At 41.2% G+C, this 58,462-nt stretch overlaps 1 protein-coding gene across 3 annotated transcripts; it reads right to left on the bottom strand.

The window, feature by feature from the left end:
• Positions 1-771: 771 nt before the first annotated feature.
• Positions 772-42,859, bottom strand: LOC118780149 (plasma membrane calcium-transporting ATPase 3). Of its 3 annotated transcripts, none has more exons than XM_036532479.1 (22): positions 42,411-42,859; positions 38,199-38,896; positions 33,895-34,092; positions 33,144-33,401; positions 32,863-32,988; positions 30,967-31,089; positions 24,022-24,063; positions 23,486-23,650; positions 22,558-22,772; positions 22,132-22,374; positions 21,501-21,742; positions 18,987-19,221; positions 18,462-18,641; positions 18,143-18,230; positions 15,689-15,795; positions 14,807-14,998; positions 14,479-14,692; positions 13,916-14,127; positions 13,526-13,633; positions 12,869-13,051; positions 8,043-8,156; positions 772-1,182 (listed from the first exon to the last, which is right to left on the bottom strand). In XM_036532479.1, the coding sequence occupies exons 2-22, from the start codon at positions 38,425-38,427 to the stop codon at positions 784-786; spliced, it is 3,873 nt and encodes a 1,290-aa protein (XP_036388372.1). In that variant the 5' UTR covers positions 38,428-38,896; positions 42,411-42,859; the 3' UTR covers positions 772-783. The 3 variants fall into 3 exon arrangements, with proteins under 3 accessions (XP_036388372.1, XP_036388371.1, XP_036388370.1); XM_036532478.1 differs by having other exon boundaries at positions 1,077-1,182; positions 8,003-8,156; XM_036532477.1 differs by lacking the exon at positions 772-1,182 and having other exon boundaries at positions 6,984-8,156.
• Positions 42,860-58,462: the final 15,603 nt, after the last annotated feature.

The raw sequence follows: 58,462 nt of genomic DNA, 5'->3' as shown, positions 1-58,462 counted from the left end.
CACCATTACAAATAAAGTCCCCATTTGAGGCCAGGATGGCACTGCAGTTGGTAGGGGGCGCTATATGGCTGTAACAGTATGGTAGTATGGAGCAGAGGAGGTGGAGAGCAAACTGGTGATGGTGGAGAGGGGGCAAGGCAGAAGTTTGTTTTGGTGGGAATATCACTACAGACAAAGCCATCAGGAAGAGCTCAGTGTCCTCTTATCATTATCCTTCTCTATTCCTTATTCATATTCAGACATCCACCATTACATTCCTGTCCATCAAGGTCCATCGGGCCCTCCATCTCCACCTCCACCCCTCTCCATAATAGGGTGGTCTCAAAGCTTTGCAATTGCAGATACAATGGTGTCCACGCAGTGTAATATTATTTATAGGGAGGCATCCAACATGTGTAATCACAGTTGAAGAGAGGATGCTTTTCTGTGTAATCTCAGTTATAGAGAGGTCTGCAAGCGGTGTAATTGCAGTTATAGAGAGATCTCTGTTTAGTGTACTTGCAGTTATAGGGAAGTCTCTATATCCATTGCATTTTCAGTTATAGAAAGGTCTCCAAAGCTGTGCAGTCACAGTTATAGAGAGGTCTCTATATGCTGTGTACTTGCACATACAGAGAGGTCTCTATATGCTGTGTATGTGCAGTTATAGACACATCTCTGTATGATGTGTACGCAGAGGTATAGAGAGGTCTATATATGCTATGTAGTTGCACATACAGAAAGGTCTCTGTATGCTGCGTATGCGTAGGTATAGAGAAGTCTCTATATGCTGTGTATATGCAGTTATAGCGATGTCTCCACACTATGTACTGGAGTGCCAGGGCTGGAGGAAGTGGGTGATTTACTGGTGTCTGTTGGGGTGAAAAAAACTCCGCTGTCAATGGCATTGTTGTTGCGGTTGGGGGTCAGAGGGAGGCTGTACTGTCGGTAAGGTCGGGGTGGGGGCCGGGAACGCTGCGGGGGCTGGGGTTGGGGGGGCTGGCGCAAGGCGAGGTGGATGTGGTTGTGCTTGGACAGTTCTGATTCTTCGTCCACATCTGTGTCGTCAATCAAGGGAATGTTGTGAATGATGTCGTTAATCAGAAACTCAGGATATGCCATGAAGTCGTGGATGGAGTTCCTGGATTCTGGCTTCTCTATGCCATCATACAGTGAGCTACGGAAAGCTTTCACCACCCGGATCTGGAAACAGAGATTGAACAGGCAAAGATGACAGGAGGAGGAAGAGAGATGGAGAAAGAGGGTGATAGAGGTTAGCGTCCTCTTGGTGGAATAGTCAGAGACAGCTTTCACATAGACCTGTAAAAGCACAGGACTTCTCAAGCCCTTACAGTCACCTGTCTTATAAGCCAGAACTGAAAATTAAGACACTTAATTACTTACATTTTCTCTCAGGGAGAGATAATAAATCTAATTCAATCTGCAGGTGTCAGTTTTCTTCACTGTGTGTTCACTCTCTCTCAAAGAGCAATTTCCCTCAATATAAATGTATTGCACCCCCTTCAGTAAGACTGATTTCTTATAACTGCTCATTTTATTCATTTTGTAACTGTAAACTTGATTTCTGACTTTGAATTTGATGGTTGAATTGGCACTCAGCTGATTTTTGTCCTGAATCGGCTACATTTTCTTAATATTCCAACTTCACAGACATAAACACTGTTTTCCTGACAAAATCTATAATGATTGAAATCTCTCCTGAGCATGACCCTGGATTGATCTGTTGTGTTGGTTTGGATTGTGATTCATTTCAAATCTTTGTGAATCCACACAAAGGAGGGGAAGCACTTTCGTGACTCGATCTTCTGAATTTCTCAAAGAAAGGGAGGCGAAAAACAAAAAAACAAAACTGAAAACGATACTTAATGGTCATCAGTTCATCAGGAAAAGGAGAAAAGATGAATGAAGAATGCTTAAGGCAATCACAACACAAAAAGGAAAACAGAGATTAAAGAAATGTGAGCGCACAACAGCCAACACCAAAAACACACTTCATTTGACAGAATGCAGATGCACACAGAAATATAACAACACACTAAAAGAATAAAGAAAAAGACCAAAGTTTTGTGACTTTGAATCCCCAACAAAACCCTACAAAAAAGAAGAATTACAAAGAAGAAAAATTACAATCACACAAGCTTATGGGATTTGTAAACAGCAAAGGAGGCAATGGACTCGCACAGCTGGGAGGTAAAAGCATCCAAAGTGCAGGTCAGCAGAGTGGAAGTGCACACCACCGGAAGCATTACTAACACCTCATTGACTGATGTGTGAGGATTACAGGTGCAAACAGGAAGCAGACCATGTGAAGCAGTATCATCTCCGATCTGTAGGGACAGCTCTTGGCCCACATGCGCAGAAAGCCAGCTGACAATCAGAGCACATGGAGGTAAGACTGAAAAGCGCAAATGAGATGATCCCATGGAAATATAAATGTTAACGTGTGCTATGTGGTCATGACATATATTGCTAATTTGTTTCACCTATATTGCTTGCATAATTAACTTCATTTATTTCACAGAACTTTTTTGGTACAAAAAAGTGTGCTTAATTTGTGTTTAAATTGTGTATATTTGTGTACATTTAAAAACAGCTAGTCAATATGTCACTCAGAAAAAACAAGTCTCTTGTTATCACAAATCACAATAATGTTATGTTTTAGAACATGCTGAATAGCACTGCAAGGCCTCCTTTCCACTGTAGAGGCAGAAGCAAGCCAGCATGAGTTGAAGCCAAGTCTGAATCACTTGGTCCAACATGATTGCATTACCAAACAGCTAGAGCTATGATATTTGATGTAATCCTGAATGGTGTCAGCTCAGACTGAGATGAGTGCCTGGACTTCACCTGCATTCCAAGGCTGAGTTTTCATGAAAAAAACAGGCTCCATGTTACCCATTTATGATGGTCATGATGGCATTCTCCTTTTTCTTCAGTTTAAATGCAACAGAAGAAAGATTCATGCAGAATTCTACCCACAGCTTGCTTGTGAGCCACTCAGCATCAATAGCACCAGTAGACTGAGTTGACATAGGCTAGCATAACAAAAATATAGTGTAAATCTACCCAGAATTTGAGCAAGTCTGGTTCCAGGTCTACAGCGGGTAAAGTGCTACACATTTTCTATAAAAGAATTTTAAAGATACAATATCTTTGGCCCTCCTTGAGGTGACACAGTCCAGAGAACACATATAAGCACAGAGCATGTGCTGGATGACAGTAAAATAAAACAATAAAAAATCCAAAAGCTATTAAGACCGGACAGAAGTACACTGGCAGATACGTCCTCATGTAGATATGGCACTGACACAAATCACAGAGTGATTCTACACAGATCATGGTCAGCAATGTGGTGGTGGGGTACCACAGCTGCCACTGTGCAATGGCTGTAGTCCTATAATTTAAATCACTCTGTGCTTTTATAAATAGCAATTTATGTATGGTGTTGTATATAACAGACACACAGCTGTCATGGAAACAACACATCCAACAGCTGCCCTCTGTCAATAAAAACAAAACAAAAAAAGACACAGACCTCATCCCATCCCTTTTCACAAAAAGTTTCACAACTGTGATGCTGGAACATTCCTGGTACAATGTTAGAGGGTGGAGACAGGAAAAAGTCTTTTGGCGTGTGGCAGCATGGACTCACAAAAGGGAAAGAGCAGATTGTGAGCTGATGTTGGAAAATGTTTTGACCTTGCTGATGAGGAAAAAATTCAATGAATCCAAATAAAGGAATGAATTAAAAGCAATTGTATTACCTTGAAAAGGGTGTACATGGGAGCAAGCCTCATGCTACAAAGCCAAATGAAATAGAAATGATGCCGTCTGAATGAACATTGTGCAGTCACACCCCTTCTGATGTGGATTCATCTGTGCTTTTTCTGTGTGCTCCACCCGGCACAGCCACAAAGCCACATCCTCTGTCACCCGCAAAATAAGCACAATGAACACCAAAGACAAGGAATTCCAACTCAAAAACAAACAAACAGGAAGAAACAGTCCAAGCATTTGGTTGTGTGTGCATTTGTTTTTCCAAAGAGCCTATTTGTCACATCATTTAAAAATTAAAATGTAATTCAAACTTATTTTTTATTTGAATGTTTGTTTGTTTCCTTTTGTCTGTGTAACTGTAAACGTTCGAGTATAATGCCCACCATTGTCAATAAAACAAAACAGAAAAAAATGAATGTTAATAATTAGGAGACATTTTCGTCTCTTGTTGAGTCCTTATTTAACTTTTAAAAAGCTTGATGGAAAAACATAATAAAATGGGGTATATTTAAAAAGAAAGTTCCATCCATGTTTACTGCCACCTTGGCAACATATAAATATACAATGAAAAAGTAAGCAGAAAAGGGGGTGAAGCAGGAGGGAAGGGGTAGAGATGGAAATGGCTGTCAGTGATTCCACCCCCAGCCCAACACATACTATTAACCACACCCCCAGCTCTAAACAGACTTTAAGCCACACCCCATCCCAAAACAGCGTATAAACCACAACCCCAGTCCAACACAGACTATAAACCACAACCCATCCCAGCACATACTATTAACCACACCCCCAGCTCTAAACAGACTATAAACCACACCCCATCCCAACACATACTATAAACCACGCTCACAGCTCTAAACAGACTTTAAACCACACCCCATCCCAACACAGAGTATAAACCACAACCCCAGCCCAACACAGACTATAAACCACACCCCAGCTCAACACAGACTATATACCACATCCCCAGCCTAATGCATACTATATACCACAACCCTAGCCCAACACAGACTATATACCACATCCCCAGCCTAATGCATACTATATACCACACCCCCAGCTCTAAACAGCCTATAAATCACACCCCATCCCAACACACACTGTAAACCACACCCCAGTCCTTCACAGACACTAACCCCACCTATTACCACAGACTGTAAACCAAACCCTCTAGCCTTGCAGAGACTGTGAAAATCACACATACAGCACACTTTAAACCACACACCCCACACTTGCAGTAACACTGAATGGATATCAGCATGATATCTGGCTACAGTCATTTCTAAACTCATTTAAAGATGAAGGAACGGTACTGCTTCCCCTCTCCCCCATGACCACTTCTATCCCATTCTGCGTTTTCATTTGTGTTTCATGAGTCAGGATTATTGTCACTCTGTGGAGACTACTCTTACTTTTACTCAGAATAGCACAGAACAAACCTGTGACAAAGTGCTACCACCATTAACATGCATGGTAATACAAACTGGGTACATCAATAGCATATATATGTGTGTATATATATATATATATATACACACACACACACACACACACACACACACACACACACACATACATTCATAGATATATACTTAAGAGGGGATTCAAACACACCAGTGATAGGATAAGTAATGGAATCAGACACAGCTGAATATGAAATGCAAGGAAAACTAAACAAAACCACTCAATGGGAGCAATGTGGAGGAAAATCAGGAAAGTGCAACATATGGAACTGATGACCACACCGGTCAGAGTTAGAATACAGGGAGAAGAAAGAGTGCACAAAAAGCCTGCTAAATATCCCCAACCTACACATGACCAGCAGTGTGGAGCAGAGGCCCTTGAACCAGGAGGTTGCAGGTTCACACCCCAGCTGTTTTGCCTTACCTCAGAAAAATAGCTGGATAAATGGGTTGTACATTAGGATTTTAATAGAATGAAAGTAGAAGCACTGTAGGTCTTTTTAAATAAGGAGCTATATGAACCATAAATTAACCATGTAGTGCACTGTAGAGGTTTTAAAAAAATCAAACATATATTTAACCAAAAAAATCCTTTACATTGTACAAAAATTCTACTAAAGTGCAAAATAATTGCAACAAAAATGTCAATTCATTATCATGTACTTGTATTAAGATGTAATATTCTTTCATGCAGTTCAATTATTTGACTAATAATTCTGTACTTTGGTTTCAAGTTTCCATTTTTTTTTTTTTTTTTTGGCAAAACTGAAAATATCACCCCAAAGCAATGATCTGCCTCAATGGAAAAACTGTCCAATCATTGACAAATCAAATTAGCTACTCAACAAATAGAGATGAGCATGAATGTGTTTTCTATAGATTACAAAAGTCTCTGAGCTGAGCTCCTTTAGAGAGAGCGAGAAGACAGGACAAAAACAGGGAGACACAGAAAGAGAGAGAGAGAGAGAGAGAGAGAAAAGAGAAAGAGGAGAAAGGGAGGATAAAGGACACTGCACAAGGGATCTGTAGGAAAAACACATCCCTAAACTGGTTTACAGCAGAACTAAAAACTCCATGACAATCTGGAAAGGGAAAGAGAGAGGTTTGTTGGTGACTTGGAGTACATGTTCATAAAACAATGGCAGTTTCAATGGCGTCAGGACCTTCAGGGGCTTATACTCAAAGGTTTACACATGCATACATTTTGGAACTTTGGAGCAATGAGCAGCACACAACAAAAATCTGCTAAGATTTTTTTGCTTCTCTGTCCTTCATTTAGTCTGTTTGTTTTTCATAAGCAGATGAAACATACACTAATAATTAATAAATAAAAAGAAAGTACCACCATATTCTCTCACAATTAGTTTGGGATGCATTATATTTTTGTAGGATGTGAGATGTTTGTGTAAAGATTAAGAGTTCTGTCACTGGTCCTTGCCACAAAACCACTACTGAACCGGTACAATGGCACACTCTTGTTCCATTACTTCATATGATTCTGCTGGAAATGATAGTATCTGAGTGCTTAAACATCTGTAATCACAAATCCACATTACTTTTACATACTGAGTAGAACATTTGACTCTCACACTATTTTGCTTTTTATTTTGAGGCAAAGACAAGACAGTGTCTGACTGAGAACATTGTGTAATATTATTACCAGAAAAATCCATTCATAAAATTACAGATCATGAAGCTGGTATGATAAATAAGTATGAATCACTGTAAATCATGTATAAATGATGTGCTACAGAAACAAGATAATTGTACATATACTTAGCTATACCCATTAATGAGTTGGATGGGTGTATATGCAAGTTTCTTCAAGAATGGAGGCACCAAAAACATCCACCTCCTCTCACCTTACATACCAGCCTGGGAGATGATTTGAAAGGGAAAAGTGACACTAAAGTTCTACTAACTGTGTAGGAGAGGTTTGTTAGTCTGCATAATTTTTCACAGTGAGGCCTGTTATCCATGTGAGATGTTTAACTCCTGCTTGGGCAAATATGTTCTCTACAGGGAGAGGCAACTGTGCTGAGTCCCGTTGTAACCTCACTTTGAGTATGAATTTGTAAATATCCACAGCTCTCAGCAAACTAAACACACAATTCTATCTGAGAGTAAACTTTGCAGCTTGCAGACCATTGTAGGTTATTATAGATTAAACAAAGGAGATGGAGACAGTTCCTCCGCTCTCCACAAGACTCTAATACCATGGGGAAACCCAATCGTAAAAGCAGGCTTTAAGTACTGTATGAACCATAGTTTTTTAAAATAGCAGGATCTCAGGTTTCCTATAACTTTTAGTCTCTGATTTTCATATGACTAATCAGAGAAACGCAGAGAGAGTATGGATCGTCTGCTCCAGACAGCTCAAGACAAAAACAGAACACAGAAAATCGCCAAAGAGGACCAAACGGAGAGACTGAGAGGCAGAAGGAAGTGAAAGGAAAACAATAAACAACCAAATGAGCCGACACACTAACGAGGATCAGAGGAATGCACAAATAACTGCCAAAATGAACAAGGGGAACACAAACGAAAATTAAAAAAGGACACTGGTACTCCCTGTGCCTTCTGTGTTAACACCCCCCATCCCATCATCCCAACCCTCAAAGACTTCTCATTTCCCTGATTAGTCAAAGTGCAGGCAGGGGAGGCTTGTGTGCGTGTCTGTATGGTGATGCTTGCGGTTCACACACGCGTATGTTGTGTGTAGTGTTCTGTATGTGTGCAGTTGAAGGAAAGCGAACACTCACTCCCGGGAGCCCCGGTTGCATTGGCAGTGGAGAGAACTACGTGAGTGGGGGTGGAAATATTGGTTACATCATGGAGCTGGCTCAGAAGTGAGGAGCGCCGCCGCACTGCACCCTGAAACGAACCACTTCTCTTGAAGGTACTCACTACCTCCATCTGCAGGAGAGAGAGAGAAGGACATTACAGAGAAACTGCATTAGCCAGATCAAAGAATGGATGGGAAAGGGGGAGGGAGGGGGCAGTAGGAGATAAAAGTTGGCGAGGGGGTCAGATTTTGGGATAGGGGTTGGGGGAGATAGTTGTAGCAGCAACCAAAGAAAATGAGAGCAGTGAGCATTCCTTGTGACGGATAAAAACACACTTTACTGGGTTAAACATCTGTGTGTTTGGTCCTGACTAGAGCAGCTTTCAGCTAACCTGTCAGTTTCAAGGCAAAGCAATGGTAAGGATACTAACTGGCATTTGGATACAAAGTAAATATTCCCTAGGATTCACACTGGGGCTGCAGCTATTCAGCCAACAGCAGACAATAGCTGAGAAGTAAAAGGAGAGGAGAGTTTAAGGGTCTGTAATACCCACTGCAGCTGCAGTTCAGAGTATGTGCTGAAGACACCAAGTCTGTAGCACTCAAAAAACATGCAAATACAAATAAATAGGCAGATACATTGCTGTAAGATTTTATGAAGATTGTCGACAATGCTGTTTAAAATCAATGCCACCACAGTAAAAAAAAATCATGTTGACATTGTCTGAAAAAGTAGGAGGAATAAGTACTGCAGGACCAGGATCAGTTGTTTTATCTGATAATCTCATATTTTGGAGTTTTCAACATCAGTCACAAACTCAGCTGCCATGGTATTAGCCTTAGCAACATACCCAGTGCAGGACTGATACTATTGCCAATTAAGTCATTGTTATAACTTGAAAGTGGATTCTATCATTTTTTCCAGACAACTCCAGCTCTAGGTTCACATAGATGCTCCACTGTGCAAAATGATACACCAGTAAATAAAAGGAAGTAATAATCCAATGTTGTATATCTCTTACCACTAAATTTACAGAGGAGAACCATATACATTTAGGCGTTCTCTTAGCATTGGCCTCTATTTATATCTCATTAGGAGCCTGGTGCACATTTCCACAGCTTCAGTTAACCTGCTACAGTAAGTGCATGACTCTCTCTTTCTGCCATTAGCTCTAATCTGTATAATGAAGAGCTATTAAACAAAATGGAGCGACTGTTCCACTCTGACACTATTCTGCTGCTGCTCTTAAGGCACTTACCCCATTTGTGATGCTTTTAGGGGAAAGAGGGTATCAGGAAGGTATCGATTGAGTAATGCAGTCTGCTCCTTCTCTTTCTGCATAAGTTTGCTGTCTAAGCTTAAGTGAGCTAGATTAGGTCTCATGTATTGGAGCCATTCTTATCTCACTCTGCTGGTGAATATGGAGACTAATACCACAAGGCATAAGTACTGAATATACAGGTCATACAAATCTGTCAAATGTATGAATAATCCACCCATTTCTCACTATCTACTCCACACTTCTATTGGTTCAGGCCCCACTGCTGTTCCTCTACTCTTCTCAGATAGAGTCTTGTATTGAGACTCACCCTATACCCCTTAGTCTTTTCCAGTGCACTGAGTCTCACCCTATACCACTTAATCTTTTCCAGTGCACTGAGACTTGCAGAATATTCCTTAATCTTTACCAGTGCAACAAGTTTCACACTAGACCCCTTAACTGGTACTTTAAAAATAAAATACAGCACTGAGTGGTATGGATGTATTACTGTTTGAATTGTTCTAGTAATTGTGGGAAACTGTATGATATATTATTGCACTTTGTAATTTGCATTTGTACTTTAGACAGGCATATGGATTGAGCTCTTATATATCAATACCACAATATAACACAAAGTGCCCTTGATTTAAGGGTCTGCAAGAAAAGTACATAATAGATAATAATATGCTATACTACTGTGTTCTGTACACCTTGCACTGATCACACTCCTTCTCTCCATTAAGACTGCTTTCATTCCTTCACCTTCACAAACAACAGTGTCAATGTTTAAGATTGCATTTCATCCTCTCTGCATCTCATGCTGCAGCAGAAATCATTTTGTGTAATATGGAGTGCCATTAAGCACAGAAAGTGCTCAAGGTCAGCTAGTCTCAGACAACCCTGTAGGCCTGTGAGCAGCATCAGACTAACACTCAGAATGGAGCCCTCAAGATGCAGACCTCAGACCTTTTGATTTCATTAACTAGTTTCTTCTGTACTGTCTATAGTATAATTTTCAGAACTAATTACACAACCTGCACCACTTCTTATGAATCATAAATATGACGGATCAATATCAGGAACAAATATTCATTATGTTTATTTTCCTTCAGATGCCAACATATACTGCACCAGCACCAAGAATCTCTGACAAACAAACATACAGTACAAATCCTGACCTCTGATGCCCAATAATCATAAAACTGCCTTGAACCTATAACCTCCAACATCCAAATGGAAATAATCAAAATGCTATCCTTACTTATAATCTCAAACATGCAAAATACCATCAAACTATTATTCTTACCCGTAATCTTCATCATCCCAAATGGCATCAAAATGTTATGGAATATGCACTCCAACATGCAAAACAGCCACTATCAAACCTAAACCTTTGTCTTGTATCCTACATTATGCTCCACACATCTTTTTGGTAATAATTACTACAATTTGTATAAATGTGAGAAGTTCTGAACATATCTCCTAAAAATACTTATTTGCTCCTTATCTGTTGCTCAGGGTCTATACTTACTCAGCTCAGTCTCTGCTCTTGAAAGAAAACAGAGTTCAGGCCTTGTGGTGTGTGTGTGGGTGGTCTCTGGAGTGTAGAGTTAATTATTAGGAACAATGAAAAAAAGTGAAAATGAAGAAAAATATCTGGATTTGTGAGAAAAAAGAGACACCACATGCTTGCCTTCACTTAATCTCTAGCATTAATATTCCAAATATTTTAATTTTCCCGTGTTTCTTTTTTCCTTGCATTTTGTATAGAATATTTTTAAAGGTATTGCATTTCTTTTCCTAAAGGAGCAAATGCAAATATTCTTTATTATGCTGTTGTTTTTGCTCTGAAAAATGATGGCCATCACAACTGAGAGGAAGGAGTAATTAATCCAAAATTCTGCAAGCAGACACAGATAAGAGCTAAAATAAGAGGTTTCATTTGAACTTTCCATGTTTTTTGCTGTTTTTTTTTCAATATGTCTGTAAAATTTATCATTGAAATAAATAACGTAAATCTTTAAATATCCCATATCTTGCTACACACACCTACTGATCTATATAAAAACAGTCCTCTCAACATGAGTGAAAGTCTAAAAATTTGGCTATTAATTAATCATCAGCATGGCTCCCAGAAGACAAAAATAATGTTACTACACTCTGCAAAATGCTCCGAAACTGTACATACAGGTTAAATCAAAAAGCAGTTAGTTATTTCAGCACACAAATAACAAAATGAACCTTAAGCTAGAGGGGGCAGATAGCAGTGGGGACCAATGTTAGTCTCAAGCAAAGCCACAATCATATAACCTTTCCCTGTCTCCAGCACTGAGAGTGACTCACAGTTATGAAAGATATTCAACAGATCAGTCAGCACACCAGGTGAGTGGGGTCCAGCAGGGGGTTTAGAACAGTATGTAGTACGTAAAAGGTTAACCATGAAAATAAACAACTTTGATGACTCAGTTCAGAGCTGAATTAGAAGGCAGAGTGGGGGGTCTAGGGTCTTTGGATGAGCTATGTAGCTGTGATATAGTAATTCATTCACTTCTCTGGGCCTGAGTCTTCCTGGGTCATGCTTTACCCTCAGTGCACCTTTATAAAGCCTTCATAAAACATGTATAGCATCTCCAGTACCTCATAAAGCACTTGTAAGTATAAGCAGTGCTTTAAATGACCAATGCAGAGTGGTGTCTGCATGCTTTGTTGTGCAAACATCTCATTTTTATACAATCAGCCATATATCATTTACATCTGCTGCAATAAAGCTCTGTATTTGTTTATGTACAGTAGTTATGTGATATTTGTGATGGTAATGGTAACCTCATAAAATTGCACTTTCTGTATAGTTAAATCATACATTGTCTTACAGTCACTGTCTGATTTAGCCCCTTGTTTTCATATCTCATAGGTCAGAGAATAAGGGAGACAGAGAAAGACAGAAAGGAGTAGAGAGAGAGGAAGGAAGGAAGACAGAACTAGCAAATAAGAGCAAAAGATAGAGCTCAGAGTAGAGAACCAAAAATTGATTATCCCTATGGGTATATATACATAAATCTATGGTATCTAATGTAAAAGAAATGTCAACTGAATTGTGAATTTTTCAAAGAAGTGTTTTCTATACTTTGAAAATATTGTCATTTTATGAAACTCCATGAATAAGTTGTAGGATATTGTTATGAACAAAATTATATAAAATTACATACAGAAAAGTTGCCAGAACTGGTATTTGTAATATATGTTGTAATGATTTTGATTGCATCTGTATTATGTTTAAGATAACAGCCCAGCTATACACAGTGAATGTGGGAAGCTTTCTTGAAATATTTTATATTAAAAATACATTCCTTAAAGTTTATACTTTACCATATGGCAAGACTTAAATTTTCATAGAATGGCATGTAGGAGCGTGCAAGAGCAGTCCAGGGAGTAAAAGAGAGGAATTGAAGAGCAGATTTGAGAAGATCTGACGGATACAGGACATAACACAGATGTTTCTTGTTCCTGTTGAAGCTTGGGGCAACTTTTGACATTGCAGAGGTGGGAAGAGGTGGTGGGAGTAGTGTCCAAGTAAAGCATACCTGAGTCTGGATGCGGTTGAGGCCCCGGAACCAGAGGATCTGTCCCCGGCGAAGCTCCCGCTCTGCATGGTCGATCTCCTCCTCGTCCTCAGCCAGGTCATCATCTGTCATCACATCCGTGCCTGGCCCATGGCCTGCCTCCTTCAGGCATTTCAGGTGGCTGGTAGGCACTGTGGCGATCACCTGCAACCGAGAGAAGTGGGGTATATGGGTGTGTATGCATGTATGTGTGTGTGTGTGTGTGTGCGTGTGTGTGTGTGCGCGCATGTGTAAGCATGTGTGCATGTGTATGTGTGTGTGTGTGTGTGTGTGTGTGTATGCGTGTGTGTGTGTGCGCGCATGTGTAAGCATGTGTGCATGTGTATGTGTGTGTGCGTGTGTGTGTGTGTGTGTGTGTGTGTGTGTGTGTGTGTGTGGCAGCACATGGGTCATCAGTACTGAGCAGAACAACTAAAACACCAATAAAAACGTTGAGAAGAGACACGACAGTAGTTTGCTGTCTGTTGTCATCACTCTGGGGTAGTGAACATGCAGTAAAAGAACATTGCGATGATTTTTTGCTGAAATTTTTCCTCCTACACTGGGCCTGCTCTCAGACACAGACCATGAGCTTGTTTTGGCAGAGTGAGCATGAAGCAGGCACCTCCAGGCCCTTACCTGTCCCCACAGCAGCTCCCCCACCCCAACAAACAAACACCAGAGCCACTGCTCCACGCTGAGGGGGGTGCAGCTGAAAGGCTTTCCCCCAAACTGCACAATCACAATCTGCGGGGAACAAGATCAAGAGCCAGAGAGGGGAGGGAGTGGGGGAGACAGAGGGAAGGAGCGAGAGGCAGTATGATCAATTTTATTAATCTATCTGTAAGTAATATAAAATTAAAAATGTTAAAAATAAGATATTACCATTACTAATCATGTAAATGATCATTTGCTGATGCAGAAATGTATAAGAAAATTAGACTAATATTTTTGGGAACCTCCAGGCAGGATGATGTTGAAGAAAAATACTACACTCTCCAAAACAACAGTATCCACAGTGTCTCTCACCTGCACTGCGAATGTCCCCAAAACAATACTGCAGAAAATGGGGTTGGCAAAGATTCCATCGAAAACATTTCTCTCGCCGTGGATCTTGCGGGCGTTGATCTCGTTGAAGAGCTGCATGAGCACGAACGTGTTGAAGATAATGGTGTAGTGCTCAGAGGGGGGGGAGTGCAAGGGTGCATTACGCCCGCTGTCAATATCGAAGAACTTCTCCCCTGAGATGGAGAAATGGGAGGATGGAGAGTTTCTGAGAACATGTGAAGGAGGATGAGAGAACAACCCCCCACCCCCCCAAATATTAAATCAACAAACCCTCTACCCTTCCTCCAATAAAGAAAAGCGGCTGTAGGGAGAAATGCAAAAGGTATTTCTCAGTGGAAGCACAGAGACATAAAAATGACCTGCTTCAAATCTTGCTCAACTTGTTTGATTACTCAGCAGCAGTAAAAAGCGTAACGCCCCCCCCCACCCCACCCCACGCACACACACACACACACACACACACACACACACACACACATAGACACACCCTCCACACATGCAACCCCCATCTCCTTGTGCCGTACCTACGAATAGCAGGGTGAAGATGATGATGAGCTGGTAAATGCCATGACCCAGGATGTTCTTCATCATGGTGAGGGAGATAAGAGGGTTGTTGCGGCCGTAGGGTTTGCGCAGCAGCAGGGACTCGGTGGGTGGCTCGGTGGCCAGTGCCAGAGAGGCAAAGGTGTCCATGATCAGATTCACCCACAGCATTTGCACCGCTTTTAGAGGGGAGTCCTGCAGAGAAACACACAGCGCATTGCCACTCCGCATGCGTGCACCCAGCCACCCCCCGCATGCACACCAAGCTTATACAGGTGAACACAGCTTATAGCTGAGTAAGAAGAGTACCTGTGTGATGCAGGCTCCGGTAAATGCCACTATGACGGCCACCACGTTGACTGTGAGCTGGAACTGCAGGAACTTGGAGATGCTGTCATATACGTTCCTCCCCCACATCACCGCCTTCACAATGCTGGAGAAATTATCATCTGTCAGGATGATGTCAGAGGCCTCCTTTGCCACATCAGTGCCTGCTATGCCCTGAACAAAAAAGAAAAAGAAAAATCATCTTCATGATCACAGTAGCTCTCACATTCATCATCATCTTCGGCATTACTGTCAAAACCTGTCTTCATCATCATCATTACCATAATCATCACAATGATCTTCATCTTCATTACCATCACCATCAACACAATCGTCAACTGCATATCCTCATTGTCTTGTTGTGTACTAATTGCGGTGTCACATTCAAATGCAATTTTACAAATGCATGTGTTGTTTTTCACCTTTAGTGTGAACAAATTTCCTATTTGAATAGAGAGAAGAGACTGAAACTACCCCACCGTGCTTGCTGGGCACAGGAGGCAAAGAGCAGCAATGTCAGCAAGGGATTACCGATCAATTCAATTGAAACAATAATATCCCAATAAAAATATAAATGGCTTAATTGGTCTAAGAAAAACAGCTAACCATGTTTTGAAGGCTCACATCAAGATGGTAAAAAAGAACTGACTTTTTGCAGGGAGTCAGAACAGATCTCACATATCCTCTCATCTCATAGGGTGGGGAAATGATGCTTTGCAAGAAGAAACTGAGAAACCAAGCGAGGGGATTTCTTTTTTCCTGAGATGGTTCAGCACAGTTCATTTACAAGTCAAATAAAGCATAAGGTAAGGAACAATGTGAAAAGAATTCCTTTGATTGGCCAGTTTATGGGCCAGTCCTCACCATGGCAAAGCCCACATCCGCCTTCTTAAGAGCTGGTCCATCATTGGTTCCATCCCCTGTCACAGCCACCACCTGCCGTTGCTCCACAATGGTGCTGTCAATGATGCCTGAGAAACACATCAGTATCATTACCTGAGTAAACTTGCATGAATCTCCGTACCAACCTATACGTCTATCTATGCAACTATGTTTATATAGTTCTGGTCAACATTATTGGCACCCCTGTATTTTAAGTACATCATGTACAATATCTCAGGAAATAATTGGAAATGCACCAACTTTGCATCATTAGAATACTTAACAGGATGAGCAAAGTCATTCAACAAAAAATGCCTTTTCAACTTACATGTGGTGATTTCACAGAAATGTGACCTGGGCAGCATTAAAGGCACCCTTCCCTAATATTTGGTCGCACAACTGTTAGCAGCAGCCTCTAAACGTTTCTTGTAGACATCTATAAGCATCTCGCACCAACAAGTTTCTCCCATTCTTCAATTGCCATTTGTTCAACCGCTTAAATGTCTGCAGGATTCCTTTTCCCAATAGCTTTCAGATCTTTCCAAAGATTTTCAATCGGACTGAGATCAGGACTCATTGCTGGCCAGTTTTAAATTTTTTTTTCCTTTTCAACCATTCTTTTGTGCTTTTGGATGTGCGCTTTGGGTCATTGTCCTGTTGGAGGACCCATGATCTTTGACCCATACCTAGTTTTCTGACACTAGGTAGCACATTTTGCTCTAAAATGCTAATTGTCTGATTTCATAGTTCCTTTAACAAGTTCAAGGCCTCCAGTACCAGAGGCAGCAAAGCAGCCCCACAACATTACAGATCCTCCACCATATTTAACAGTAGGTAGGGTGTTCTTTTCCTTGTAAGCTTCATTTTGTCACCTATAAACAAATTGCTGATCTGCATTTCCAAAGAGCTCTACTTAGGTTTCATCTGCCCATAGAACATTTTCCCAGAAGGACTGTGGTTTGTCTAGGTACGTCTTGGCAAAGATCAGTTTTGCCTTTTTATCTTTTTCTTTCAGCAGTGGGGTCCTCCTTGGCCTTCACCCATAAAGCTCTTCTTGGTTTAGTGTGTGGCATATAGTTGAAACCATCACTCCAGATTGCTCCAGGTCAGCCTTAAGCTCTGTGGATATTTTACTTGTTTTTTTTTTCCACAGTTCTCACCAACTTCTGAAGACTTCTCTGATCAATTTTCCTCTTTCCACCTTGTCCTGGGAGGTTCTTGACAGTTCAGTGAGCAGCAAACTTCTTAATAACATTCTGAACTGTTAAAACAGGCATGCCAAGGTCTTTGGAGATAGCCTTGTACCCTTTAGAATTCTTGTGTTTGGTGATAATAGCATTTCTGATGCTGTCAGACAGCTCTCTTGTCTTCACCTTTGTGAAAAAGTATCAAGGAATGAATGTGTCCTTGTTAAGCATTAAAGCCATCATTCAGTGGCTAATTCAAGTCATGTGACCACTGACAATTTATCACAGGTGAGTCTAATTTCACTGAAATGACAGTCCACCTCTCCTTTTCAATCTGATTTGAATTCTTCAAAAGGGTGCCAATAATTGTGTTCATGGCAATGTTTCTGTTTTTACACTTTTTCCAGCCATTTCTCTTTAAATTGTTATTGTTTTATCCTGTGCTGTTCTGTTTCAAACATGTGAGTGTATATCCACAAGAGCAGCTTCACTACACACTTTTTTTAGGAGACATTGTACTTGTTAGTATACTATTGTGCCAATTATGTTGGCCAGAACTGTATGTATGTATGTATGTATGTATGTATATATCTATCTATCTATCTATCTATCTATCTGTATTGTTCTCTGTATGCCTGCGTGTCTGTCTGGCTTCATTAATGTTTTGTTGTCTATGCCTGCTTGTCTGTCTGTCTGTCTATCAATCTATTTGTCTGACTTTCTCTCTGCTTTACTTCGTATGTATTGACATACATTTCAAACATGTGAGTGTATATCCACAAGAGCAGCTTCACTACACACTTTTTTTAGGAGACATTGTACTTGTTAGTATACTATTGTGCCAATTATGTTGGCCAGAACTGTATGTATGTATGTATGTATGTATATATCTATCTATCTATCTATCTGTATTGATCTCTGTATGCCTGCGTGTCTGTCTGGCTTCATTAATGTTTTGTCGTCTATGCCAGCTTGTCTGTCTGTCTGTCTATCAATCTATTTGTCTGACTTTCTCTCTGCTTTACTTTGTATGTATTGACATACATTTCTGTATATCTACCCTTCTTGTCTGTGTAGCTGCTTGTCTGTCTGTACATCTGTTTGCCTGTCTGCTTCTCTTTTCTCTTGTCTATATAAGGTGCTTGTCTATGTGCCTATCCAGCTCTCTACCCATCTGTCCATCTGTCAACCTCTCTTGATTTCCTTACTCTTCAGGGCAATAGACAGTGAGAACATCACATGATCCAACCTTTTACAAGGGTGTGTTTGTCTGTAGGAGAGGATCGGGCCAGGACTCGCAGTTTTGGCCAGATTTTATCAATCCGCTCCTGCTCAATCTATAAAGGAGAGAAAATAACACTACATTCAGCATCACAGTTCAGGGATGCAGAACACTTTATTAAATATTTTTACAATTTAATTGGCCTTCACTGTTCAAACAGTTAAAACAATACGAAATATTACTACATAACATTACTCTATACAGTACTGTATTGTACCAATGGTCTTTTAAATTATCCATATTTTCATTTCAGATTGAAACCTGAACACATAACCATAATGTTTACCTCTCCTTTCTCATTCCTGATTCGTCGGTTGAAATCCTTGCCCTCCAGGCAAAGGAAGTCATCTCCCGGCTGTATGATGCCACACTTAGCAGCGATAGCACGCGCTGTGTTGATGTTGTCACCCGTCACCATGCGCACAGTGATTCCTGCCCGCTGGCATTTCCGGATGGCATCTGGAACCTAGGAAGCAATAGACAGTAATTTGAGCCATAGAGGGTCACATGCTAGTAAACCAGCTTCTACCCTGAATCCACACAGTTTTCCCTAATCAGCATTGAAAAACCAGGCTTTCAAGCTAAATTCCTAACTCAAACCCAATAAAATATACCTTCAACTGACACACTTGGACTCTGATGCTCGCATTCTCTATAGAAACATCACCTGTTACACCCTCCCCAGTCAGATCCCCAACCACACACCCAAAAACCTAACACTGGATCCAGCCCTGCTCTCATGCCTATATACCTAACACTGGATCCAACTCTGCTAAAATGCCTATAAACCCAATACCACAACTTCTCGCACCTCAGGCCGGACAGGATCCTCAATGCCAACCACGGTGATGCAGATAAGGTCAGTGACAATGTCCGCCTCGTTATCCCAGTCAGGCTCAGGGTTGGCAGGCAGGTCCCGGTAGGCGATACAAATAGTCCGCAGGCCATCACAAGCCATGGGCTCAATCACCTTTTTTACCATCTCCTCCCGGTCCCGGGGACGGAAACTACGTGGTTCACCCCCTGCAGCCAAGATGGAGGTACACCTGAGAAAAAGAGAGGCAGAGAAGGATAGGAGAGATGGAAGGAGAAATAAAGAGAGAGAGGGGAAGGAGAGAGAAAGCAAACAGGGAGGATGAAAGGCAGAGGAGATGCAGAATGAGACCCAGGGGATGGCAGAAGGACACAGAGGGGTGGGGGAGGTAAGAGGATAAAAGTGAGGGGGGAGAATAAGGGAGAGAAAGAGAAAAGAAAGAAAGGGGAAGAGGAAACAGAGGGAGAGAGGGAGGGGAGGGAAGGGAAAAGATAAATAACTTATCATCAAAATCATGATTTTAAACCTCATTCATACTGACAAATTACATGCACAACAATGTGGTGGGATCTAGCAGACAGGCATTAAGTGTTAACACTAACAGATCCTCAAAATGCATAATTTTGCTTACATCACAGAGTCACAGGCAAAGGAGTGCTTCCTTCGACAGTTGCATCACTTTGTTTACTATCACCACTGGACACAAAGAAGCTGGTATTATACACGAAAGACTGAGATACATTGCTGTTGTTGCAAAACAATTTGGTTATAGATATAGCTACCATTTCCAGTCAACTCTGTTAACACTTGCACTGCTTGTCTGTCACATTGCTAGGTTGTACAAGGGTAGTAAAAGCTTTTAAATATAACTTTTAAATATAAAAAGAAATTACACAGTAGTAGAGGATTATCACTTCTTATGAACAACATCCTGATGATTAAAACAACTGCCTAAATTAAATGGCTGTAGAAGTAGGTTTTGTAGTTACCTTTTTCATCCAATTTAGAAAGAGAAAAAACCTTTCATTAAATCCCTTTTGACTCTTTTTTGCAGAGACAAAATCTTCAATGTTTTAAGTCTCTCCTAACACGGTATTTGGAACCAGTCTTTTGCCCCTCTCTGTACTTTTTATGGGCCCCCTAGGTCCTTCTTATATTTCAGTTCCCAGAAGCAGACTGGGAACAGACTAAATATGGTCTCACTAAGGTATTAATGTACAGATTCAAATACACTTGGGTCAGGCTTACACCCAATTCTTTTTAATATTGCATACACTCTAATTTAGCACTTGAGATACAAATAATCATTTATAAACTGATGAAATGTTATTGCCTACATATGGAACTTGATGCTGAATTTCATTTGCGAAGTGTCTGCCAACTTCTGGATTCCACTACTTGAATACTACTTCTTGAATTATTTTAGTAACCTCAAAGCTCTTTCCTTCACTCCCATTTTAATGTCATCAGCAAATTTGACTATTTTGCCTCCAATGTCCTTATTAAGGTTATTTATATAAGTAAGGAACAGAAGAGATCTCAATGGCAATCCCTGGTGGACTACACTTCCCATAACTCTATGCTCAGATGTGAATCCTCTTGTAGTTAATCTTTGTATTCTATGCTGAATCCACTTTATAATCCACTTTAAAATAATTATATCAATAATTCCTACTGATTTTATTTTGAGTCCCTCCTGCAGAATCAAATGGGTGTTGAAAATCAAAATGTGTAATATCATAAGCCTTGACTTATTATCTAACTGCCTGAAAGATGTCTGTGAGACGGGCTCCCAAATGGATCAGTAGTTAAGGGACTCATGTTCACTGCAGGCTCAGCCATAGAGCTTGAGCTTGAATCCAGTTGCAAAATCTGTTGACAATGTTACAAATTGGCCTGGTACTGCCAGATATGGGGGGTAGATGGGTTTCCTTGTCTCACTGCTGTCAGTCACTGTATGAGTCATCATGTGCCTACACCCATCTTCCAATGAGCACCCACTTCATTGTGGTGCACTGTGTACTGCAGAAAATAGCCATTGGCAACAGGCAAGTATATTTCAGAAATGCATTTATCTCGCTTCAACGTTTCTTTCACAGCGAAACAAGCCTAATGTACATTTGGTGATTTCAAAAAACTGTTTGATGGGGAAAAAATATAAATAAAGATGTCCAGGAGATTTTTGAATTTACACTACATTTCAAGACAAACTTCTCTGAATTTCCACCAACTTCTATTCACAGATCTGCAGCTTAGAAACTGTATCCTGTTGTTGGCTGGTGGTATGTTGGTTAAATTATCTCTCACCATTAAAATTGTCTCTAGTATGAAAACTCATTCATTTACAACATCTAAGAGACACTGCTCTCTGACACATTTTCCCAGTTAATTAAGGGAAAATAAAATATATTTCATTCAGGAATATAATGCAGATGAATTCATCAAGCCCTGACCACATCCCTGCCCACTCTCCAAAAACACACATGCTTACAGACACACTTTCACACTCACTTCTTGAGCAGTATTTCAGAGGCTCCCTTGCTGTAAAGTCGAAAGGAGCGATCAGGTAGCTGCAGCACAGTGCTCATGGACTTGCGGACTGAGTTGAAGGTGTAGACCTTATACAGCTTCTCCTCTGGAACTTGCTCTCTCACAGGGGCATAGTCTCTCCCCAGGTCCAGGACAAACCCAAGAAGGGCACACTCTGTCTTATTGCCCACTTGTTTGGGCAGCCCCCCCTCCTTCTCTGGGGGCTGAAGGCCACAGTCAGACAGGGATAAGATCAGTGGGGGGAGGGGGAGTAATAGGTTAGGACGTGGCAGAGGCCAGAGGAACAGAGAGGGTGAAAGGGGGAGAGAAACAAGAGAGTGAAGGACAGAGGGAGAGAGGGAGAATGAAAGGGAAGCAAGAGTGAGAGACAAAACTGGTGCAAAACAGTCAGGGAGGAAGATTCTGTTGTCATTAAGCTTAATTGGAAGTAATAATAACTATATATTTCACAGAGACAGTAATACGTATCAAATAAGCACAAAAACAAAAAAGAAAAAGGCAGGAAAAAATAAATACAAAAATAGGAAAACTGGAAAAATGTATGTGATCAAAGTCTGTCTTTTCTGCAGGGTGTTAAACTCCAGTTCCTCACCATGATCTTGGACGTGTAGGCGCTGTTAACTGCAATAGCGCTAACCAGCAGCTCCAGGGTCCTGGGGTTGACTTGGCTGGGGTCAGGGATCTCATGGAAGTGCTGGTCACCCAGGTAGGCCTGGACCACAGTCATGCGGTTAGTGGTCAGCGTTCCTGTCTTGTCAGAGCAGATGGCTGTCGCATTTCCCATTGTCTCGCAGGCATCTAAGTGACGGACAAGGTTATTGTCCCTCATCATTTTCTGAGGAGGAAGAGGAGAGAGTGGGGGATAGGATCAAATGAGATTCAACTTATGTTTCAGTTATGTTATGTTATTACAGAGATTAAATGAGTGAGATTAAATATATATTTTAAGTTATAATCACCTTTACAATGCTCTGTTCTCCTTTACAATGCTCTTTTCTCCTTTAGGAGCCCTACTCACCTTTACAGAGTAGGCCAGGGATATGGTGACAGCCAAAGGAAGGCCCTCAGGCACAGCCACCACCAGAACGGTGACTCCAATGATGAAGAACTTGACGAAGTACTGCACGTACACAGGTGTGCACTCTGCCAGCCACACCCGCCCCTCAATTACAAAGGTCTCGATCACAAAGTACAGCACTAGGATAATCACTGTGATGGCTGACATCACCAGACCTGAGGAGAGAGTCAAAGACACACAGAGTCAAAGACAGACAGACACACACACACACACACACACACACACACACACACACACTCACTGACACATACGCACTCCTTTATTTGAATGCATGCATATGCGGTGTTGTGCATGAACGTGTTAAAAGAGCGTGTTCATTGAACGTGCTCATTTTTCAGGGAACGGTGAACTTGAATGTATCCGTTTGTAACTAAAGAATGTGAACTTGAGCTCAATCAGGTTTGCGTGAGATTCAGAATTCTTGAGTGTGTTAAAGTTACTGCTTGATGAATAAAAATGGAGGGCATTATTCCATACTTGAGACGTTTTTATTAGTGCAACTCATCAGATAGACACCTTGACAGCTCGCAACCAACTGCCCATATCCCACGTAACAATCACTGCGCATGTAGACGTACACATAAAATAGTCCCTGGAGCAGCTCATTTAAAAAATGGAAGAAATGAACTGGGACTGTGAACTTGTTTAAAATTCAAAATTGTGAACTATGAACATGAACTTGTTCATTTTTATCTGTGTGAAATGAACTTTAAGCTACCTCTTGTGAAGTGTGAACTTGCACAACACTGTGCGTATGCACACAAATCAGGCACAGATAAATACAAACACACTCATGTACATATATAAGCATGCATGTAAACACATATAAAAAACACAAACACACACAGACACACATGCACAAGCTCACCTGCTTTCCCAATCTGCACTGCCAGTTTGGTTAGTTTCCCTTGAAGGACTGACTTCTCCTTTTTTGGCACATTGGCTTTCTTCTTCTCTTTCTCCTCAACCTCCCCGCCTTCTGCACTCTTAAGTGGCTGCATCTCCATGGCAACAGCCCCATCTTGCTTCTTAGCTAGGGGTTGTGCATGGCACAAAATTGAAGTCGATTAGGACAATAACTGGGGACACGAAATCTTTCAAATCATCTTAAGTCTACTAATTACCCTGATGTGATACAAGGACATAGTTATTTTGTTTAGTTAAATGTATGCTATATCATTTAGTTACATGTATCTCAGATACGGAAATTATTTTCATTACCAATAAATGATTCTGTTATTGCAGCGATATTCAACTGACAATCTCTGTAACACACAGACACACATATACAGTATACACACTTACACAAGTGGACACACTCATACACACAGACACACATGCATACACATACAAATAAACACACATATACACACATACACAGTTAGAGAAAAGGAACCTGAGTACCTTTATTCTGGGTGCTTTCCACTGATCCATCCTGCTGCTTCCCTGTTTGTGTGTGTGTGTGTGTGTGTGTGTGTGCGTGTGTGTGTGTGTGTGTGTGTGTGTGTGTGAGAGAGAGAGAGAGAGAGAGAGAGAGAGAGAGAGAGAGAGAGAATGGAGGTAGAAAGAAAGAAAAATATATCAAAGTATGAATAACAAAGCCTGAACACACCACAATAATGCAATTATGGTACCAAAATGAATGGCAATCAAAACTCCACAGCAGTCAATGTCAAAATTAGTGTCAGTTATCTTACGTTTTTCTTTTTTGTCAAAGTCCCAAGAGGATGCTGGACACATCACAGGCTGTCTATACATCAATATAAAATCAGGTTCAAAATGTATACCATAACCACTGCTGTCCACACTGCATTGCCTTTGTGTTACTAAATATCCATTATTTTGGATGTTGGTGTCTGCCACTTGAATCAGTGTTGTGTGTATTTGAGAAAATGCCATCTCTACATAACTTGCTATACTTGTCTATATTGATTGCAGTCACTGTCGATGCGAGTTTGTCAGTCTATATTAACACCAGTCTCTCGTTTCCAATCTACAATGACATCAGTCACTGTTGATTCCAGTTTCTCAATCTGTATTATTGTCAGTCTCTCTGAATGCCAGTCTTAGAGCTGTATTTAAGTGGTGGAAAAACCTGGCGCAATGATCAAACACAGAGGGTAAATGCTATATTGTTATTTTGGGACAGCACACACACGCGTGCACACACACACACATTATATATATATATATATATATATATATATATATACTACTCACAAAAATTTAGGGATATTTGGCTTTCGGGTGAAATTTCAGGATGAACCTAAAATGCACTATAACCTTTACAGGTGAACTTAATTTGACCTTCTCTAAACTTTTGAATGCACATGTCCAACTGTTCAATGTTTCAGTACTTTTTGCACAACTTGCTGTTCTCTAACAAGGAGCTGAATGGCAAAATTCACAACAGGTGTTTGATCCATGAATCAACCAATAAATTTCCTGGTTCAATTAGAATTGGTATTTAAACACTCCTCTACATCATGCTGTTCACAATTTGACATCATGAGACCAAGACGACACCTAACAATTGATCAACAGTACCGTGCCATTGCGAGGCTTCAACCAGGATGTTCTCAGAGGGAAGTGGCCATTAAGCTTATAGTGTCACAGAGTGTCATCAGCAGGTTGCAACAGAGATACAGAGAGACTGGAAGAGTCACAAAAAGGCATAGAAGTGGACGTCCTTTGGCCACAACCCACACTGATGACTGCTTCATTGTGAACAGTGCCCTGCGGAACTGGATGATGAATGCCACTCAACTCTAGGCACATTTAAGGGAGGTGAGGCATCCAAGTGTCAGACCATTCGAAACCATTTACATCAGCGTGGTCTGTGTCCTAGACGACCTGCAAGGGTACCTGACCACACCACCAGGCACAGGCGTCATCGTCTTGCATGGGCCAGGGAGCATTTACGCTGGACGAGGGACCAGTGGGCCTCAGTGCTGTTCTCTGATGAAAGTCGATTCACGTTGAGCAGAAATGATGGCTGCCAACAATGTTGGAGACATCAAGGAGAGAGCTATGCATCAGCCACTGTTGTCACCAGACGAGCCTTTGGTGGTGGTGGTGTTACAGTGTGTCTAGTCAATACAGAACTGCCCTACACTTTGTGAATGGTACAGTGACAAGCCCATACTACCTGAATAACATCATTAATCCAGCCATTGTGCCCCTGCATGAACAACACAGGCCTAATTTCATCTTCATGGACAACAATGCACCAGCTCATCGAGGTCACATCATTAGGGAACGGCTGCTGGAGACTGGGATACCTCAAATGGAGTGACCTGCACTTTCTCCAGACCTGAATCCCATAGAAAACCTATGGGATCAGCTGAGTTGCCATGTAGAGGCTTGTAACTCTGTACCCCAGAACCTCAATGACCTGAGGGCCGCCCTTCAAGAAGAGCGGGATGCCATGCCTCAGCAGACAATAAGTCGACTTGTGAACAGCATGAGACGTCGTTGTCAAGCTGTAATTGATACTCAAGGGCACATGACAAGTTATTGAGAAATTGACATTTTTTGTTGTGGTATACCCACCACTGTTGTGGGCTTTTGTTTCAATAAATTGGTTGAGATGAGGAAATCACCATTGCATGCTTCTACTTAAATGCTCTACTTTCATGATATAATACTGTATTATATCACTGTAGCGTGAACTTTGTACATTTTCCATAAATTTCACCCGAAAGACAAATATCCCTAACTTTTTGTGAGTAGTATATATATATATATATCCTGTACAGTATAATTATTTATACTGCAGTTCTTTGCTTTGTGTTTGTGTCATTAGTAGATTACACATATTTTGGTGAACATGTATTTAAAATAGAGAGCATGTTTACCAGATTCAGGAAAATTTGGAAAAACCTACCCAAAATGATTACATCAAGCTTCTGTGCTGAAATCCATCAATTACTTGTCTGTGCCTTAGAGTTTAGTCAATCAATGAAATGTAGTCCTGCAATCAAGATACTCATGCTAGATCAACACAGTGTCACAGTTCAAGTGAACCTAAAAGACCACATCAGATTGTTGGTCTATATATATGGGGACACAGCTTTAAAAACCTTACAAATCTCCCCAGTTTGGACTTCCATCTGTGAACATGTCATCTACATCACAAGAACGGATATTTATGGAATGACAACAATTATTAGAAAATTCAGGAAACGGGTTTTGAATTTACACCTGATCTGTCCAAATCTACATTTAAAGTATTTGTACATTCAAAAATAATACAATGTAACACTGACATCAGATGAAATTCAGATTTACTGTTGGCATGAATGACACTATGGAGTAATGCTTGAAAAGAGTGCTGAAGACACCTGTACTTGTCATGCTTAGTGTAATGAAAACAGACTGGGATCCAAGAGCGGTCAGCCAGGTTTAATGACGCAAGGCAAAATTGTAGTCGGGGACAAAACCGGTCTGTAACAAGAAGCAGCAGTGCAAAATCAGATCCGAACACGAGCAAGGTCCAAAAAACAGGCAAGGGTCAAACCCAGTAGTAAAACACAGAATGGCAGAGGGCAAGCTCAGCAGTGTTATAACAAACAATACCTCACAATGAGGCAACAGAAACAGAGTCTTTAAGTAGCCAGGAGTCACAGGTGCGCTTGATGAGTGGGTGTGGTTGAGCCAGGCTGAACTGGGCGTGGCTGAGCTGGCTGACTGGGAGCAGATGTGACACTTAGTTCCTTTTGCAGAAATTTAAGTGTGCTAGAATAAGTTGGTGTAAAGCCATAGCAAAGTCTGATTTATAAAGGAAACGGATCATACTGTCTTGTCAGAATATGCTTTTCCTTGGCTACCTTGCCTTCAGCATCGGTATTTTATGTGTCCGGGCACCAATAAGTTCAGCATTATTGCATATGTGCTACTGAATGACAATAGAATCTATTCACTGTTTGGACTGTCCCAGTACTTCTCTTTAGATTTACAATTTGTAAAGTTAATTCATTACAATAATACCATGTTAATGATCGGATTTACTGTCATCATATAGTGATTACATGTATTTGGTGGCCAGCTAATGACAGCTCAGCACAGCTCCACCTAAAAAGAGAGAGGGCCAGTGCAGTGTCAGAATTCTCTAAATTCTGAATCCTCCCTATCAGAATCATTCTGGCTATGAATAATTTTATACATCTAGCTATCTAGCCTTTTGGTAGTTTAGTGTACTGCTCTGTGAGAGCTGTGTAAGTAAGGATACAACCCAGTATTGGAGAAAAGATTGTTTTGAAGGTAAGGTTTAAGCATCCTAATTGGGGTAATCCCAACCCATGCATGCTTTGTATTAATGCTGTTTAAATATCAGAAATGATTTGGACACACCCAAATCATTTTTGATATTTAGACAGCATTAATGCACATGGCGCCAAGGGTTTGTGACTGCATTTGCATTTTCACCATTTAAATAGGGCCCTTAATCTCCTCTGATGCCAGGCTCTTTTAATGCCAGTCTCTCTTTATGCCAGTCACTGATGACTCCATTCTCTGTTAACATTGGTCTTTATTAACATCAGTCTAGTTTAATGTTTGTTTCTATTAATGCCTGTCCCTGCTGATGCCACTCAGACAGTCTTGGGGGTGGGCAGAGAAGACACCTACCATTGGTGACGTGTCTCTGTTTTGTTTCAGCTGCAGGAGCTGGAAGTGTAGATGTGCTATTATTGCCCTCTGATGGGGGGTTTGGGGGTAGACAAGAGCAATAAGGAATTTTTATGAAAGAGGGAGGTGAGACAAAAAGAAAACAGTAAAAAATATGAGAAATAAAGAAAAATCTATGTGACCAAAGAATGGGCAGAAATAAATTTCCTGAAGAAAAAACTGGCACCAACATATTTATCTTCAGAATGGACTTTTGTAAATGCTTTTCAAACCCTGGAAAAAGTCCTGCCACTACAGCTGATTCCAGCAGGTATGTCATAAAGGACTTGTCAGTGTGGATGGGTTCTTTTGGCTCCAGTATTTCAGGCTCTGTGCGTTTGTCTCTTTGGTTCTCTGTGTTTGTCTGTCCCTGATTCTTGCTGTTAATCTCTTAATCTGTCAATGAGTCAGACTCCAACACACAGGACCCTCCTGTTCCCGTCACCTCTCTGTCTGTTGGCTATGAGGCCAAACCAATTCCCCACATAAAACACAAAACACCAAATGGAGAATTCCATTTAAAAATGTCGAGAAAATAAAGACATTAATATCAAGTCTGTGGCCATATTAGTTGGGATACAAAACACCAATTCTTTTGCGAAAGCTGCACCATTTTAGATTCCTTTTTAAAGACAGAGCTCACCTTAAGTGTCCACATAGAATTGTTATCACACATGCACACTGCACACAGCATACACACATACTGTGTGCACATACACACACATGCAACCATGCTGCGTTTCATTTAATTGCACTTTGTGCCACAGCCATCTTCTAGCAGAACTCCATCTCTCTCTTGCTCTCAATAATTGATCATTCTCTGCAACCTCTTCAGTGGGTAGGATATATTCAGCAGCGACCCCTCTCCCAGGCGCACGGAAATGGTTGAATAAGTCATGAGCTCAGGTCCGGCTGGTTGCCTGTTCTATTCCTGTTTTCACAGTACAGTATGTGATCAGTACTCAGAAACTGCTATTTCACTCTTCCACTTGTCTGTTTTACCACTTCTCATTGGTCCTGATTCTCTAAATGTCTGTAAATTTCCTAACCTGTGGTTCCTATCCCCTGTCAGACTCCACTGTATCATTATATATCTGTGTGTTCATCAGATTCCCCTCTCTTCTCCATTATTCATTGCCTCGGCTGACAGACTCATCCAGAGGGCTTTAAAGCACATACAATTTTTACAACCAACACGTTCTGTAACCCATTTACACAGGCAGATATCACTGCAGCAGCATGCAGGCATGCACACACATGCGCACACACAGACACACATGCACACATAAAGGCATGCACACACATGCACCCCACCATACACACACAGTTCATACTCAATGAACTGAAAGAGACTCCAGGGCCGGTCTGTTTAAACAATTATGAGAAAAGTTCTTAAGAATTTTGTTAAAACTCAATTTGGGGGAAAATACTCCTAGAACCTACATGTCACACATCTTTACAAAGGTGATTAGGCAAGCCTTTAGCAAAGAATACCTGTGAAACTTGTATGTAGGTATAAATGTTTAAAATGATTTTGCAAGTACCACAAATGAAGTATTCAACTGATTTGTTGTACATTTTGCCAGGATGTCCCACAACAAGCCAACTGGATGCAATGTATTTGAAGACTGAAGCTGAAGAGAATTCATACAGTAAAATGAATATTATGACTTCCCATTTCAAATGGCAACTTTTAATGTGTTTGTTCAAATGTTAACTCTGCTGCCTCGACTACTGTCTCTAAGGTAACCCCATGGACAGAAAGGTGAGTGCTGAGTGACCTCTTATTAAACCCTCTGCTTTGTTTTGGAAACTACACTCTGTCCAGACTTGCCCTTTATGGTAAATTTCCACTTCATCAACCAGCATATTTTAAATGTTAAATGTACACTCATATACATAGGGACCTATTGTCATTAGCAATCAATAACATTTCTGAGTAATCATTAAGGCCTTTTATGCACATAGAAGGTGAATGTAATCAATTTGTTTAATCATTAAGGGGAGGAGCTGCTGTCAGGACTCAGCATTAACAGAATATTCCACCTCTGCTTTTGCGATGATGATAGTAAATGAGCAATGAAAAATTGCAATTCAAGAAATAAGTAATGGGCTACAAGTAAAATACTTTCAGGTACTACTCAAAATAAGTTAGTTGTGTTTAAACAATTCATAATTTAGTAAATTGATATTTTTACTTTAAATTCCAAATTTGTTTGCATTTTATGTAAAAAAAAATGATCTTAATAAACCATAATTAATAATTTACTAGTGGCACTATGAGCCTGTGCTTTAAATAGAATAGCAGAACACATGGCTATTCACATACAGCAAAGGTGCAAAATTAGAAATTCAATGTACAAGTGGCTATCATACATGTATTTATGAAGAGAGGAAGTAGGTTTGTACTGTATTAAAAAAATGCCATCAAAGGTTATGCCCATACTTCCAGCATAGGAAACTTGGCTCAGCTTAAGATAATTTCTCTAATGACTTTACTGAAAGGTGCTTGGTACTGCTTGGTAACAATTTCTAGAGTGACTTAGCAACTGGAGTGTTAAGCAGTACTCCCCCAGGGCTCTGCTGGTAGTCAGGCAGCAGTTAGATGCAACATGCAGTCTGAGAGTGGGGGAATTCATTTATAATGTTGGCTCCTCCTTATCAGGACGATCCTCCTCTTACCTTTCTTCTCCTTCTCCTCCTCCCCCTCTCCTGCTCCTAGCAGAGTGAAGATGATCCCAGTTTGAGAGTTTACTCCTACAGCAGTGACCACCATTCTGCCAGAGCCCTCCATCACATGAGTGCCTGAGGATACAGAAGGGGTAAGGTTAGTCTCTCTCTCTCTCTCTCTCTCTCTCTCTCTCTCACACACACACACACACACACACACACACGTACCATTTCAGTTTCCATATTAATAGTAAAAGTATTGCTGGTACACAATGACTCAACAAAAGACCAGAGTAAATAAATTGTCATTGAGATAGTGCAAATCCTATGTAATTTCATTTTGTTACAGTGTTCTTCCTGTGGAACCAGGATGAGATGTTATTTTGCCCAACATACGTTATGTGTAAACTTTGGGTGAGTTGAGTTTAATCATTGACACAACTGTGGTAATGACAACTTCTCTGGCAGTTTTAGAATATTTACTGAGTGCAATCATTTGATGTGAGTCATTTGATTGCCTGTAACTACACATTACAATTGTTGCTTAGTTACATGGATACATTTTTAAATGTCACAAAACTAGTTTATTGCTTCATAGTAACAAATTAGTTTCAATAAAATGCTTACTGGTAAGAAAATCAACATCATTAGAAAGAAAATAATCATTACCAGTGAGAACTAAATTGCCACTAGTAAGATCCAGTGCTGCTAGTTTGTGAGTGCTAATGGATAATTAAATATTAAAATGACTTGCCACACACACAAACACACACATATTCATATAAAGTCAAATATGTACATACTTATAATAGAGACACATATGTGTAAACCAGTAAGATTTACTTTTATGAAATTGTGCTTTTCCCTGAATTTTGGAGGCAAATGACTGTATTTTTGCAGTGTGAGAAATCATAGCACAGTACAGCGAATATTACATCAAATAGAGTACCCATAACATCAGAAATAACAATTTCATCAAAACGCTGCTCATCTTGCATTTTGCTGATTGTTAAACAAATATTTGCCGCTACCAATTTGTTAGCCACACTGACCTTGCAATGGACTAATGCCCCTGATGTAAATGGTGGCTGTCACTAGGGTAGGGGCAGGCCATGCAGACTGAGTGAGATGCAGAAGGCACCAAAACCCACAATGTGGTGTGAATGAACAGCATCTGAGTTTTCATTTCAGTTTTTTTATAAAATGAATATTCAGCTTTTGGACATAAATGTTCTGTTTGGCATTAAAATGTGAATCTTATATGGAGAAACGACAATGCCCATTATGAAATATTATGCGTTGGGGTTGTTTTGCATCATTGCAGCTGTGAACTCTGACATGTACCAAAGCCAAATTCCTGGTTCCCTCTACCAAGAAGCTCAAGCTTGGACAAAAATGGACATTCCAGTCTAACAATTATCCAAGGATAAAATAAGGATAAAATAAACGATTTTAAATTGGCAATCTCAATCTCCAGACCTACTCCAATATGAACATTTGTTCATGTTAAGAAAGCAGTTCATAAACAAATGCCAAATAATCTGAGGAACCTAGAGCAATTCATGTCATTTCGTGACCAGAAATACTACCTTCAGGAGTGTGAGTAAGTGTGTTTTCTGAAATAGAAAGCATCACATGTGAACAAAATTACTTTGGTCTGTGCAATCCTATTGAGTTTTATGAAGGGCATTTTATATGTATGTGGGTTCTTTATGTGAAAATATGACAACTATTAATATTTAACAGTATCTCATGTCCATAAAGTGTGTGACAAATCTGTACCTGTACGTTGATAGCAGGTCTCAAGAGGGATTGTGGGGCACACATACACTATACACATGCACACATGCACACACACATACATGCACACACACACGCACTCACACAATCACACTCCACAGTTCTCACCGGACAGCAGCATGGGGTCTTTGTCCGCAGACTTGCGTACGTGGTCAGACTCTCCGGTCAGTGAGCTCTCATCAATCTTCAGGTCGTTGCCTTGGATCAGGATCCCATCTGCTGGCAGGAGGTCGCCTGGCAGGTGGAGGGAGAGGAGAAGGTAAGTGAGTCGCAGCGGGAGCTAGATAAAGATAACAAGGGAGGCCAGAGAGTTTTTTCTTCTTTTGTAATCAAGTGAGATTCAGACTTATTTAGTATGTGCTGACTTATTGCCATAAGGGTGCACTGACCGTATTTGACTTGCGCCACATCGCCCACCACCATCTCCGCCACAGGGATCTGGATGACGTTGCCATTGCGAACCACTGCGAAGCGTTGCTCCTGCTCAATGCGGCTCTGCAGCCCGCGGAACTGTTTCTCTTTGCTCCAGTCATTGAAGGCTGTTACCAGCACCACACAAATGACTGACAGCAGGATGGCTGCACCTTCAATCCAACCAGCCTCTGACTCACCCTCATCTTCTGCACCCGCAGACACGTTCCCGCACACTGGGAGGTTGAAGGGTCAGGGAAACAAAGGCAGGCTGGGTTTAGGGCAGCGGTTTTCTCACTGGTTTTCATATCATTTCATGTCTGAGCCAGAAAAAGTCTTCAGTGCAGCTCACTAGGACAACCACCACCTGCAGCTGATACTCTTCCTTCCCACCCCCTCACCCCATTCCCTAACCCCTTAATGCCTCCCCCTCCCACTAACACTTTTTTTCCCTTCTCTTCTATCCATCCCTCTCTCAACTAATATGGACAGGATGAATAGTGTATGGCTTTGATACGATAACATAAGGTGAGGCATTGCTGAATGTACAAACTATTCTCCATTTTGCTGAACAACGTACACTCTGTGCTATATAAGAGATACAGTCAGTGGTCTGCAACTCAGCTATGAGATGTTTGTTTTTTGGGTTAAAATATGACTAATTAAGATGTGGTTAACTTCATAGTAAATTTTCACCCTCCTTCTCTCTCCTTTTTGGCCTCATCCTACCTTCGCTCTCTGCCCCCGGGGGCTGGTAGAAGGACAGGGCAAGGGAGATCATGGCTGCAGTCTCCAGGATAATGAGTGTGACATCCTGCAGGGCCTCCCATACCAGCTGCAGGAAGGTCTTGGGCTTCTTCGGAGGGATGAAGTTCTGTCCAAACACCTGCCGGCGCTTCTCAAGGTCTGCTGGGTTGTCTGATAAACCTGGGAGAACAGAACACCGTCAGTGCAAGCAACAACTGACAGAAGACCTGCCCATCACCTCTAAGCCATTACAACACTGATAACATCAATGTGTTTCTGCTGTCAAAACTACAGCACTCAGGACAGCAGCACATGAGGTGGGGAAATGATGATCAGAATACAGTTATTCGGTGTCAGTTTGGCAAGGTGGTGAAAACTTCATTTGTAACAAATGCTTTGACAACCTTTTGACAACCAAAGCACTCTTGAAGTGCTACAGTAACTTTAATGTTGAAGTATGGATAAACATTTGTGTGTGTATTTGCATGCATGCATGCGTGTGTGTGTGTGTGTGTGCATGTGCGTGTGTGCGCCTGCTTGATTGTGTGTGCATAATGACTGGTACAAAGGAGCAGGGCAGATGGCCTCTCTGTGGGGCTACATCTCTGGCAGTGAAACTGAACCAGGCTGTCACACACTCCGCACGTCCTCTTGCCAAACTTCACCTGCTGCTACTGACAACACCTCTTTCTCTCGCTTTCTCTCTCACTTTCTCCCCAATCTCCAACCTTCTCTCCCTTTCTCACCTCTTTTTTTCTTTCTTTCTCACTCCTTCTCTCATGAATTCAAATTCAAATATGCTTTATTTGCTTGACAATGGAACTTGTGTTGCTAAAGTATGTACGCATAGATACAGGATATAAAAATGGTTCATACATAAAAAGGTTACAGAATAAATGATTAACAGGACCTGCAACAATCAACCCCTCCAAAACCACCACACTCTCCCTCTCTCCCTCTCTTCTCTGTCACTTCATTATTCTCCTCTCCATTATTTCAGTCAGTTCTTGTCACTGTATGTTTGAGTATCTGTCTCTTCTGTTCTTAGCTCCCCATGTCAGTATGCCTCCCACAGTAATCAGGTGTGCGGTATGTATTGAGATAACAGATGCGAGGGAGAGGTGACCACACACTGTAGTGAAACAAGTAAGATCATCTTGATTAGTCATTTCCCATTACTATGCAAAAAATATTATAGTTTAGCATATTGATGGACAAGGCCTTTACAGTAACCCATCTGACTTTTCTGTAATTTCCTGCTGGCTGGCCTCCCTGGCAATATAACCAGACTACTTCAGCTCATTTAGAACAATTGGTGTTCCATGTCTCACCCCTCTTCATCCCTCACCGCTGTCTACAGAACACAGCAAACATAAAGTATATATACATAGAAACAAAACTGCCTACCAGGCACTCAAGGGTAGTGTTCCTCCTTACTTCCAGTTCCTCATCAGACCTTACACACCAGCATGAGATCTATGCTTAGAAATCTCTGGTGAACTGGTAATTCTTACTCGCCACAGACATGCATCACCAAACACCTCCTTTTCCCACTGGTCTCCAGAAGTGGAATGAGCTACTTGCAACTATTATTACTTCAGAATCACACATGATTTTCCACTGCAAACACATTTGTTCAGATTACATCTTGGTTCCCAGAACCACAGTGTATTCTGTACTTGCATGCTACTACTTAAACACCTCTTGCCCAAAGAGAAATGTGATGTGGTGTTATGCATCAGTGTTAAATACTAAATATGTATGCTTGTATGATGTAAGTTATAAGTCTCTTGTGATTACCCTCATACTCCTTAGTCTACACTTATGGTTCTTCGTTTGGCACTTTCTTTGACATGAAATTAGAACATGTTATGTGTTTTTTTGTAGCGGTTTTGTAACACAATGGTTTCTCACATATGTGGTACTTTCTGTTCTATGTCCATGTCCTTGTTCCTCCAGATATTATGCAGATATTTTTACTGTTCATCATAGGTTGCGTTGTAAGTTCCTCTGGATATGCATGTCTCCCAAATAAATAAATAATCATAAAAATTGATCATAACACGGGGGAACTTCCAATCAATATTCAAAAGGAATTTTGATAAGGTAGTGTATTTGCATATCAAGCTTCATTCCATGTAAAAAATCTATCAATGTTAAAACATGTAGCCCCTCAATAGCCAAAATCTTTTTAAAGCCAGGAGAGAAGGGGAAAATACACAATGCAGAATAAAAGGATAACTATTTTTGAACAGGGAAAGGGAGAAAATGAAAGACTGCTAAACGAATATTTGCCTGGTTCTCCTTTTCAGTCTCACTCTTGCAGCTCATAAGCTTACGGTTGCCATGGCAATGAAGGAGTCAAGCACAAAGAGTGTTAAATTCAACTTCCTGTCGCTTTTACTCACTTAAATATGTCACCGCTGTCAAGCAGGCTGCAATGGCTTGTATGCATTTTTCAGATTGAATCATCACAATGACAGAACTTTGCTTATAGTACAGAGATGCTCATCGCATTGGTAGAGGAGTCTTATACTCAAGACACTTAAATAAAGGAATAATCATTATCAGCCAGCTACTAGATGACATTATTACACCTGGCTCTGTATCACACGTCATACACAACTGTCTGTACTGAAACTGAAAGCACGTGCTGACATTAATGTCTGCACATTAATGTTCAGGGGAGTTTTTCCAATTCTAGTGGAGGGGCATCAGGGGGTGCAGAGGGACATGCGTCTGCAGTGATGATGCCATCATCATCACAAGTGCCATCAGCAGGTGCCCCTCTGCAAAACAAACACACTGATCAACCTATCCTGTGTGATATGAAGGTTCTATGCTGGTCTCCCAAAAGCCTCTCTTTTTCTCTGTTTCTCCCCTTGATGTGTCCTTGACAATGCGGCAAGCTGCTCTCTCTCTCTCTCTCTCTCTCTCTCTCTCTCTGTTTCTCTCCCCCTCTCTCTCTGTTTCTCTCTCTCCCACTCCTCATCATGTGCAGTACAGAAGTATTTGGCTTTTCTGCTGGTCAGACAGAGAGCTCATTCAGTCATTTTTGTTGAATGACATAAAGCTGAGATTTCCTGAGGGAGTCAGAGAGGGCCAGAATATGTTTCCTGATGGAGGTAGCAGGGGAAGGGGTGTGCTTACTGATGGAGGTAGAAGGGGAAGGGGTGTGCTTACTGATGTAGGTAGAAGGGGAAGGGGTGTGCTTACTGATGTAGGTAGAAGGGGAAGGGGTGTGCTTACTGATGTAGGTAGAAGGGGAAGGGGTGTGCTTACTGATGTAGGTAGAAAGGGAAGGGGTGTGCTTACTGATGGAGATAGAAAAGGAAGGGGTGTGTTTACTCATTGAGTCAAAGAGAGATGAGATCTTGGGGAAATCAGGCCAAAAAGGCTAAAAGAGGTTTAAAATTTCAGATTTTAGGGCACCCTGTAGGTGTTGTCTTATTTACAGATGGCTACCTCATACAATTTTACCTGAGATTATGCCATGCATGAAGCAGACTTTCTATTGGGTCTGTACATAAATACGGTGAGACGGGCCAGATAGCTGAACTTAGCAGGCCACACAGTACATCTCAATATAGAGAGACATAATCAATATTTACGCTTATACATTTCAGCACATTTCAACACACTGACATGGGAGACAGGAAGTGCAATCAATGATGGGAAGTGTACCATAGAAGAGAGGTTATGCAGACAACTTGGGGTAGGTAGCTACACTGCAGTGGCATCAGTATGCAAAACCATGTGGATTTTAGTGGATCAAATCAAAGCAGAGAGAGAAATGGAAGCCAGAGGGAAAGAAAGAGAGATAGGAAAGGAGAGAGATGAAGAGAAGAGGGAGACAGAGAGGTAAATGTAGTGATAGTATAGTGTCTGCTTATTCAGCTAATTTTAGGACAGTTAGATCAAATTGGGGGATGTGCTCATATCATGGCTTTGGGATTCAAATTTGCCATAGGACCAGGACCTAATATTCGACCAGTTTATTCTGGACCTGATATTCAAAAAACAAAATAGTAACAAGCTATCCTGAGATGTTCAAAACACTAAATCAACCCTGATATGGCAGTGGTGAAATACCACAATCTAATCAAAGAAAAGCACAGCAAAGACAGCCAGTACAAAATCTGTACCACCAAAGGCCCCAGGAACATGGTTGAGGATGAAAACAAGGATGCCACACATATGCTAACACAGGTAAGCACATGGATGAGCTACATCTGTTGGAGTGTACATCTGTTCTTTTTCTTAGAGATAGTTGAGCATTCTCTCACCCTCAGTGGGGGAGGTCCTGAGTGTGCGACACAGCCCCTCTGTGTCAGTGTAAGCATCCTGGATCTTCTGCAGAGCCTCCGCTCCCCTCAGCTCCATTAGCCCCCGCAGCTCCTCCAGGGTGGCTCCAAAAGCAGCTCCATGATTGGGCTCCGTGCCTCCACTGACCGCTCCGCTGCCTCGCTGGCTCTTGGGGCAGAATTCCACTGCACTGTTGGTTAAATCCCCCATGACTACGTGAAAAGACAAAAATGTTCTGCTCTCTTCTCTCTCAGTTCCGTTTTTTAAAGTTTGCTTTCTTTGAATGATTCTTTTTTTACATTATTTCTTGGGCGGGTTAGGGGAGGGGGGCAGAATATTTTTCTAATTGATTTTTATTTTATTTCTCTTCTCCCACTCCTGTCCTCTTTATGTTCTTGGCAATTTTTTTCCTCCAGTGTTTGTCCTGTCTCTTTTCCCCGTTAGTCCGTCTCTTCTTTCTCTTTCCCCCCCCCACAGGTGGTTCATCAAACAGAAGTGTGGGGGTGGTCCCCATCCATTGATATTTGGGAAGAGGAGGGGGGGGGTGTCGAGAAATTGACAGCAGCTGGCATCCAAATACTTGGAATGAGGGATAGGAGGGCTAACAAGTCAGGGGAGGAAGGGATCAGAGGTCAGGGGTCAGGGTTTAGAACAACTGGGTGTCACAGCTACCTGGAACCTGGAAAGGAAATATTAGAGAAGAATTAGAATGACCTGACAAAGAGCAGAATCCTTCCTTCTGTATAAAGAGGTAAAAAGTCCAGCACGGTCTTGGGCTATGCATTGAGTTCTGCTAAGTGTAATGCCAATACTATGACTGATTCTGTACTGATTTTTCTCTTCCTCAGAATAACAATACAGACCTTTTTGGCATGAAACTTTAAAAATGGCAGACGCCTATTAACAAATGGAATCAATAATTCCCATCTCAATCTGGCTATACCCAATCCATACTTTTTGGCTAAACGTTGCTTCTGAAGGTATCAGTGCAATATTATCAGTATACTGACATGCAGAATTACACAGCCCTTTACCAGCTCTAATTCAGATCTAAATTTCACATGTGATAAAGACTTTAACCTAATGTGTGACTATGGCTAAACAGAATCAGTAATGTAGCCCCATTATTCATTAGGTCTGGATAGGATAACAGACTGCAGACTTAATTCATGAAACATTTATTGATTTTGAGATTAGTGAATTGTGAAGCTTAAAGTATCTTTGACTGGAGTTAGATGGCAGGGAGTGACAGTCCAGACACATTAAGAGGACACTGTGAGAACACTAGAGCACATACAAAATAGCACTGTTTCAAACGGTGAATGTAAGGAAGCAAAATACATACGTGGTATCAGAAGGCTGCAGGTTAAAATCCAAGGTGGGGCAGTGCTGTTTAACCCTTGAGCAGGGTACCTAAATTGAATTGGTTCAATATCCAGTTGTATAAACAGGTAAAATATAAAAATGTGACCTATGGATACAAATGTGGCGTGAATAGTTGTCAGTGAGCAATCCTAGCACTGCAATGTTGGTATTTTGCCAACATTGTTGGTATTTGAAGTGGCTAGTGGTAGTTTCACAACATTAATTCCCACTCTCAATCACATTATTTAGATGGTCCCATTGAGTATGGTCTCACAAATGGTGTGTTCTCTCACAGTACATGGTCTATATCACACTACTCTGTAAGTCAGATCTTCTCAGATCAATAAAAGTGTATTATTACATCAGTTTCCTGTCTGCAATGTTACTTGTATGTCACAGCCAAGAAAAAGAGATTAAATTACATGCTTATATACTGTTATTCACTCTGTCAATGCCTCTCTCTTCCTGTTTCATTATGTCATCTCATTCTTTGTCTGTCCCTGCCCAGTCAACACCATCTAGTCCACCAGACATTTCATTCATAGCTGTCCTCATTCATGCTTTACAGGAATGTCACATTTTAGTTAAATGTAGCACTGCATACTGTCAAACTTTATGTAAGCATCATCCTGGAGCACATATGGAGGCATGCAGGGGATACAGACTATAAGCGCCTAATCCTGGCCACTGATTAAACAGGTGCGCCAGAATGACTGCAGTCCTGAAGTGAAAGGACTCTTCTTCTTCTTATTATTATTACTATGTCCATTAGCATTGTGATCATAATTATAATTTCAAGACATTTTTCAAGATATGAAATTATTTGATAGCCTTTACGGAAAGGCAACCTTTTTCTTTCCAGTGCACTGCAGCAGCGAGCTATGCAACATGGACAGAAGCAACTTCATTATTTTAGTTAAAGGCCGCTAGATTTTGTGCTGTTGGGGAGATTCTGGTATCCATTCAAGCAAAGACAATCAGGAAACAGCTGTTTTTCTGGCATTTCATAATGAAAGTACATGATATACACATACACAGTTTTAGTAAAGTGTTCAAGTTGAACAGTGAATTTTAGTGAACTGTCTATGATAATGTTAATACACAGGCACACGCACGCACACACACGTACATACACGTATATATATATATATATATATATATATATATATATATATAAATGTGTGTGTGTGTGTGTGTATACATATATATGGTAGTCTAAACCATAGGCAGTGTTAAATACATATCAAATACATACATATATACATATACAACCTAAATAACCAAAATTATCCAGGTTGGCCTGTAAAATGGGTGTAAATTGTTGTAAACCAGTAAACCGTAGCCCACTGTAAATTCATGGGTTTAAATCTGCACATTTACGTAACTGTTCATTTGCATTTACATGTGCTACGTGTTTTCGCTGAATGAATGCAATATCCCTCAGTATCAGACGGACAGCAGTGTGGAGTATCTGTGCTCACATCCAGAGGGTTGCATCCTGTTCTACGGCATTTCTCAGAAACCATCCTTGACTGGTCAATCTAACACCACCTCCCCTCAATGTGGTTGTCCACTTTGCACCGCCCTCTACGCGAATAAAAACGCAAAATCCCAATAGCAATAAAGGTCTTCTCTTGACGATCATATAAAATTGGCCAATCCCATGTGAGGATTCACGACGCGCAGAGCTATCATGTTAGACTGTGCTAGATCACAACAGCCCTCCTACCTTGCGGTGACTTAAAAAAATCCTCACTGTCGCCGAACCAAACATGGCATTGCACCAATATGGGAGCTTGCGCTTATGAGGGATGCGGAGCTAGAGGAAAGGATAATTATGGAGAATGAATAAAACGATAAGATATGTGGCCGTTGTCATCCAGTCTTATCGCTTTGTGCTTTTTAAATGAATAAACTTTGTACTTTTAACCTTCAGAGATTAACGGTTCACCCTAGTGCGAGTGAAACCAGGTTTCCTTTACGTACCCCTCCCGTGAGCACCCGAGCACGATAGAGGACATACAGCCCACTGTCAATTATTATTATTATTAGGCTATTAACTGCTATAACGGTATCATTTCTAAATGGTGTTGTTTCTGTTTATTTACGGATGCATAAAATCAATTATAGTAACAAAATAGCGCAATAATTAAGCCAACATTTTACGGAATTCTTCAACAAAATCATACATTTCCTATCGGTGCAGAGAACCGCAGAGTGATTAACGAAAGAATATGTAAGACGGTATGAGTGTGCGGCACTCCAAGCATCATAAACGCAAAGCCCTCTGTGCAAGGTTACCGGTATGTGTACCGGTACTGACTGTAACGCTCACACACTCTCTCCCCACTCCGTCGCCCTGTCCTTACACGCTCACAAGCATTTAGCCAATTTAGACGCAGGCACACAGGCACCGCAACCTCCGCATGCAGAGACAAAAATAACATCAGTAAACGAATGAATATGTTTAAAAAAATTAGTCAATGCACCAACAACGGCAATACATGTATAACTACTCAATATCAAGTGATTTTCTCTTTATCCGAATTCAATTGCATCATAACATTTGGATCGCTATTACTCGCGTGTTCTGCACCAATACAATTCTAGCAGATGATTGGTTATCCCGATTTGATAAAAGCTCAAAATAAATGTTATTTGTTTTATTGTCCTAACATCTCGAAAAAGAATACAGATATTTTAATGCTATCACACACATGGACGCACCTGACAACACGATGTATATGGAGTAATAAAACAAAACCATTAACATTATGATACATTCATGAATGTGCAGTCAGGTATGAATATGAAAGACATGGACTTACCAGGCCATGGTCCAAGGACGTTATCAGGGAGGCAAGAAAAAATCCAGTATTTATCTTTTCGAATCGGAGGAAAATAAACAACAGTAGTTGTTGTAGTTTAATGATCCAGCGTTGAAAAGACCTCGAAACGATATCTGTTTTTAGCAGTTGATAAAACGCAGGTCCCTAAAATAGTGCAATTGCCTGTGCCGAGTTTAGCATATGCAGAGGAAAACAGTGATGGAGAGACAATATTAAAATTCCTGCCTCAATTAGTAAATTGATTTGTCATTCGAAAAGGCTTTAGATGTTACTATTACAGTGGGTGCCTTTTGCTGTTAATAAATAGGTGGAAGGCGCCGCAGCATTGCCGGATGCACGATGTTGGCTCTACATGTTTGAGACCCCTCGTTTGCTGTGCGCGGTGGTACGGTGAGCGCAGCATCCGAGCGCGCAGCTTTGTGCTGGGGGTGGGGGGAGAGAGGGGGCCGGATCCTCCACGACTGACACTCCCCCTCTCTACCTCTGTATCACTGCAACCCCACCCTCCTCCCTCCATGACCATGCAATCACGTCAGCGGACACGCCGCAGACGAGAGAAAAAACGAGCCCGGTAGAGGGAGAGCGGGTCAAGGAGAGGAAGGGACTGAGGGAGACTTTTAATGGGAGTAGGGTGGCATCAACCACAACCGTGATGCTCAGCGTGTAGTTATAGAAAGATGATCATCGTTATAAGTAACAATGCAATCAATGCATCCGGGTGTTTGTGATCATAAGTATGAAAATGAGCCGACAACATTACAGTAATTTCACAGGCTTGAGGGTGGTGTTTTCTGTAAGCAGAATAAGCGTCCTTGCGTACCCTTTGCAAGACAACATTTTAGTTACGCATGTGTGCTGTCGTGGAGACATGCGTCTGTATGCTGTTAAAAGGCGTTGGTAATACATGTAATTATAGCTAATTGATTATATATCGGGTGCTGTGTGCACCGTCTGAACATTGACGCTTGACAGACCAGATACAGGAAGGTTTTTAAAATAATTGTTGTAGTTGCACATATTCAGAGTTTTTTAATGCCATATATTTAGAATTAAAAGCAATTTAATTTTATGATTCACCGATAAAATAATCAAAAGAGACAGCGTTATGCTTTCACGGCGCGAACATGGCCAAATTTACTTCACATTCGATGAGAGTTAATACAATGACCCCTAGATCCACGGACACAAGATCAAAGATAAGGTCATACAGGCTAGCCCATTCTGATATTTGCTTTTACTTGCTCACCTCTTTTATTATGTGTGTGCAACAAAAATCAACTGGTTTTATGTTAGAAATCCACGTTGGATGTTTTAATCAAAACTAGAAGCTGGAAGTACCCACATTGGCTCCCAGGTATACATAATGGCTACAAAATTTAAGAAGTGTGATATAACAAAAATGTTTTTTGAATGTTTTTGTCACCTGTCATCTACATTAAGGGATGATGTAAGGCACAGATGAGGGAAATTGGCTTTCATTACATTACATTCGTTTAGCAGACTTTCACATTCATCTGCATACAATTGGTATATGCAGTATGGCTTGGGAGTGAACTTATATGAAATATTCCAATTGGCTCAGTCAGTTAAGATGCTTGTTCTGAGCTGAGTCCTATGGCCCAGGTTAAATCATGCCATGTCATCAAGACCAAACAAATTGGTCTTGTTCCACAGGGATAGCAAACTGCTGAGTGCATATTCACCATATTTAACATGGCTGCCAAGGCTTGTAACACAAACAGATGGCAACAATAGTGCAAAAAAGTGATATCACATTGTAACATCTGAAGGTTATGCTATTGACAGAACAAGATAACTAATGACACCAATATTCACTGTCATCAATTATATTGTGCAAAAGGGCACAATACATGTGACCCAGCCAGTGTGACTCAACCAATTACAATGGGCATATATGAAATTCACCACATCATCACGTTATCACAGTCCACAAAATCCAGTGACACAGCTACGTTTTTGGATAGTTAGATCTTTATGCAATGTATGCCAACTGTGCATTGCAAGCCTCTGTCCTTTAAGGCCGAAGAGGTTATGATCCAGCCCCTTCAGCACAGGTGAGCTGATGTGTAATCCTTGGGAGTGCCTATAAGACTGCCAGCACCATGGACAACATGTGCTAGCTCAAAGCATACAATTGGACTTAGGACAGCAACCATGCTCAGATCTTGTCCCACATTCAGCCTTCATTATTGAGTGCCACGTCATTGGCACAGGTAAGCTCCATTGGCATATTTGTCTTGATTAGTCTTGTGCATTGCAACTGTTTGTTGTGCTGTGATTTTGGCTGCCTGCAGGGTCTAATAAATGCAGGCCTTTTCTTGCATATGGTCTCTGAATGGTGTACTTACTCCCCCCCTTCCATTACTGATGTGCATACTTCACTCTTCATGACAGAGGCTTATGGAGAGGGTAGATGTACAGCTGGCTCAGTCCCATTAATAAAACCTTAAAGACTGCATTAATGGGGGCCTTTGTCTACCATTTTGGTCCCCATTTCACTGATTTGTCTCCAAACAAATAGATTCACAACAACACATGGCATGTGTTGGAATATTACAATGATACTCTCAGAAAGATGTGTCTTTGATGCATGATGGTTAACATATCACATGACAAAGTGGAAAATGGAATGCAGCCTGGAGTCAAATAATACAAATAACCGACAGCAATGTAGCAGAGACTTGAAAAGGAAAGAAAGAATAAGTATGTACAATATCAACACTCCAGCAACCCAAATTCCAGAATACCCATACCCTGTAAGCATACCACCTAAGGAACTCTTCAGGACAGTAGAAGTTCTTTATCATTTCAGTTAACCATGGACAACTATTGAGAAGGCAGGCAAACAAAAAGAGAAAATAAACAGATAGTATACAAATGTATCAAAATACTGTCAAAACCAGATGGCAGAATCTCCAGTTTATACAGGGAATCCTCAAAACAGGAAGCAGCAGTAGCTCTTTGTCTCTGAGACACACTGACATATTGAGAAAGTCCTTTGGTTCCAGAATGCAGGGTGCAATTCAAAATATGTTTGAATGTAGGAAAATGAATGCCTCATGTTTTCAAGGTAAGAAGTGGTGAATCAAGTTCACTCTTAACAATGAAGATTATACAGCCTCATGGGAGACTGTGGAGCCATTTATCTGTTCCTGTTGAGGTCTGGTGAAGTCAAACCTCAGTGGGTGGGGTACCTGAGAGGCCAAAGACAGGAGAGAGACAGTGGTGGGGTCTGAGAGTGTAGGGTTGACAATTCCTCCCCATGGCTGACAGTGAGACAGACTTAGACACCTCTGGCTCCAGCCTTGGACTGCAGTAAATGGCCCTGTACAGAATTACCTGCTGGGTTAATGTAAAGCAACCCAAGGGGGAGACAAGAGTATGCAGAGTGGTTCACCTGAATGTACATTTTCTGAATTATACATATGAATTTAATGGGATGTGTTTTAGAGACCTTTTAGAGATGAGAGTGCATGAGCGAGCTACGGGAAAGGTTAAAGATACGGAGCACAGTAAATTGAAGATGACAGATTATTTTGAATAGCTCTATGTTTATATACTGTAATATACTGGTGTGCCAAACCCAGAACATAACATTATATGTTTAAAAAGCACTTACATTGTGGAAAACAGTCATAGAAGTACCATACTTGTAACAAACGAAGGAAGAAACATACATGATGGAGGTGACTGCACTGGTGTCTTAAAGGCAAAATACACATTAGTGTGTTTGCAGTGTACATATAGCGGCAGTTTATTGTCCTAGTGAATGTATTTGATATATGTAACCTTAGATCAGATTAGTTCTCGCTACACTGACCTTGTGCTCAGCTTCAGCACTATCTGCACTGTATGACCTGTACACATCTTGCCCTTGTGCCTGTTTGCCCACTATATGCACTTTTGTACGTTGCTTTAGATAAAAGCGTCTGCTAAATGAATAAATGTAAATGTAACTGTAAACATATGTAACGTTTTGTGTCAAGGAAAGTACAATTGTCTGCATATTGAGCAAATACTTAAGTATCCTTGAACATATAAAAGCTTTTACTCTGAACTATAAAAATGATTATGTTGTAGGCTGTCCTCAGTATTTCACAAGTCAAAATTTTAAGTCTAAATCATAGGAAAAAAGAATTGATTCCTTTTTGTGTTGAGATTTCAAAGATTGCATTTACCTTTTCAGAATTCAATATACTCTTTATTACTTAAATGGTAAACCAAAATACACTAATTACATTAGATTCTTTATAAATATGAATTCCACATTGTTTGTTCCATACAGCTTTGAAAAGCACCCATTCACATGCAGGGTTACCCCACTCATAATGGAAGCTAGCGGATTTGCTCAATTCATGTGCAGGAACACAAAGGGGAGGATCAAAGTTTCAGACAGGCACTAGCTAACTTCCCCCAGTGGGACAACACTAATTAAGGTGCTGTTGTGGATCTGTGTCCCTTTTAACAGATGTAGTACAGCTCTGAAAAGTGCCCGTTCACATGCAGGTTTGTGCTAGGGCTGCAGGCTACAGGCAATAGAAGCCGCTGCTTGGTTAGGAGTCTGGGGAGCTAGACCATATAAATAGATGGATTAGATAGACAAGTAAACAAAAGTCAGGAGGGCCACAAAATTGCAGATGCTTTTCAGCACTTTCAGATACTCTTTTACTCCAAACTTTGGAGAAGCAAATGTTGAATTGAATCCTGTCTCCTGAGCATTTGCCAATCAATTGATTGGCAATACAGTACATCATTGAAACTGCTCAAATGAGTCTGTAGAGGAGAACAAGAAAAAGGAAACAAATTCTGACTAAATCCATGCTATTGCCTGCTTAAACACTCTGTGATTGGTCAGCTCTGCTCCAGCTCTGGCTCTGGGCCCCCTGGCTCTCTCAGACAGGCATCCAGCCCTGGGATCATTCCCTTCTCAGTCAGGTGCCAACCCCCAACTCCCTCTGCTATCTTGCAGGGCTGCAGCACTGGCTGTAGACCCAGCCCGAGACCCACTGGACCCTGCCACACCATCATTTTCGCAGAGTCCACAGTTAAATCCCACTCCAAATGTATTCACCCAAATACCCAGGCAAAACAGTGAGGCCCAACTGGTCGCCCCTCCCACAGACACTGAGCCAACTGGTCACCACCAGTGAGCCCCAGCCAGCAGGTCTCTCCACCCCCTCACACAGAGACTTGCCACTCTGGAGAGTGAAGTGACACTTACATGATAATAATGTAATCACTACAAGGTCATGACCTGGGCGAGGAGAGATTGATAATCTCAGACCAGTTGAGAATGCAACTGATCCTGCCCCAGACAGGATCAAGAAGTAGGATCTGATGAACTAGGATGCAGGTGAGAGGCTAGCTTGAATGTTCAACTCATGTCTTGTCTCAGGAATCATACCTATGTGCTTAAAGTGATATCTCAAGCACTTTTACTTATAACAGTGGATCAGGAAGGGCTGACGGAGATTGGAAACTAGAGGCCAATCACCATAGGATCTCTGATCTTTAGACTCTTTTCTAGCATTATGACAGCTACACTTGTGTGAGAACATCCTAATTATGCTGGACAGAGCAGTTTTAGACCTACCTCTGGGTGGATTTTTGACAGTTTTGTGTATTTTTTCCTACAGTGTGGACGCCAATATCTCAGCTGCCTGTTGGTTGATTCAAGTGCAGCTTTCACCAGGGTGCTCATGGAGACGCCCCCTGCCTATCCAATGGGTGCATGGAGCCCAGGGGACCCGGGGTCCCCAGCAATGACACCCTCTCTTCTGGGCAAGGAGCACAAGACAGACGAAAGTGAAAGCATTTGCCAAGAATGTTTTCATAAATCAAGAATGAAAGTTCAGGTTGAAATTTGAGAGGATACTTGGGGAGTGGGGCCTAAATGTGGGCTCCCCAGGCAAAAATGGTGGTGTGGATAGGGCCCAGTGTGACTGGGCTGGGGCTAGTGCTGTGGTGTTAAGAGACAGTGGAGTGAGCTGGAGCAGAGCTGACCAATTGCAGCATGTTTAAGCAGACAATGGCACAGAAACAGCTGTTTGAATGTTGTCTGAATTTTTAAAATGTGAAAAAATGCATTATTTTTCTGTCTTTCTCTCCCCTCACAAAAGACTCATTGAAGAGGTTTAATTGATTGTATTTACAGTCAATCGATCAGTTGGGCAAATGCTCAGGAAACAGGATTCATTTTCAACATTTGCTTCTCTAAAGTTTGGAGTAAAACAAGTGCTAGACACACATGCCTGCAACAGGACCTCTGTAGGCCCAGCACTCACGGCCAAAGTTACACAGTGTTCTCATTACTTTACAAGCTTTATTGAACATCTTACCCTTTCATATGGCAGGCGTGCTCTGCTGCACATCAATACTGCTGGGTGCTGGGTAGCATTGGCGGCCCAGAGAGGGTGCCTGGAGCTCAGGGGAGGGCTCTGTCATGGATATGAGGAGAGGGAGCCCCCCCCAAAGCCTTTTTTATTATTTATTGTATTGTATTTAATGCATTTATTTATTTGACAATGAAGTCAGGTGCCATCACTGTCCTCTGCTGGCTGCCAGTGAGCATGTGGAGACAGGCAAGGCCTTTGCCAACACCGTTGGTCCCAGACAGGGTACACTTTATTAAGGGGAGAGCACTGTGCTGTGTGGTCATACATATCTGACTTGATATGTCCCCAGGCTAGATCCTGATCCTTCTCAATTCTGTGACCCCTGAGAGAATGAGAGAGAGAGAGAGAGAGAGAGAGAGAGAGAGAGAGAGAGAGAGAGAGAGGGAGAGAGAGAGAGAAAGAGTGCATGGCCTGCCAGGCTGTTGATCTCATTCACCTGTACATTTTGGTCATTTCAGCAGACTTACAAAGACACTAAACAACAAAGCAAACACAGACCAAGGGGAGAAAATCATAAAATTCTATCAGTCAATGGACGAGAAGGCAAGCACACCCCAATCTCCTCCCTTCGATGGACTCCAGCAGATAGACTCACATCATCGTCCACAACGAGGCTGCTGCTACTGCTACTGTACTTTTATCATCATCATCATCATCATCATCATCATCCTTCAGCCACTGCCAAGACTGAAGCACTTGAAGCCTCCAGGCATCTCTGTCCACCATCAGGCTGGCAGATGAAGGTCTCTTGCAACGGCATGGGTGTAATTGAGAGGTCTCCTACCCCTGTTAGGGCAGGGGAGCCTCAATAATAGGGTCTGACACAGCTTGTTCTTTCTCATGTAAGCAATGTCCAGCAAATCTAGCTCTGTGTTGTGCTATGATGGTGGAAATTGGTCGTAAGTCACCATAGATTTCATGCTTCGTTCAATGTTCTCACCCACCTCATGAGGGTCAAAAAAGTTTTGTGTAGGTGTCATCAAGTCTATCCTGAAGATCTTTCTTAATGGTCCATGTTTCCACACCATAAAGCAGAAGGCTCTTCACACATGCCTTGAAGAAAGCTACTTTTGTTTGTTCTGAAATGTCAGACTGCCAGATGTGGTGTAGTTTGTCGCAGACATTCCATGCTTGTTCCTTGCATATTATAAAGTCTTTCTTGCTATCTGCAACATATGAGCCTAAGTATTTGAAATCAGTCACCTCTTTGATAGGTGTGCCATCAAATGATACAATGACCTGGTGTCCCTCCTCTTTGTTAAGTGCCATTTATTCAGTCTTCTTTGCATTAAGAAAAAGACCTACTTTGGCTGCTGCATCTTCAAGTTATTGTAACGGTCAGGGCATTAGGACCTAGGAGCCCTTCCTCTTAGTCACCTGGTTTACCTTAGACCAGCGTTTCTCAAACCTCTCCTGGAGTACCACTTGTCCTGCACGTTTTAGATCTCTCCCTGCTCCAACACAGCTGATTCAAATGATCAGTTTGTTATTAGGCAGCTTCAGGAGTTCATAATGAGTTGATCATTTGAATCAGCTGTGTTGGAGCAGGGGGAGATCTAAAACATGCAGGACAAGTGGTACTCCAGGAGAGGTTTGAGAAACGCTGCCTTAGACAAAGGAATCTACATCATCCTTACCTGTGATAAGCCAACGTCATTCCTACAGGTGCTAAGCCTTGCGTTTGTATAGAAAGGAAGCCAAGAAGCGTGAAAATAAAATCACCTCGCCACCCAATCCCTGCTTTCTTTGCTTACAATGGAGATAAGGCATTCTTCTGACCTTTTTAAAGTAGGTCTTTTTATGTTTTAGATTGGTCCATTAAAACAGGCTGTAGATGGCATGCCAATGTTAAAGTATTGTCAGCAGACCTCTACAAATTGCAGTCATCCTTGTTCTCCGTTTTATGCACAGCACAGATTAGATGGTGTCTCCATGTGAACAGAGACGATTCTCAGGTTAAAAAGCTGTTCCTTCTCTGTTATCCTGCAAGGGCATAAACTGGTCATGTGGGGTAGGTTTGCTTGTGCATTTAGATGAGTGTCTTATTGCCTCTGTATGCATTTTCTTTTTAGTCTTTAAATTACTCCTTTTAGCATTTGGTTGCGACTCAAGTTGTGCGTGAGTCGGGGTTTGCATAGCAGCAGGGAAGCGAGGTAATCACATCTAACTTCCTTATTCCTGCATGCTTGTGTGTTCTCCTGTTTGACGATGTAAGACCTCTCTTTTGGTTTATTTTGCAGGAGCAATCGACAGTGCATTCTCAGTCACTGTTTTTCCCTGGTTAGAATTTTAGTATTTTATTTAGTGTAGTGAAGTAAAGTCCCTTACTACCACTTTGGCTTAAGACTCAGGAGAGTGCAATATCCGCAGACACACTAGGTGGTCGTGCAATGAGACAGAGAGGGGTGAGTGTCTCAAATGTTTATTTGTCTATACTTTTAACTGTGCCTTTTTTAATTTTACTTAGATTTACATCAATTAAATATTTTGGGCTGGTCCCCTGGGCAAAGTGCAATATATATTTGGGCATCCCATGTTTGGTTGTCTGGCCTTCCTATGGTTTGCAGTGTAACACATATGGAACTGGTGTGTTCTATGTTGTTGGTATGTGTGTGTGTTTATTTCATGTATTATTTTTGCACTGTGATTCTTGAGTGTGGGTAAAATTGATGAAATGCTGTGCCCATTCATGCTCTGCAATTACAATAACGGTGTTGGCCCATTTTGAATTGCAACGTGGCCCAAGCCCTGGCCTGCAATGGTCAAGTTTTGCAGTTTGTACATTCCACCCTTAGCTCTAAGAGTTATTAGTGCCTCTCTTGATTTCAGGTTACTTTATGACACTTTTTACAAACAACACAGACAGTAGACAACATAATAAAAGTACTCAAGGTTCCAATCATCACTAAACCAATTAAACTAAAAATAAAAATAAAATAAATAAATAAATAAATGTTGCTTCTATATCATCTGTGCAATGTTGCTACGACTTGTTCATCTGAGTGATGGCTGCTGGAACAAAGCTATTTTTATACCGCTGTGTTCTGCACTGTGGGACTATAAACCTTCGTCCAGAAGGAAGAAGCTGAAATTTATTGTGCAAAGGGTCAGAGTCATCATTTAAGATTGAGTCAGTTACCCGCTGTAACTGTCTGATGTACAGGGACGTTGGTTTAAGCTGTGACTCGCCAATCAGCCTCCTAGACCATTTAACAATTTGATTCAGAGAGTTTCTGTTTTTTAAAGATAGGTTTCCAAACCATGACACCAAAGAAAACGATAAAATCGGTTCAATAAAAGCATAGAATGTAGTCATAAGATAAGATAAGATAAGATAGAATAAGGTCATCATGGTTTTGTCAGTATGAAAATAGGACAGTTTCCTCAATCAAAACAAACGCTGGTGCCCCTTTTTGCACACGGCTTAACAATTTGCTTCAGAGTTCAGTTTTGAGTCAATAATTGTTCCAAGATACAGTATTTGTAAGATTGCACACATTGCACACAGTTGAAGATAAGACTCCTCACACCACTTGACAAAGTCATTGATGACCGGGCCATGGCTGGTCTCATTGTCCTGGAGCTGACTAACAATAACAGAGTCATCTGCATACTTTAAGATGGTCCTATTTTCACACCTACTCTGACACATATTTGTATAGAGGATAAATAATAGGGGAAAAAGCACACATCCTTGTGGGGAGCCAGTTGAGGAGCAAACTTGGTCAGACAGAGTTCCATTTACCCTCACTCTTTGTGTCCTGTTAGTTAAAAAGTCCAGAATCCAGCCCACAAGATTGTTACTCTAGTCAAACTGTTTTAACAGCCTACTGGTTAAAACATGGGGTTGAATTGTATTAAAAGCAGAGGAAAAATCAACAAATAGAAGTCTAGCATGAGACCCATTTCCCTCCATGTGTTTAACAAGTAAGTTAAGCAAAATGAGTGTGGCATCCTCTACTCCTCTATGTGGCCTGTAAGCAAACTGCATGGGATCAAGTGCATGCTCAGTTTTCCTTAAGATTTCTGACCTTACCAGTGTTTCGAGGGTTTTCATTAAAATTGATGTGAGACCAACTGGTCTAAAATCATTAAGAGTTTTGGGGCAGCTAGATTTGGGAACAGGGACTACCACATCATCCTTCCACACCTCAGGTACATGCTGTGCCTGTAGAGACTTATTAACAATGCAGTGGAATACAGGACTCAGTTCTTTTGCACAAGATTTAAGTAAACGACCACAGATGTTATCAGGTACATAACTCTTATTTATTCTTATTGATAGGAAGGCCTTTGCCACAGCCTTTTGGTCTATGTCAAAGTGCTGATTATCTTCAAGTTTGTAACTCAGTTCCTGAATTTCATTACTAACATCAAAAGTATTAAAATGAGTATAAAAACAATTACGAGCATTTGCAAACTCAGTATCTGAATTGAAGCCATCCAGGTTGCCCTGACTGCTGTACTTTGGAGTCTGAAAGCCTGTTAGACCATGCTAGACCAGGCTGAGCCACGGTTATTTGCAGCCATCTTGTTCAATTCTGTTTTGCTATTAAGATTTCTGTTTTCAGCTCCTTGGTAGCTATATGCAGATCAGAGGCTACTCCCTGTTTAAAGATGAGTTTCTTTTTCTGTATGCTGGACTTAATGGATTTGGTCACCCATGGTTTGTTATTAGGGTAAATTTTAACTTGCTTACAGGAAATGATCATGTCCCCACAAAATGCAGCATATGAGCATGTTACATCAACAAGTTTGTCCAAATCATCACTACAAGATTGTTTAAACATGTCCCAGTCTGTGCAGTCATAACATTCCTGCAGACAGAGCACAGATTCTTCAGTTCAGACCTTTATATCCTTTGTCTGTGCTTTCTCTCTCCTTAAAACCGTTTTATATATATGGCCAGTAAATGCACAGAGTTCTGATCTGCAGAGCCCAGTGGAAGTAGTGGGAGTGATTTACAAGTGTCCTTTACTGACCCATAACAGAGATCTAATGTCTTATCCTGCCTAGGTGGACAGGAGACATATTGGTGAAAGTTTGTAAGTGTATTTTTAAGTGAGATGTGGTTAAAATCACCCAATATGAAGTTTGGTGCATCAGGTGAAATCAACTGCAGTTTTTGCACTAAATTGAAGATAGTGCTAAAGGTAGAGGCAGCATTCGGGTGGATGTACACTACTGTTATAAAAGGTTGTGGAAACTCGCGGGCCAGGTAGAAAGAACGTAACGATACCCATAAACGTTTGACATCTGGCGTACAAATGCGTTCTCTGACAGTCACGGAGCTACAGTATCGTTTGTTAAAATATAAACATACCCCACCACCTTTAATTTTCCTTGTCACTTCAGCCTTTCAATCCAGACGAAACGGCACTCCAAAACCATTGATGAACAGGTCGATGTCTTGGTCGTACTCAGTGAGCCATGCCTCAGTGAAGGCCATGATGCAGCAGTCTCTGAAGTCCTTCTCAAAATGAACGTACCCCTGGAGTTCGTTCACTTTGTTCCTCAGGGACTGGACATTCCCCATGATCACCAAGGGCAGAGGAATCCAGGTGAGCCGTTGTTTCCTCAAGCGTAGTCTGACGCCTCCTCGTTTACCCTGATTCCTCTTCTTATCCCTCGTTGCCCCACAGGTTTCATGAAAATCTCTAAGAATAAAGTCTGTTAGCTATAACGTGATATCTGTCACGCAAGCTAAACTCACAAAGTTCAATTGCAGCAGCACATCTCTAGTGTACTGCGTCCGACCCCGGTAGATAGCCCTGTTGACGTCGTAGGAAAGCAGGAAATAGAACAGAATCAACAAAGCGGCAGGATAAAGAAGATCCATTTTAAATTAGCAGCACTAGGAGCACTCAATCATAACGACACTCAAACGATTAATTTAAGAAAGGAAAGGACATGTAAAAACCTTTAAAACAAGTATAAAACACCAACACAAGGACGCCAAACTCCCACTGCTGGTTGCTCCATGCTCATTCCGTTTAGTTTTCTTTTTTTTATTGTATGAATAAACCAAATCTTGTATTCTTCCAAACATCAGTGTCCATCTGTTTGATTTAATTGAATAAGGCTTGTGTGGGGCTTTTAATGAGCCTGTCAATAGGGTTCCCTCACCCCTTATTGAGGGAATTGTGAGGTCCAAATTCCTTAACCTACTGAGGGCCACATTATGTTAAACGATCCTGTGCCGCTTGGGGTTGATCAGCTGTAAGTGTTATATCATCAGCATAATGAAGATCTGTGATATGCTTTCTCTTTTGTCTCCTGGACTTACGTGGATCAATAGTGAGATCTTTTGTGTGGTTAGGGTCCATGGACTGTCTTAAGATGTAATCGACAACAATGACAGTGAGATAGGGTGCCAATGTGTCTCCTTGGAGGATTTCAGTAGTAGTTAGAAACTCCCTGGTAGGACCATCTGTTCTGTACTGGACTAAGTTTATTGGAACTCCCTGCCACTAGGTAGCGCAGTTCAACCTACCTGTCATGTAACTGCAATAATTGTTAATATAGAAGAAGCAAATGTTCTCAGATAGAAAAGTATTGTCACAGTCTCACTCCATCTGCTTACGTATCAGACGTAGCTTATAGGTTTCATCCTACCTGCAATCCATATTCAAGTATCATCTGTAAGTAAAATCTAACATGTTTTTGAGTTTATTTCATCATTATTTGTGGATTTAGATGGTATTTTGTGTTCAGTAAAATGTGCTGTGCTCTTTAAATACAGCTAGCTAGCTAGCCGTGCAGCTTTGTTGCCATGGTTGCCTGTAATGTTTGCAAAGTATATTGTCTACTGCTGTTAAAAAAGATTTAAAACGAAATTACAAAAATGAGTTTGACAAATGTTTATTTCACTCATACACAATTATTTATGTTTACTGTTTATGTTTACTGTTCATAGTTTACTGAGTTCCTGATGCACTGCAATAAAAACGGTTCAACCTGTGTGGACAGGTTTAGCTATCTGCCAAGTTGTTCCTCAGCGAGGGCAGAATAACATCCATGCTCTGAACACAACTTGACTTACATGATTTCAATTGCCTTTACAATCTCCTCAGGTATGCCATAATTCAGAAGTATGTGCAGCATAACTTTCCTGTTGACACTATCAAAAGCCTTTGAAAAATCTATGAACACAATGGTTGCTCTTTTCTCGGAAATGTTCATCTCATCCCCCATTAGTCTTGCTACTTAATTACTACAGCTAATTAATAATGCAGCTGTAGAGACACTCTTCTAATCAGCTGCTCAATCAGCCTCTAACTAAACAGCACTGCCATTGGAACTTCCACGGCCAGCTGATTATCAAAACAATAACGCTAAAACGGTAGCAAACACCAGACATGGAACGAAAAAAGCCAAGTCACCCAAACAGTTAAGCTTACCTTTTAGCTTACAAACTAACAATCATCGCAGTAACATGTGGTTATTGGTTGTAGCAAAGAAACTGTACACTTCATACGTCTCTCATATCAATTGTAAGTTACATGATGCCATCAGTTTTATTTGCATTCATGTAGCTAGCTAGACTAGCTACCTAAATTTACAGTGATTGTGAAGCTTCCCTAACTCACCTCAGATGGATCCGACAGATATGCAGGCTGCAACAGCTCCATTGATATCCAATGAGGATGGATTACCACAGACATTAGGACAGAATGACTTGTCATGGGAAAAAGGGGAAGTGTGACTGATTCTGAGTTACTGTATGAAAAGCAATTAAAGTAGACCTAAACAATCTAGAATGATTGCCCTGATTGAGTGAACTACAGAAAAGGGTAGCATAATAGCTCTGATTCTAGCACAGTAAGGAACAAGCACCCAATCTTATTCATATTTTACACTACCTTGCAAGGCAGCTAGTCTACCATTTATAGACTATAGATTATAGCCTATTTTATAGATTATAGCCCACTAACTGATAATCACCAAATCTTTTTCATAGCTTAGGCCCGGCGCCAGAAGAAAATACAGAGGCTTGCAATTGCAATCCACAGGGGGGCACAAAAAATCTTAAATCGTAGAAAAAGGTAATAGGATCACTCAGGGATTGTAACATCTAGTCCTATCTACTTGACTGTTCTCCTGGAAGAATCCAGTGATGGCTATGAAAAAGCAGCTGACAACACGGGAAAGACCTTGTGACGGCGTGGATAGACAGATGGCAAAAAGAAATACAACGCCTTGTCAAAGAACAAAGATACCTGAGAAAGCAATGGAGGAGGGCAACATCAGAAGAGAGACAGGGGATCAACATCTTCCAGGAACACCTAAAAGAACACCTAGGAAAACTGCGGCAGGCGGGAAATCTCAGAGTCTGACGAAAGAATTAAGAAAGGGCAAGAACCTCTTTCTACAAGGATCCATTTATATTTGTGAAGGGACTTTTCAAAAAGAACATTACATTTACATTTACATTTATTTATTTAGCAGACGCTTTTATCCAAAGCGACTTACAAAAGTGCATACAGCAAGTATAGCGACCGTACGGGGACAGGATGTGTACAGTTCCAACATCAAAGGAGGAACTGGAGGAACACCTGAAAAAGACCCACACAGACAATCAAAGGCACGAGGAGCGACTCTAACTGCACTACCTGTTTGACATCAGCCCCCCTCCTTACTGAGTGAGCTTGAAAAAGCTGTAAGCAATGCAAAAACATCCTCTGCTCCAGCCTCAGCAGTGTGCCATATTGCCTGCACAAAAACACTCCAGATGTGCCAAAATTCTTGTGGAAACAAATGAAGATCACTTGGAGGACACAAAACATCCCAAAACTTGCTAAATGTTGAAGGCAAGCTTTTCTTTAGCATTGTTGCACAACTTACCTAAAACAAAACAACATGATAGATACATTGGTACAAAAGGTGGACATACCAGGATTCTCTGGAAGCTTGGAACATTACAGCATGATTTGGCATCAAATCCAAGCAGCAAAAAGGGAAGGAAAATATTTACATGTCTTGTTCCTGGACCTAGCCAATGCGTTTGGATCTGTTCCACACTACCTCCTATGGACAGCCTTTGAGTTCTTCCACGTGCCAATGACCATCATCAACCTGAATTATTTCCAAGACCTACAGTTCTGTGTTACAACACCTGACTTAACAACATCATGGCAAATGGTAGAGACAGGAATAATTGCTGGGTGAATCTCCTGGCTGGCCTTTACTGAAGCAATGGAAGTGATCATCAGAGGATTAGGGTTAGGGTAAGGGTTAGGGTTGGTAGGATTATGGTTAGAGTTGTTAGGGTAAGGGTTTGGGTTAGGGTTAGGGTTGTTAGGGTTAGGCTTAGTTTTAGGGTTAGGGTTAGGATTAGGATTAGGATTGTTAGGATTCTGAATAGAATTAGGGTTGATAGGGGTAGGGTTAGGGTTATGGTGAGGGTTAGGGTTAGGTTAGGAAAAATCTTTCTGTCCTAAGTTGTCCTCTGTGAGGGCCCCTTAGGAAAGAAAAGTTTGCACTGGCCATTCAGTGTACTGGAGCCCTTGGGTAGACAGCTTTTTTGTTACCCTAGTGTTGAATATTTTTGTGTGTGTGGGGTCAGGGATAGATTTAGGTTTAGGGTTAGGGGTTGGGGTTAGGGTTTAGGGTTAG

This window comes from Megalops cyprinoides, chromosome 7 (genome assembly GCF_013368585.1).
Source record: "Megalops cyprinoides isolate fMegCyp1 chromosome 7, fMegCyp1.pri, whole genome shotgun sequence".
Lineage (NCBI taxonomy): Eukaryota > Metazoa > Chordata > Actinopteri > Elopiformes > Megalopidae > Megalops > Megalops cyprinoides.
Note: the sequence above shows the minus strand (reverse complement) of the source record. Positions and strands in the feature narration are given on the sequence as shown.

Bases quoted from the DNA above. Each gene is read 5' to 3' on its own strand.
- LOC118780149 (XM_036532479.1), bottom strand. From the start codon at position 38,427: ATGGGGGATTTAACCAACAGTGCAGTGGAATTCTGCCCCAAGAGCCAG. The intron at 23,651-24,021 runs GTACTCAGGTTC...CACAACCCCTAG, and splicing joins GGAAAGCACCCAGAATAAAG to CTAAGAAGCAAGATGGGGCT. The intron at 22,773-23,485 runs GTGAGCTTGTGC...CTCTCTCCTCAG, and splicing joins AGTGCAGATTGGGAAAGCAG to GTCTGGTGATGTCAGCCATC.